This window comes from Podarcis raffonei, chromosome 6 (assembly GCF_027172205.1).
Source record: "Podarcis raffonei isolate rPodRaf1 chromosome 6, rPodRaf1.pri, whole genome shotgun sequence".
Taxonomy (NCBI): domain Eukaryota; kingdom Metazoa; phylum Chordata; class Lepidosauria; order Squamata; family Lacertidae; genus Podarcis; species Podarcis raffonei.
Genome location: NC_070607.1, coordinates 29,954,888 through 30,010,756, shown reverse-complemented (window position 1 = coordinate 30,010,756; position 55,869 = coordinate 29,954,888). Strand labels below are relative to the sequence as shown.

At 43.6% G+C, this 55,869-nt stretch overlaps 1 protein-coding gene across 1 annotated transcript; it reads right to left on the bottom strand.

Moving 5' to 3' along the window:
- Positions 1 to 4,278: 4,278 nt before the first annotated feature.
- Positions 4,279 to 41,796, bottom strand: ODF2L (outer dense fiber of sperm tails 2 like). The gene is made up of 19 exons (XM_053391863.1): positions 41,551 to 41,796; positions 38,943 to 39,041; positions 38,061 to 38,231; positions 34,592 to 34,734; positions 33,426 to 33,552; positions 31,915 to 32,046; positions 30,536 to 30,598; positions 29,786 to 29,857; positions 27,781 to 27,897; positions 24,498 to 24,683; positions 18,634 to 18,743; positions 16,517 to 16,652; positions 15,983 to 16,093; positions 15,180 to 15,284; positions 13,996 to 14,154; positions 12,226 to 12,311; positions 11,970 to 12,132; positions 7,399 to 7,524; positions 4,279 to 4,860 (listed from the first exon to the last, which is right to left on the bottom strand). The coding sequence occupies exons 1-19, from the start codon at positions 41,779 to 41,781 to the stop codon at positions 4,732 to 4,734; spliced, it is 2,466 nt and encodes an 821-aa protein (XP_053247838.1). The 5' UTR covers positions 41,782 to 41,796; the 3' UTR covers positions 4,279 to 4,731.
- Positions 41,797 to 55,869: the final 14,073 nt, after the last annotated feature.

The following is a 55,869-nucleotide window of genomic DNA, read 5'->3' as shown; positions in this document are numbered from 1 at the left end:
TAATTTACTCAGTAGAGTCCAAAATCTCTCCCCATGGACACATTTTCCTTATCTCGTCTGCTCTTCCAGTGTTTCATAAGCACCTCTCTCACACTCTTCTTGAGAAGTTATGTTTGTTCAACACTTACCATGTACTCTTGAGGCCCACATAGATGAGTTTAGAAATGGTTTAAAAATATTTCAGATTAAGAGGGCAGGCCCAATTTGTTGAAGTCAATGTTATGGCTGCCGTACAAAACTAACAATGGAAACAATGTGTACGTCCTCTACCATGAGAAGATGGGTCATATTAGAAGAGGGATATCAACAATGCGCATTCCATTGAAGTCGACAACAAAATTCCCACTCCTTAGGAACCCCTCCTCACTGGATGCAAGAGAACCAGAAAATAAGTCGCCCCATTTTCTCTTCCAATGTGAAATAGCTTTCTCACAGGCCCCTCTGTAGGGCCAACAGAGCCTCGAAGAAAACTAGGTTTCCTGGATACATGCATTAGTACAGTCAAACCTTGGTTCTCAAACGGCTCTGTTTTGGAATGTTTTTGCTCCCAAACGCTGAAAACCCAGAAGTAAATGCTCTGGTTTTTGAACTTTTTCGGAAGCCAAACCTCCAACGCGGCTTCTGCTGAGTGCAGGAAATTATTGCAACCAATTAGAAGCCGCGCCTTGGTTGTCGAACATTTTGGAAGCTGAACGGGCTTCCGGAATGGATTACATTCAACAACCAAGGTTTGACTGTATTTCATATACACAAACTAAACAAAGTATGTCCAGGAACAGGAAGGGAATCACCACCTGTTTTCCATCAAGTGTTACAACTTAAAATTATTTTAATTTGGAAGAAATGTAATCGTTAATAAGCAATTTTCATTGAACAACCCTAATAGAACCCAACACTAGGCTAAATGCTAATTTCCATCTATTCAGGCCAGTCTTTCCCCCAAGAGATTATGCCCTCTTAAAGCAGTTAGTTTAAGAGCCTTCTGAATGTTTAAGAAGTACTTTGGTGTGTTAAAAGGGCTACAGGATCCACCTTTCACAAAACCAAGAACAAAATACAGTGAGTGCTGTGGATCTAACATGAAGGATCCACTTGATCTCAGAGAGAGAAAATGGCTGTACTTTTTTGGTTGGAAAAAAGAGGCAATGGAAATCATTTAATTGCTAAGATAATAGTGTCTCAATTTTGTTTTCCTTCTACGTCGCTCACAACTGTATCAAGTTTGCCATCCGCTGCTGCAAAAACTATGAATGTTCCTAACTGATTTCTGTTGCTGTGGGAGTCAACAGAAGGGTAAATAAAATAAGGGGCCCTTTACCTTTACCTATCAGTCAATAATTGCATCTTTCATGAAAGATACAGGTAGGGATGCCCATTTGAAATCTGTAAGGTGATGGTAAAAAGGCTAACTAAAAGGTACTTTTCAAAGCACTGGACATGCCAGCCACTGTTAATACAAAATAATGAAAAGAAACTCTCCTTGTGTTGCTCTGTTCACGCAGCAGGTGTTTCATTTCATTATGATAACAGAGCAGGCAGAGGATATAAAGTAAATTCCATGTCTTGACTTAGCATTAAAATCTTTTTACTGTTTGGAAGCGATAAAAGAACACAACACAGAGCTGAATAACCTAGCTTTTTTTTTTTAAAAAAAGTCTTATATTAGGTGACAGAAGCAAGCAACCTCCTCCCGCAGTAAAATACCCTTCTTATTTGATCAAAATTAATTAGAAGTTCCTTATCTTTTCCTAGTTAAATCCCCAAGTCGTAAAGGACAGTTTGAACACATAGGTCTCCCATTTCCGGAAGACGTTCAGGCTTGGACCTTAAATATTTAGAAACTCTCACATAAATTGTGAGGCAGGTCGCCTCCTTGGTGACTGAATACCCAGGTGATTGAATAGCCTCCCTCGCGGCACTTCCTTTGTGGTCTTTTTGGCACCACGTAAAGATCATTTTCTTTGCCCTTGTATAATCAAACCAGTGCTTTAAACAAACCCTAGGGTCTTGCTGCTTTTATTGCACTTGTTTCATTCTCCCTTGGGCCAGAAGGAAAAGTTTCCCCTGCATTTTAATTGTTTCTGATCATTGCATTCTGTGTTCTTATAACTGTATTTTGTTTCCTTTTGTTCTGCAAAAGGGAACAGGTGAAACGAGTCTGGCTGACCCGCTGTTACTTTGGGACTCATTTGAGACGTTTTCCTGTCCGCTCCTGGGGAACGCAATCTGGAAGGCGGATAAAATGGCATAGATTTATTAACGTTCATTGAGCCTTGTGGTAAGACTTAGGAAATCCTTGTGGCTACAGTATCTGAAGCTTGCAGCCAATTTGCTTGCATATTTACACCACAACGTTGTTCTGCCTGGCTTATTTCAGTTTGGGTTGTTGCACCTTTTCTGCAAAACAAAACTTTTAAGGACCAAAAATGGAGGGAACAGCTGAAGCCTTATTGGTCCATTGTGTCACCTGACATCCGCTGAATTATTACACTGCAGTACCCTTTCCTGACCACCGCAGGTGGAAGTGCAGCAGAGAGCAGCGCAACAGCTCCCTCTGCTGGTTAGCTGCATAGGGGGAGTTTTCCTTCCAATACAAACAGCAATTTGAAATGAGCAATTTTTGATTTTTGACAGAAGAGCAGAAGAGGGAAGGATCGAACTCCCCTTCCTTGCCTGCTAAAATCATAATAATTATCAGCTCCCTCCCCAACAGCTGTTTGCATTTCAAAAGAAAAACATGCAAAATAAACGCAAATATACATTTAACAACCTATCTAGCTCGGCCTCAATTTTCTAGCAGTTTACAAGGGCCCCTGTTGTTCTGTTATTTATTCATTTCTAGCATGTAGTTCTTGGAGCAGCTTAGGTAAGAGCAATAAAAACAATTAGCAAAATCAGCTCGTGACATTTGTTTCATTCTTTGACGTTTATAGGGCTGTAAACCTGAAACCTTGGCATCATTTTCAGTGTTAACAGCTGCATCTTGCAGTGCAACAACACAGAATCTTATGTGATACCAGTGAGATGGCAGAGGTACAATATGAGCCACTGATCAAAATGACAAGTGAAGAAATGTCTCAACTGGCCAAGTGAATTTCTCATGTAAATGTGATGAGTCAGTCCTGGTCAAGGCATCGACCGGAAAGATGCTCAGACAAGACAAGGGGGTCAATAATCATCATAGCGTCTGGCTTTCCTTTAAAGAAGTTATGTGACTACTCTGTGGTCTTGTGAAGAGCAACGTGGGAGGATAAAAAGTAATGTTGGATTTCTGTATGAAACTGTATCAGCAGAAATACCATTACCTACAAAGTAGGCCTGGTGACTGTGAGTGGCCGCCGAGACCATATAACACCAGTCCTGAAAGACCTACATTGGCTCCCAGTACATTTCTGAGCAAAATTCAAAGTGTTGGCGCTGACCTTTAAAACCCTAAACAGCCTCAGTCCAGTATACCTGAAGGAGCATCTCCACCCCCATCGTTCTGCCTGGACACTGAGGTCCAGCTCCGAGGGCCTTTTGGCGGTTCCCTCACTGCGAGAAGCGAAGTTACAGGGAACCAGGCAGAGGGGCTTCTCGGTAGTGGCACCCTCCCTGTGAAACTCCTCCCATCAGATGTCAAGGAAATAAACAACTGTCTGACTTTTAGAAGACATCTGAAGGCAGCCCTATTTAGGGAAGTTTTTAAATGTTTGGTGTTTTACTCTTTTTTGGGGTTCTGTTGGGAGCCACCCAGAGTGGCTGGGGGAACCCAGCCAGATAGGCGGGGTATGTATGTAAATAATTAATAATAATAATAGGATGATGTCCGACAGCTGGGTGAGAGGAGTTAAGTGATATGTGCATCTGTATTAACCCCAATGGAAATCTTGATGTGAAGTGTCCATAAATGATCTGGAGTCGGGGTGAACAGCGAAATGGCCACTATTTGCAGGTGCCACTAAAGCACAGCTATGAATAGTGTTTCATGTGCTTTCTCTCCTTGGCAGTCCAGCTGTGTTGAACTAAGTTGGTGTGTGTCTTCAAAGTGTTAGGGTGCAGGAATCCCAACCTTCCTCTGGGGTGAGCAGAGGACTGGGTGAGTGACACAGAGGAGGTGAGGGCAGACATGGAGCAGGGGTGCTGAGCCACAAAGGTCATATACAGTGATCAGCATCAGGGTGCAAGGCTGTTTTGGTTTAGGGAAGGAGTGATGTGAGACACATCCCTGCGTCAGAGTAGAAGGAAGGGAGTGGGGGAGAGACAGAAGGACAGCAGGTAGGAAAAATAAAGCAAGGAAAATGTTCAAATTTTTATTATAAATTAAATGTAAAACCAAAGTCAGTGCTGACTTTTCATAGTCAATAAACCAAGAAAACTTAGTGAACCCAATATAATTATCAGGTGTTGAGTCCTTTAAAAACCATTTCAGTAAAAAAGAAGAAGTAATGAACAAGTATATGCTACATTCACATTTCTACTAGCTGCCTGTTTTCTTAGTTGTAACTGATTTGCAAAGGGTTTTATTTTAATTTTTTGAAAAAAACAAAACAATCCAAAGGATTTTTTGAAACTGGCTTCGCTTACTAAGCCATGATTTACTATGGATTGTTTGAATGCCTGTTGCTGGTTTACCCATCGTGGCTTTGTTTTGCAAAAACTATGGTCTGGTGCTGTGCCCAAGTCTTGCTTTACCATGGTTTGCTTGCTGCCGGGCCCCCACCCCCGAAATACTTGCTGAAACGAGAAACTTCAACCGAACATGGTTAAGTAGGATGTTTTCAGAAACTTCACATAATTCTGGATACTCTGGTTCTGGTTTTCTGATCTTTGAAGGCTGTGTTCCAACTCCTTCAAGGACATTTGACGGTGTTTCTCTCTCTGAGGGGGAAAAACCAAAGAAACTGTATCAGTAAGCTGAAGTGAGGCCTACAACAAAATGGTGGAACGCTCATCCTGTCTACTATCCCAGAGAATCAGCATCCTCTCTGCTAGGAGTCTCCAATTCTTTCTCCTTCCCATCTAGTTTCTGCCTCCCTGTGCTCCTCCCTGTAGTTAGAATTCCATGCTCAGTTCTCATTGGACTGCTTTTGGACTTCTTCCTCCCTTAAATGTATTTTCTCTACAAACATCAGGGCTTCGCTGGGGCTTCTGAAATCTCTGCCTTGTGCTCGAATGGCGCCATTTTACTTACATAAGCATTGGCACTCGCACCTGAGTATCAGAAAGAGAAGGAATGATGGACACCTATTAAGACCGATTATTTTTATGATTATTATTTATCAGTTCAAAACCGGTACTTGAAAAATGCACCTGGTGTTCCAAAAATCTTAACGTATTATCTCTCTAGCAAGAGACCCAACCTATTTTCACCAGGGAGCCCAAATAACCTTGATTTCTAACCAACTTTCCACTTGAAAACATGGCTATAGAGCCCCATCACAAGCTAATCCTAAAGGTTTAACCTAACTTTTCATGAAAAGGCAACAGTGGCATCATCCTCCACTACAATCCCAGAACCATGTTTTTCTTTTAAACAAAAACAAAAAAACCGACTGCACCTGTAACCAATTTAACTTATGTTTTTGGTACCATAGGTACTTGTTAAAACAAAATGATTGATAGTACTTTTATTGGATCCATTCATAATTCACCAGCCCCATAAAATCTACACGGGATTCTTAGGATTTGCTTTTATGTTTACTAGAACATAATCTTTAAAAATACATGTGGTTAGAATAAATGTCAAAACTGTCCCAGAATTTGTAAGGGCTGCGCATTATTTTTATGTGTAGTAATCACTTCTGGTTAAAAGCGATCAAACAAATTACTTTCTTGGGACTTGGGTTTCTTATTTTATATTATTGTGATACCCTCTTAACAATCATACACGTTTATGCAGTTCTGGGCCTTGTTAGTAACTATTTACAATTCAACCCTACTTCCAGCAAATTACTTCAACAATCTGTTCTGTATTTCCCTTTTCATAACGTATTCCCAATATAAATATATATATGTACACGTTGTGTGTCTGCATGGATGCGAGATGAATTAAGAATATGTTCTGTGTTAACTCAACGGCACTCTACTTATGCATGAATATTATTGCTTTCATATTTATTCTGAACTGTCAGCCTAAGTAAAATTTGAAGTGGAAAATGCTTAAAACGTAATATACCAGTCTTGAAATGTGGAAAGAAAGGGAGTTCTGCTAGAGAAAGTAGTATCCTACAGCCTACGATTCCTATCTACCATGTGTTCAGTGGGATGCTTGGAAGCAGTTAACAAAACTAAAATTAAAGGTCGCAGATGGGGGAAGCTACTGATCCCTTCGATAGCTGGGGAGGGGGTGGAAGAAATTATATATACTCCAAACACACACCACACACACACACACACACACACACACGTGTCCTTAGTGGCAGAGAACAGGCTTTGCATGCAGAAGACAATACTGAGGTACATGGACTAACAATTTGACTTGGTACAAAGGCAGCTTCCTATGTTCATAAAGGCTAACAGATGTTACTGCAGCGTAAGATCCTGTTTGCTTCGTGAAGCTGATGCCACAAAGCAAATCTGATGGTTTTTAGGGTGCCACAGGCCCTGTGTGTCTGTGATTGTGGTTAACAGGCTCATATGGCTTCCCTGCTGGAATCTCCCAAACCATCGGCTAGATGCACGGCAGTAGAAAAAAAGACAAGCTAAATGTACAAATATTGTTAAGTAATTTTCTTTCCGCTGCTCTTAAATGAGCTGTCCCAAGCAGATAATTCCTCATGGGTTTGCGCATACTCATACATACAGAGAATTTCTCTAGCAACAGATTTGCAAGCAGCGCCTTCTGCTACTGACGAAAAAAATGGGCAAAAACAAAACCTCTTGAGGGTGCAAACTTAGCCTCAGTGGCAGAGCCACAGTCGTATTTGCAGCTCTGCAGAGCATACCAACTAGGGTAGAAGGTGCAGGGGCAACCTGGAGCGTCATGTGACAGCAGTGCATCATGTGACAGAGTTGGGCCAGCTTGGAACCTGGGCTGTTTTAGCCCCACCCTGGCACTGCCCGTATGGCAAGTGGAAGGGGAACTGCCACCACCAGCAGAGGCACACATCTAATTCAATCCTTCCACCAAGCATGAAGGGAAATAGACCATTTCTTTACCAGATATATGATGCCGTATTTTAGGATACAGTTGCCCCTTCAAGTTGGTATACAATTTTTCACAAAATGCAGTAACAATAAAACTTAATAAAAGAACCATACGCCACATTATACCCACTTAAAACTGAACAACAGCAGGCAAATGTACAATAATCTTAAAATAACAAAAGTAACATTAAAGCAAAAAGATAGAGAGCTAGACTAGATGACCTGGCTCCCCACAGAACAAAATTCTTGAGGGAATGGGAGTCTACTCACAGCATCCAGTCTTCTAGACAAGTGCCTCTGCTCTTCTTTTTTCCGTCTTAATTGATTCTCTAGGTCCAATATTTTCATCTGAAAGGCTTGCTCCTTAGATGCGATTTTTTCCACCTCCTCTTTTAACTGTGACAACAAAGAGTCAAACCTATATACTGTCCATCGAAATGTAATAATCAAAACCCTTACCTTTCAAGTTGCAATAACAAATGTTTACAGCAGTGAGGTTTTCATTTAAGATGAAATGTGTTTCATGAGAAAATGAGAAAAGACTGATAGGGAAAGATCACGTTTACCAATCAACAGAGTACAGATAAAAATCGCAGGATAATGATCTTATTTTTTAATCAAGAGTAACATTGCTAGTTTATGTATTACATGAACATTATTATCTTACCTTTATTGAATGCCACATTTGTGCGACTGGCTTTATGCTTTTTCCTCATTCAAATCTAAATTATCTATGCCCTGGTAACTTTCAGGTTGGATGACTGCGTGGTGCAGCTACCCTTAAAGCCAGGCTAGAAACTGCAACCATTTCAGAACAAAGATACTGTACTGGATTTTTAACACGGACTGAGTGGCAAGCTCACATCAGGCCAGCTCTGAAACCTTCAATAACTCCCAGTCCATTTTGGGGTTCAATTCAAAATGTTGGTGTTGACCTTTAAAGGTCTTTGTATATGGAACTATGGTACCTGTTGGACCAACGTCCCCCAATCTGGAGTTTTCCAGATGTTTTGAACTACAACTCCTCATCTTCCTTGATAATTAATCACGCTGGCTGGGGTTGGTGTGCTATATAGGAGTCTTCTCGGTCAGTGAGCTCCTCATCTGAGTGGCTGGGGAAACTCAGCCAGATGGGAGGGGTATAAATAATAAATTATATTATTATATTATTATTATAATTAAAAAATGTCCCCAGGAGGTGCCTCTAACATGGGGACCGCTTAGATGAGAATGTCCCAAGCCTCTGAACAACAGTGACTGGGCTGATATCCTGGACCAATGCATGCCTGACTTGCCAAAATTCTTAGGCACATTACAAAAGATGGCTATTCCAAATGCGAGTAAATAAACTGGCAAAGAAAAACACCTCAAGAAAGCTTTATAATGGGGGGGGGAGGTGATGTCCTTATTAGGAATGCTCAGTTTTGCTTGGTTTGCATTTTTAAACAAAAGGACCTAATCTGCACTTCCTGGACTGCTATGGGAATTCAGAATCGTTATCCTTCGGTTTTCACATTTCTCCAGATTTTGCAATGTAGCTCTTGGTTAAAAATAATAACGGTGCACCGAAATGCGTATTTTCAGTTAAAATATGCATACTGAAAACTGCATACATTCGCTAGTGTTTGAAAACACCAATGGTGGGGTGGCGAAAACAAGTTGCAAAGAGAACTTCTGCTTCACATAAGAGGCATTTGTCTAAAGATCTCATCCACATGTGGTTCAGGTAATTTTAACTGCACCACTGTAAAAACTACCTGAACCCCACGGGAGGCTGCTTCACCCACACATTTTCATTTTCATGGGGCAGCAGTGCCATTAATCAATGTATGAAACCAGCCTAAGTTGGAGATTAGTTCAAGGTGGGTCTTTTTTCCTGGTGCATAATTTAAGACAGAACTAAGGTCTGGAATCAATTTTCAATGTCAGCGTTCACCCTGGAATATGTAAACAGTCATGTGAAAAGAATGCTTTGGGGCATGTATAGAGTACCTTTTCCCCTCGTCAATGAGTCATTAGTGGCTTGATTCCAAAGATTAATGAGTGGAAGGAGAAAATACGTTAGTGCTGTTGCTCAAATTCTTCAAGAAATATCCCAAAACTTCTTGTACTGCAGTGCCACAATGTCTCATTGGCGGGGGGGGGGGGGGACGACGACTCAGTCTGTGAAGTATGACTTCTAGGGAGTCATAAAACACTTTTTGAGAATTAGCATTTGCACAAAAGGAGGAACTATTCTGGATTAGGAGATTCACTATTCTCACACAATACTCTTGTGATCCAAAAAGGATATCCTTTAATCCTTTTCTGGGATCTGACCCAGCCACAGATCCACCAATCTAAGTCTAGAGGAAATGAAAGGTGTGACTTCTAGGGAGCGGTGACCCTATTAGAGAAATCTTAGTTAATTCATCCTATGAGTTTTAAGGTGCAATCCTATATTTACTTTCTGGGGAATAAGCCTCATTGGATTCAATGGGACTGATTTTCAAGTAGACATATATACAAGATTATAAAGGTAAAGGTACCCCTGCCCGTACGGGCCAGTCATGACAGACTCTGGGGTTGTGCGCCCATCTCACTCAAGAGGCCGGGGGCCAGCGCTGTCCGGAGACACTTCCGGGTCACGTGGCCAGCGTGACAAGCTGCATCTGGCGAGCCAGAGCTGCACACGGAAACGCCGTTTACCTTCCCGCTGGCAAGCGGTCCCTATTTATCTACTTGCACCCGGGGGTGCTTTCGAACTGCTAGGTTGGCAGGTGCTGGGACCGAACAACGGGAGTGCACCCCGCCGCGGGGATTCGAACCGCCGACCTTTCGATCGGCAAGCCCTAGGCGCTGAGGCTTTTACCCACAGCGCCACCCGCGTCCGATACAAGATTATGCTGCTAGCCAATTAATTGAGCGATTAAATTTGCCTAACGGTGGGAAACATAATTTCTTTGACTTCTGAGACAGGGGACAGGTGGCCATGCAGATGCTCTTGGGTTCCATCTCAAGCTGGCTGGGACCAATGGAAGCTGGAAGTCCAACAATACCTGTGGGATCATAAGTTGCCCATCCATTTTAGATGATTTGCAACATGTGTCATAGCAGACATCACCTTGGAAGAAGAGTTCTAACCAGTGTGAGAGAAAGCTTGCCACCTGCATGTGTTTGTATACACACACATATACTTGTGCATGCATTAAAAAAGGTAAAGATAAAGGACCCCTGGACGGTTAGGTCCAGTCAAAGGTGACTATGGGGTTGCAGCGCTCACTTTGCTTCAGGCCGAGAGAGCCCGCGTTTCTCCGTAGACAGCTTTTCAGGGTCATATGGCCAGCATGACTAAACCGCTTCCGGCACAACAGGACACTGTGATGGAAGCCAGAGCACATGGAAATGCTGTTTACCTTCCCGCCGCAGCGGTACCTATTTATCTACTTGCACTGGTGTGCTTTCGAACTGCTATGTTGGCAGGAGCTGGAACAGAGCAACGGGAGCTCACTCCATCGAGGGGATTTGAACCGCCAACCTTCTGATTGGCAAGCCCAAGAGGCTCAGTGGTTTAGACCACAGCACCACTTGCGTCCCACATGCATGCACACATAGCTGCCCAATAAATCAAGGGCACTTTTTGACTAATTACAGTCATACCTCAGGTTGTGCGTTTTCGGGTTGCGAACTGCGTCGAACCCAGAAGTACCGGAATGGGTTACTTCCAGGTTTTGCCGCTTGCGCAGAACCAGTAAATCGCACTTTGCGCATGCACAGAAGCACAGAATCGTGACCCACACGTGCGGAGACGCAGCGCTGCGGGTTGCGAACGTGCCTCCTGCATGGATCACGTTCACAACCTGAGCGTCCACTGTACTGTTTTTTCTGCTTTAAAAATTTAGTAACAAATTGGGGGTTGTCTTATACATGGGACATGGGCATTGGTTTTTCCCCCCTTCCATATTTAAGCAAATGTCCGGGATTTTGGCTTGGGCAGGCCGAAGCAGTCTCTCCTGCCACTGCCCCCTCTTTCTCCTCCCCCTTCCAGCTATGTGCTGGTGAGTGGATTGCCTCCTGCAGCCCCTGCCGGCTCAACGACTGGAGTGAAAGCAGCCGCTGCCAAGAGCTGCCTTGGCTACCTCTCTTCACCCTTCTTTCCTTTTCTCTCCCCCCGTAAACACCACCCCTGCCCTGCTCCCCACCTTCCTCAACTCAGTTTGCTCTATAGCATGAAATGGGCTCTGCCTTGGCGTCCTACCCCTTGGTTCCCCTTCAGCAACAAGCGATTGCCCCCCAAAAGCTCCACAACTTTCTGCTGCCAATCTATTTCAGGGTTTTGTTCTCTTAATTTTGGGTTAAAAAAAATAATAGGGGTCATCTGATACATGGGGGCATCTTATACACTGAAAAATACGGTAAAATATTTTTTAATGTTTGGCATTTTAAAAATGTTTTTGTATTTCTTAGCCCACCTTCTAGGGGGCTGCATGCCATTGGTAGGTGGGCAAAAGTTGGGGCAACAGATATGATTACTTTTCTATAGGAGGCTACTTTCCAGCCAGGCAAAAGCCAGAGGTTGACATGCTGCACGCTAACACCTCTCTATCCTCTATCACCACATTTCAATGACACATTCCAGCCAGGCAAAAGCAGTTGAGGAAGGTGCAGAGTCAGTGGAAGGTGTGGCATAGGAAGGGGTTGAGTGTCCTGGGGAGAGTCCCTCACAGAAACCGTGTGCTCCATGGAGTTTTGAGAAGAGAAGCAACTGCCTCTTTTTTTGGGGGGGGGGCTTCTGTATATGAACAACAGGTACATAAATATACATATATGCATATACTCAAAATACTCAAGACGAGGCCTACCTTCTTCCTTCCATCTTCCAAAGCTGCTTCCAGTTGTCTGGTTAACGCATCATAGCTCGCAAGTTTCTGTTTGAACTGCAGTTCCATTTTCTGAAGGCAATCTTCTTGGCTTGTCAACTGATTTTCAAGCTTTTTGTTCTTTAGTTCCGTTTCTTCTAGTTTTCTTTTAAGTCAAGTACAAGTGTTAGTGTAAGGTTACGACAGAAAGAAAGAAAGAGAAAGAAATTCTGAATGGCAGGAGACATGCCACATTTACCTTTTAACGTCTTCGTATTTCAGCTGAACGTTGCGATTCTCCTCTTCTAAAGCAAGCTGTTTCAAGAAACTGTCGTTCTCGACTACCTGTAAAAGCAGGGATTTGAACATAACCCACAGAACTGTGGGCTGAAAACGAGGTGCTAGCTCTTTGCAAATCCTCACATCACTTATCACCAGGACTAATTCATGACAAAAGCCCTGAATTAATGTTAACCAAGAAATAGGACTCTAACCTCCTTCCGCAGGGCCTGTAAGACAGAGCTATACCGCCTGGCTTTCAATTTGAATTTAGCCTGATCTTTTATTCCCCTTCCTTCCCTTTTTATGAAGATTACCCGCTCTGGGATCCCAAAGCTAATTCTCCCCTGGTCTCCTCGCTGGCCCAAATAGGACAAATTTAGCCAGCTAGCCCTTGTGATCATCTAATGTTTATTGGATGGATTTTCCCCTAAATTGATTTTTGAACTTTGAATTTATTGTTATTCACACTTTTATACTGTATTTTATGCTGTTTTTTGCAGTATCACAATTAACTGTTTTAAATTTGTTGTTGGCTGCCCTGAGCCCGGTTTTCTGAACTGGGAAGGGTGGGGTATAAACAGAAAGTTATTATTATTATTATTACAGTGGTACCTCGGGTTACATACGCTTCGGGTTACAGACTCCGCTAACCCAAAATAGTACCTCGGGTTAAGAACTTTGCTTCAGGATGAGAACAGAAATCATGCTCTGGCGGCGCAGCGGCAGCAGGAGGCCCCATTAGCTAAAGTGGTGCTTCAGGTTAAGAACAATTTCAGGTTAAGAACGGACCTCCGGAACGAATTAAGTCTTGACCCGAGGTACCACTGTATTACATTATTTCTGGGTTACTATTTCTGGGTTAGCGGAGTCTGTAACCTGAAGCGTATGTAACCTGAAGCGTATGTAACCTGAGGTACCACTGTACTATATATGACAAAAACTTGTTTTGGATGCATACAAAGTTCCCTTATAGGAAAGCTGAATATTATCGCCCAGGGCATTCTGATGTGCCCAGGGCATAAGCCTCTACGGTCCTGCAACTTTCTGAAGTGAGGTGGGCAATGACAGGGGTTGTAACTGGATATAAAAAAAAGGAGGGTGGGACGTGTTTCAGAGACTAGAAAACTGCTCTCTGAAGCAACAGCCTCCCATAAAGCATTAGCCACCACTGGAGCAACTTGCTCTATGAAGCACCCCTTGCAAGCTCCTCCATCCTGACGGCCATCTAGTCAGGTAGGTGCAGCCCACCAGAGTGAAACAATCTTAAAGGCTCGCTTAAAAGCAGACAGGGAAGTCTGACAGAGTCTCTTGGGAGACTGTTCTAAAATTGGGGTGCCGCAAACTGCAAAGGCCCTCTCCCCTCATCCCCACCTGTTGTCAAAGAGACGAGAACAAGTTCACACAAGAGAGGAGGCTGTTCCCGATACTCGATAGACTTGGGTCATTTTCAGCCTGAAAAGGTCAGATCCAACACTTCAAATTGAGCCCATAAAGAACACTGGCCTCCCTTCCAAACTAATTGAGCAGACCAATCTCACGAAAAGCACCAATTTGCTTTAGAAATGGAACATTTGAGCTGTGGGAAACAGGGAGGTGACAGGAGTGCCCTCAGCAGGCAAGAAGTTTCCCTTCTGAACTACTCAGAAATAAGGATCCTGAGAAGCAAACCGCTGAGTTTCCCAGCCTTCCGTGCATCTAATCTTCGTTTAGATGTTTTGTGGAAAAAAGAATATTTTCCTCCAAGCACCTGAGCCTGAAGTTCCCTAATGGCTTTGGATTTATCTACACAGCTCTTTTGGCAGGCCAGCAGGCTTTCCTGACACTTCTGAAGTTTCCCTTCGGCTGCTTTCTGTAAATCACGGGCATGTTCTAACTCCTTCAAGCGAGCCTCCGACTGGCCCCTCACCTGTGCAGCCGTGTCGGGTCGGGGGGGGGAGGAGAAGTAAAAAAAGAAAGAAAAGAGAATAATTTTGCACACTCTCCCATATTCAAACTACTAAATATAAAACATATTTGAACAAAGACAAAATATACTGTAGGAGGCATATGTTTTTATACGGGCTGCATATGGGAGAGGTGTACCCAAAAGGGTTAATGTAGCATAAAATCCTGTGATAAAATCTACAGTAGGCAGTTTTTTCCCCAGTTAGGTCTGTTACCAACCGTGGAGAGTGTGAGGGGAGTTTTTTTTGGTAGTTTTTATTCATTTTATTCATTTAAACTGTTTTAAACACGGTGGCATTGAGATAGATCTTTGTTTACGTGACATGCAAACAATGGCGTAAAAATAAAAGTAGAAGAACAATAAACGCTCAGGTAAAAGTTTCTGAACATTATAACAAAGCTGTGTCAAAGTATATAAAGCAGAGCTTTCTAAACTGTATGTCACAACACATTAGTGTGTCGGCTGCAGTGTGTCGCACAGACGTCCTCCTTGCTCCTCCAAGGGCTGGAAAGGGGTTAGTTTAACCTCCGGTTTGCTAGTAAAACTGAATTACTGTGTCACGAAAAGATGCATGTGTAAAAAGTGTGTCGCCAACATGAAAAGTTTGGAAAGCTCTGATATATAGAGTGAGTTTTACTGTGAGAGCAGCAGGTGTGGTTTTAAGCTGCTATGTGACTCAGAATATAAGTCTGTACATATTTGCCAGTCTCGTGTGTGTGTGTGTGTGTGTATCAATATATCATTATCTATCTATCTATTGACCTATCTCTAGTTCTATAACTATTTTCATGTAAATATGATTCAGTAAGCTAAGTAAAATAATGCATTATGTTAAACTGTAATCAGAGAATCTTGAATAGTCTTTTCTAGGAAAGTGAAAAAAGAACTTCCACACATATAATTACCGCACTGGAAGCTACCCAGAGGGGCTGGGGAAATCTAGCCAGATGTGCGGGGTACAACTACTAAAATTATATTATACTCACCACATCAATTTCTAAATCTTTGCCATCCATTAGTTTTTTGCCTTCATGTATGACTTTCTCATATCTGGCTTTCAGTTCCTCAGCTTCCGTTTCTAATTTCTCCACCTAGAACAATATATATATATATATATATATATATATATATATATATATATATGAGAACATTGTATTTTTAAAAAATTATGTATGTTTCCCCCCTTAAGAATTATAAATTATATACACAAATATTTTATTATATGCACACACACAAAAATGATGATGATAATTTTATTATTATTATTACCCTGCCCATCTGGCTGGGTTTCCCCAGCTACTCTGGGCGGCTCCGAACAGAATAATGATAATAATAATGCAATGAAACATAATTATTTATACATACATACATACATACATACATACATACATCTGGTTGGGTTTCCCCAGCCACTCTTGGGGGTCCCCAACAGAACACTAAAAACAGAATAAAACATCAAACATTTAAAACTTCCCTAAACAGGGCTGCCTTGAGATGTCTTCTAAAAGTCAGATAGTTGTTTATTTCCTTGACATCTGATGGGAGGGCATTCCACAGGACAGGCGCCACTACCGAGAAGGCCCTCTGCCTGGTTCCCTGTAGCTTCATTTCTTGCAGTGAGGGAACCAGCAGAAGGCCCTTGGAGCTGGACTTCAGTGTCTGGACTGAACATATACGGAGTATATTTTGGTTTGGACCTAGGAATATACCAGCGGAATGAATTTGGGTGATGGTGCTGTTCTCTGCAAGAGGTAGTGGGATTCTATGCATGCCCAAGACATCAACTTGCCTCATTTTTATAATGTTCAATTATGCTTTCTTGCTGCTGTGCCTCCTCACGTAAGTCCACAAGTTCAGCTTCCGCCGAGACAATGCTCGCTTCCAAAGATGCAAAAGATGCCTACAGAAAGGAGACATCTTTAAAAAGTACTGTACTACCAAAAAATGATTAATGCCGCAACAACAAAAATTGTGTAGCATAAGTAAAACTAAACTACATATATTATCACCAAGACATTTCTATGCAGATAACAAGGCCAGGATCGCGATCCTAAACAGATCTGCCTGTACCTCAGTCCCACTGAAGGAACTACTTCTGAGTAATTCATACATAAGAGTGGTATAAATTTTCCGAATGTGTTTAGAAAGCTGGTGAGAAAATATTTCTGCTTCAATCTAACCATCAGTAAAATTGCTATGATACTAACCCCGACAGGCGAGACTCGAAATGTATAACTAAAATTAAGGATTAAGGTGCTTTCCCAAAGTGGAACTCCTAACTAAAATTGGCATAACTACAGTTGCGGTTTGCAGATGACCTTACCTTTAATTTAGTATTTTCAAGTGAAATCTTCTCATTTTCAGAGGCGATAGCATTGAGCTTCCCAAGGATATCATTCGTTGACCTCCTTCCGACATTTTGAAGTCTCCTCAGTTCCATCAGACGGTCAGCTATCTGCCTTTAACATTTCAAAGAACAACTCGTGCAGAAATTGTTTTGCATAATGTCATTTTGTTAAATGGCAACTAAATTGTGCTTTAACTACATCCACTTTACTTTCAGCTTCTTAGAAGCAATTTTAGATGTACGTCTTTCATGTTCATCATGTATAAACACTTCTTCGTGTGCCTCCTCCATGAGAGGTATGGAGGGTGGCAACTGTTATTATCATGATAAAAATGAAAAACTCAGTAAAAACTATTCAAAAAAGAGAGAGAATGGGCCTTTTCTACAGTGCCCCCCCACCCCCGTTTCTGGAATGCTCTCCCTAGTGAGGTTCACCTGGCGCCTTCATTATATATATTTTAGGCACCAGGTGAAAACGTTCCTCTTCAACAATGGCTGCTACAATGGCCTACATCACACTAAATAGGCAACTCTGCTTCGAATCTGGCTCAACCCTCTCGCCACCAGCATTCAAACTCCCTTTCAAACTCTCATCCAATCATCATTCACTACTAACATTCCAAACTCACCTTTTCCCCGCCTCCCTGCTTGCCTTAATTCTTCTAATATATTTGCCTATACATTGACCTTAGCTGTACTATGATCGCAAGCATTTGGCCACAAGAACCTCACGCAATCCACACCCGTACCTTCGCTTGGGTCGCATCCACCACCATGCATTTAAAGTGCTCTTATGCCACTTTAACAGTTACGGATGTGGCGATCACACAGGGTCCCCGGATGTTTCACCGTCTATTGAACCCTGTGCCACCACTATTTCTCGCTGCCACCACCCAGGCCCTGTTAGGATATTTCCGTTCCACCTTAAAAGGGAGCAGGATGTTTGTATAACAGCCTGCGTAAGTTCCTGTCTCACAGGATGTTTATGTTGTAAGTTCGTTTCGTTTTTGGCTGTTTTGCCTGAGCAGTCGGAGCAGACGGTCATGCTTTTCTTTGTTCTGACCAACGCCTAATAAACTGTAAATATGCATGTTCTGCTCTCATGCTGTGCAACTTCTGTTGTGTGAATTCTGCTGATAGAGTGTGCACAAGTCCAAGAATGTGGCTATCTTTTCTTGAGGCTTCGTGTCGCTACAATTGCTAGATACTGCGTGACTAAGGGAGGTCGATGGATCGTCCGGCACCGAGCTTGGGGCTCAGATGGACTTTATCTCCCTGGCAGTATCCCAACAGGCCCTACCTGGTAAATTACTGAGTCCAGTCAGGGTTAAATTGGAACATAAACTTCTGTTTTATTTATTGCATTTTAACAAGTGTGTGGTTTCATAAATGGTCTCGGTCAATTACAATCATGGGGTGCCTATCCAGACCTAGAACTTCCGCTACCTGTTCTCACTCACTAAACCACCTCTCAGATATTTACTTGTCTTCCTAACTCCTAACTGTTCCTGACTCAGCTTATTTCGCTACACTAACTCAACCTACCCACAAACTCTATCCCAATTCACTCCCACTCCAACCAACCACCTAACTCCCAATGAACTCCAGCTTCCCAGAGCTGGTTTTTATAGTCCCTCTGACTCCACCCCCCTGAGTTCTGATTGGGTAACTATCTAACTGTTTCACCATTTCACCTCCAGCACTCTCATCTGTTAACGTCACAACAGAGTCCTCTAAGGAATCATGGGAACTGTAGTTGTTTAAGGATGATAGGAAATGCAGCTCTTTAACTAGTAACAGTTCCCCCATTCTTCTTCTTTTGGTTGTTCTTGTTGGGAGGAGAAACCATAACCATTAAATGTGATCTTGGTTTCCTTTCCTCCGTGTCTAGCACTGAAAACACAGCAGGCTAGGAGATGATGAAAATACTGCTCCATCCCATTCCCACAGTGAAGGGTTGTCAAGTAAACACACTTGGGGAGGGCAGACTAAAAAAAGCACATGCAAAATCCTAGAACAACCATATTAGCCCGGTTCCTCATTTTTAATAAAGAGACTGATTATTTGCAAAGAGGTATTAAGCATTAACTTACTTTTTCAGAGTTTCAGCCTGAACTTCTAACCTGGTTTTTTCATCTACCACTGCCTCGTGATGACTTTTCCAGACATTACAAGCTGAAAGTACCTCAGACAATTGGATTTCCTGGAGAATGTACAAAACACAGACCATGTAATATAAGAACTCATTTTCTGTTTAATTCTTCCCGATTCCCCAGACACAGGAGGTATTTTCATTCAAAGCCATTTCCAGGTATATTGCAGTAGTATGGAATAATGTAAAAACTTAAAAGCTTGAAATCTCGACATAAACACACACCAATAAAATCCTGAAACACAAGAATCAGCTGGAACCTAAGCGGTTGTACTAACTTTCCAGCAAAACAGAAGTTTTAAACTTGCTGAGAGCGTTTCCCTAAATGAGGTATTTAAAAGTTCTATACAGACATTTCCGAAGTGTGAAATATGAGGCCATGCCTGTAAGCTTTTTGGTTATAGAAAATACTCCAGATCACATCTCCTATGCCATTTGTAGACAGGGATTACAGTCTGTTGCTTGGATACTTTTCTTCCGCTTCAACTGCTATGGTCACCTGATTGGCTAGCGCCCATGACATCACTGACAGCAAGGAACACAGTATTAAAATTGGAATTTTAAAGCAGTATTTCTAAATCAGGTCACTTGGAGCATGCCTTGCCACCAGAGCAGCTCTGTACAGAAGCAGTCAGTTGGTAGCTATGGGCAGTGATAAACTGCATGCAGCCAAATAAGCAGGCTTGTAGAGGGGTGGACAGAGCGCTGCCTCTAAATCTGGAATAAAACTAGTAATGGAATAAAACCAGCACAATTCAGAGCTGAAGAGGGAGTGAAGAAAGCCTGCAGGGCTGCATTTCACCCCCAGCTTGAAGCTTCCTGTCCCTAATCATCTTCTTCTTTGATGATCGCTCATAGCCGAGCAAGATTGTCTTCCATAAACACGGTCTTAACAGTGAGTCGTGACTGTGGAGGCCAATTCTGGAACCACATGTCCTCCCACAGTGGGGACATTGGTTTCCGGCCGGGAGTTGATCATGGTGAGGGTTTGCCAAGCGTGCCTTCCTCTTAGCACGTTTCTCCCTTTCGTCCTGAGTTCAAGGGTCTTCAAAGTTCATCACATCTTTGGTAAAGGCCGTTCTCCAGTTGGAGCGCTCGCAGGCCAGTGTTTCCCAGTTGTCAGTGTTTACACTACATTTTTAAAGATTTGCCTTGAGTCTTTAAACACTTTCCATTTTCAGAATAGAGTAGTTGCTTTGGAAGACGCTAATCAGGCATTTGCACAACATGACCAGTCCAACAAAGTTGATGTTGAAGAATCACTGCTTCTTTTTTTTTTTTAAAAGCTTTTTATTAAAATTTCAAAAATTATATAAAAACATAACAAAACAAAAATACAAAAATACAAAAATAGAAACAGACAAGAGTAAAAAGAAAACACAAAAATAAAACAAGTATACTTTCTATCCCTTATTTTCTTATAACTTACTTCCCCGACTTCCTCATACCTCCCCTTTCTGTATTCCAATTTCTAATTTGTTAATTCAGCAAATCCTTTCCCTAAGTTTCAATTAATTTTTTACCTTTCTTTTCTTTTTACTTATCCGTTACAGCTGAAAACCACATAAATACTAAACCAGCGTCATACTAACATTCATTAATTTTGCAATGTTTCTTAAGATAGTCCTTAAATTTCTTCCAATCTTCCTCCGCTGTCTCTCTCCCCTGGTCTCGGATTCTGCCAGTCATTTCTGCCAGTCCCATGTAGTCAATCACCTTCATCTGCCATTCTTCCAAGGTGGGTAGGTCTTGTGTCTTCCAATACTTCGCGATGAGTATTCTTGCTGCTGTTGTGGCGTACATAAAGAATGTTGTATCCTTCTTTGACACCAATTGGCCGACAATACCCAAGAGAAAGGCCTCTGGTTTCTTCAGGAAGGTATATTTAAATACCTTTTTCAGTTCATTATATATCATTTCCCAGAACGCCTTAATCTTCGGGCACGTCCACCAAAGGTGAAAGAATGTACCTTCATTTTCTTTACATTTCCAACATTTATTATCAGGCAAGTGGTAAATTTTTGCAAGCTTGACTGGGGTCATGTACCACCTATAAATCATTTTCATAATATTCTCTCTTAAGGCATTACATGCCATAAATTTCATACCGGTGGTCCACAACTTTTCCCAGTCAGCAAACATAATGTTATGGCCAATGTCTTGTGCCCACTTAATCATGGCTGACTTCACTGTTTCATCCTGCGTATTCCATTTCAACAGCAAGTTATACATTTTTGACAAATTTTTAGTATTGGATTCTAACAATTCTGTTTCCAATTTTGATTTTTCCACCTGAAAGCCAATTTTCCTGTCCAACTTGTAAACCTCCATTATTTGATAATAATGAAGCCAGTCTCGCACTTTATCTTTTAATTTTTCAAACTTCTGCAGTTTCAGTTTGTCCCCTTCTTGTTCCATAATTTCCCAATATTTCGGCCATCTGGACTCCATATTGAGCCTTTTCACAGCCTTTGCCTCCATTGGCGACAGCCACCTAGGAGTTTTATTTTCCAACAAATCTTTGTATCTAATCCAGACATTATATAATGCTTTCCTGACAATATGGTTTTTAAAGGCTTTATGAGCTTTGACCTTGTCATACCACAAATATGCATGCCATCCAAAAATATTATTAAAACCTTCTAAGTCCAAAATGTCAGTGTTCTCAAGAAGCAGCCAGTCCTTCAACCAGCAGAAAGCTGCAGATTCATAGTATAATTTAAAGTCTGGCAGGGCAAATCCCCCCCTTTCCTTTACATCAGTTAAAATCTTAAATTTTATTCTGGGCTTCTTGCCCTGCCAGACAAATTTAGAAATATCTTTCTGCCACTTCTTGAAACAATCCATCTTGTCCACAATTTGTAATGTTTGGAACAAAAACAACATTCTAGGCAATACATTCATCTTTATAGCTGCAATTCGACCCAACAAGGAAAGCTTAAAATTTGACCAAATTTCTAGATCTTTTTTCACTTCAGCCCAACATTTCTCATAATTATCTTTAAATAAGTTCACATTTTTAGCTGTCGTATTAATCCCCAAATATTTCACTTTCTTAACCACAGTTAAACCTGTCTCATTCTGAAACCTCTCTTTTTCAATAGCTGTTAAGTTTTTCTCTAATACCTTAGTTTTTAACTTATTCAATTTAAATCCTGCTACTTGACCAAACTCTTGAATTAATTCTAAGACCCTTTTAGTACTAGATTCTGGCTCTTGTAAAGTAAGTACCAGATCATCTGCAAAAGCTCTCAATTTGTATTGTTTAGCTCCGACCTGTATCCCTTTAACCAGCTGATCCCTTCTAATCATATTCAGCAAAACCTCCAGGACTGATATAAAAAGTAATGGAGAGATTGGGCACCCCTGACGTGTCCCTTTTTCTATCTTGAATTCTTCCGTAACCACATTGTTAACAATTAACTTTGCTTTTTGTTCAGAATAAATTGCACCTATACCATTTTCAAACCCTTGGCCTACCCCCATCCCCCGGAGATTCTTTCTCATAAAGCTCCAAGAAATATTGTCAAAGGCTTTCTCCGCATCCACGAAAATCAAAACTGCTTTAGTGTTTATATTCACTTCTAGTTTTTCCAAAATATCAATTATATTCCTTACATTGTCTGACAAATGTCTTCTTGGGAGAAAGCCTGCTTGGTCTCCATGAATCTCCTCCATCAAAACTTTTTTCAGTCTCTTAGCCAAAATATCAGCAAAGATTTTGTAATCCACATTTAATAAAGAAATAGGGCGGTAGTTCTTGAGTTGAGTCTTTCCAGTCTCTGTCTTCGGTATAAGTGTAATAAAAGCCTCTTTCCACGATTCTGGTGCCTTTTCCCCCTCCAAAATTTCATTGCAGACTTCCTTCAAAGGTTGTAATAGCCACTCTTTCAAAGATCTATAATATCTAGAAGTCAGCCCATCTGGTCCTGGAGATTTGCCCAATTGCATATTTTGAATGGCACCATCTATTTCCTGTTCAGTTATTTTCTGATTCAAAACTATTTTACTTTCATGAGAAATTTTTTTTAATCCATTTTTCTCAAGGAATTGTTCTATGTCCAGTTCTTTCTGCGGCCCTTGTGAGTATAGTTGTTTAAAGTATCTCTGGAAGCAATTTCTAATCTCAATTGGGTTACAAATGTTCTTTCCTTCCACTTCTAAATTTGTCACTGTGTTCAATTTTTGTCTTTTCTTCATTTGCCAGGCCAACAATTTACCACATTTATCTGCTGATTCAAAAGTCTTTTGTCTCATTTGTTTAATTTTCCATTCTATTTCTTGATTCATCAGTTCCATATATTGTATTTGATATAACTTTATTTCTCTCAGAATCTCTTGCGATTTTGTTTTTAATCTTAATTTCCTTTCCCCTTCTTTTATCTTCTCTAGGATCCTGTCTTTCTTCTCATTTTGACTTCTCTTCTTTATAGCATTTTGTTGTATCAAGAATCCTCGCATAACGGCTTTGCTTGCGTCCCAGATTACTCTTTTTTCAACATCAGTCTTCATATTTATTTCAAAATAGTCTCTCAAAGTTTTTTGGGCCTTTTTGTATACTTCTTCATCTCTAAATAAGGTGTCATTCATCCTCCATCCTCCATCTGAAGGAGCCAGCTGTTACTTGCTTCATCTCCATCTTTATAGCATTGTGGTCGGAGCAAGTTTTTGGGCAGATTTCCACTTTTTTAATCTTTGGAGCCATTCCTCTAGTAACCCATATTTGGTCAAATCACTGCTTCAACACTGGTGATCTTTGCTTCTTCCTGTACACTGGCATTAGTTCACCTGTCTTCCCAAGTGATGTGTAAGATTTTCCGGAGACACCATTGATGGAATCAAGTGTACTGTAAGGTTGGTAGTAAAATAGGAAATTTTGGTTTCCCTGTGAATGTCCTGGTCATCAAACACTCTGCACTTCAATTGGGAGAAAGCTGCACTTCCTAATACAGTGGTACCTCAGGTTAAGAACTTAATTCATTCTGGAGGTCCGTTCTTAACCCGAAACTGTTCTTAACCTGAGGTACCACTTTAGCTAATGGGGCCTCTCACTGCCACCGCGCCGCCGGAGCATGATTTCTGTTCTCATCCTGAAGCAAAGTTCTTAACCCGAAGTACTATTTCTGGGTTAGCGGAGTCTGTAACCTGAAGCGTCTGTAACCTGAAGTATCTGTAACCCAAGGTACCTCTGTACAAATTATATTCAACTCTTCCATGAAAACCTCAGGGCAGCTCCCACACTTCTTTCACATCTCCAGCACCAAAGGATTGTTTTCAGGTTTTTACACACAGTTTAGTAGGATGGCATCTGGTTACTTTGGCTGATGAAGGGACTGTGTATTCAAACGACTGGAGACGGTACCTTGGCTTGCTAACTCCAGCCAACCAGAGGCCGGTTGAGCTGAACACATAGGTGGGATTCCCCAAATGAAAGAAGATAACCTTCTCAGATATTTTCTTACACCCAAACTACCAGTATGTACATACACACATCTCAAGTCTATTATCTGATAGTGTACACTTATTAATATGGACACAGAAAGCAAAGTATGCCCCTGAAGGTTCCCGCTATTATAAATCAAGACGTTGTTGGCGTTCTTTCAGACAGGGATAGGGAACCTGCGGGTCTCTAGATGTTGGACTCCAAATCCCATCATCCCTGATCACTGGCAAAGATGGCTGGGGTTGATGGGAGTTGGGAATCCTACAACTAGAGGACCACAGGTCTCCTGTTGCTGCTTTGTGAGATTAACATCAAGGTTTATTCATTAATTTGAAAGCATGGCTCCCTCCCCGATCACTCACCTTCTCTCTAATTTTGGAAATTAAGCTCTCCACAGCTGCTTTCAAAAGTTCTGCTCTTTGTTTCTGAACGCTAGCCGCCCTTTTCAGAGCATTCCGCCTCTCCTTTCTTCTGTCCTTTTCAGCCAAAATCTGCTGCTTATATTCTCCGACTTGCTGTTTCCATTCAGTAATGTTCTTTTCTACCATCTGCATCAGAATTAAGGAAGATTATTATATGCTCCAAACGTGAAAAGTCTGAGGCGGACATTAGCCGGGTGGGGGCAGTGTGCGCTTGCGCTTGCATGTACGTATAAAAGATTAAACTGGAGTACAGAAGACACAAAACAAAACAAAACAAAGATGCTTGATTTGGTTCATCAGAGCATTGAAGGCAACAGATTTAAAGTAACATGTGCAAGTTAATTTGAATAGTTTAACAAGGCTTTAAAAAAATACATTGAAACACATGCTGAAGTATTTTGAAGATTCTGTTCAGTGTTGAAAACATGAACCCTGAAGTACTTGGTGAAAGTCAAACTCTGTAGACTGACTTAAACTGCAGTGGCAGGTTGGCTAATCTGGGGCCAGGAGGTCATTTCTGACCCACCAAGACACACTAAACAGCCCATCAGATTCGCAGCTGTATCTCCTAGTCGGGAGAGAAAAGTTCCCTCTGGCTACCCTTCGGAGAGGATATTCAGTCTTAGCACAAAAGCACCACAGTGTTTAGGTTGGAGATAAACCCCCTAATTGCTCTTTGAGAGTTAAAAAAGGAACAGCATTTCCCCTCAGCCCAGCACTGGAGTCAGAATAGGTGGAAATGCCAATTGTGCGAGTGGCTCTACATGTGCGTTCCTGTGTATATCTGAATGTTTGGTCCCTCCTTTGTGATGCTGCGTGTCTGTGTTCCAACGGATGCTGTCTCTGATGAGACTTACTACTAGTATCTGTGAAATCTGCCTGTGGCAGGCACCGTCCTGGAATGCAGCCAAATATTGTCCAAAGGGGTGATAAATCTCCTGGATTCCCTGACTGCGTTCACAAGGGCAACACCAGAAGTCGTGGAGGCCTGACCTAGAAAAGTCAAGTTTGCTGGCAAATGGAAGTTGCCTTTTGCTAGAGGACGCTGATGTTATTTATCAAGTCCCCACAAGAGGTCACCATTTCAGCATCACAATTTGCATGACCAGAACACACACAAACACAAAGGTAGGCAAACATAGGTAAAAAAATAGCTTGTACAGCAAGTGGTTCTACATTCTTCAAAAGACCTGCAAACATTAAAGTCTGGTTGCACTTAAGATTTTATATAGTTGCACTATTAATCCTGTGCTTACGTATTTCAAGGCTAAAGGTAGATGGAAGCTGACTGCGGTTGGAGCATCCTTATACAAAGCTTACAGAAACATTCGAGAAGAAATTACCAGGGCAAAGGGCTGCCAACAGCAGTTTTATGTAAGTTTGTTTTTTAAAGCAATTCAGTTTATCGCCAATTCTCACTATGTAAAAATGGGCCATTTAAAAAAGAAGGTACTGTATAGGGAATCTCAGGTATAAATATAGGCAGCTCCCTGCAAGGCCCTTTTCCACCTGGCCTTTGGGCGGGGGCCAGACTCACCAGCTCTACTGAAGAGGCTTCTGGCGAGACCAGAGGGACATCGCTATGCCTGACAACAAACCCTAGCTATTGGATTCCTTTGCCCCATCTTTTTGTGCCTGCCAAACAGCCGTGTCACGCTTATGAAAATACCTTATTCTCTTGTTAATTATGCTGTTTTAAATGTGTATTTTATATTTGACTTCACAATGGTGTTGTTTTTTTAAAAAAAATTGTTAACTTTGTTTGCGTTAAATATGTATTCTGTAGTTGACCTCCTTTGTAATGTTTTATTTTGAAACTTTTTAGTTTTCTGTTAATTATGTTGCTTTGACTGTATACTCTAGATTTGACTTTCTTCAGAAATGTTTGGTTTTGGATTGTTTTATTGATGTTTTCATACTCTGTAAACTGCTTTGAGATTTTTCTTAAAAATATAAAGCAGTATAGAAATGAAATGAATAAATAAATAAATAATAGAAAAATTTCTGATTTCTTTATAAAAAAAAATTTAGCACCTCACAACAAAAACATTATTTCAGCTCATATTACCAACAGTAAGTCTTTGCATTATTTATTTCTCTACCTCACGGCTTAAAAAAAACCTTTACGCCTGGCGTGCACATCACGCTAATCCAAAACATGGCTGAGTGTCCAAGGGCAAGCGTGTGAGCCACTAAGGAGGGGAGCATGGCTACTTTTCTTCTCCTCCACTTCTCCCGATGCTGTACTGCCATGAGCTGAACCTTGGTTAGGCCGAGCACGTTGTCTGATCTCCAAGCTCAAGGGTTTTCTCTTGCTCCAGACAAAAAAGGTAAAGGACCCTTGACAGTTAAGTCAAGTCACGAATGACTCTGGGGTTGCGGCGCTCATCTCGCTTTACAGGCTGAGGGAGCCGGCGTTTGTCCGCAGTTTTTCCAGGTCATGTGGCTAGCATGACTAAGCCGCTTCTGGCGAGCCAGAGCAGCGCACGGAAATGCTGTTTACCTTCCCGCTGGAGCGGTACCTATTTATCTACTTGCACTTTAATATGCTTTTGAACTGCTAGGTTGGCAGGAGCTGGGAAAGAGCAACGGGAGCTAACCCCGTCGCGGGGATTCGAACCGCCAACCTTCAAGCAGTCAGATGTACAACCAGATGAGCTTTGGGGCTTCAAGGCAGATTGTCTCCAGTGACGGGACTGGTTTGTGGGAGTATTTGGCTGGGGTAGAGATTTAAGGAAATCAACCTGAGATAAAGGACACTTAGAAGCTGGTGTCCTCATTTTAGAAGCTTCTTCAGTTGGGAATATCGGTCCACAGAGATTGCACGTGAACTCTTTCTATACACAAAGCATTCTCATTTTATTTATGTGGACCCGGAGTCGGGGTGGGATATTCATAAATGCAAGGATTTATGGCCATAGGTCAACTGAACTATTTATAGTTCCAGACTGGAGGTGTAGAGGGGTTTTCTTGAAATAAGCAATTATTGTGCCAATGCAGATATAGCTTTCTGAACTATTGATAGAATGTGGCTGATATGGATATAACAGATTTGTGGCTTTTCTCGTGAAATTTAGAGAGTGCATCTGAGATTTATTTTTATTTTTATAGCTGCTGTGTGACTGGCAACTTCAATCCATAGTGACCCTCCCCAACACTGCCAAAAACAGACACACCCTCTCATCAATCGATCATAGAAGCAAAACCAACAAAAACCAGTTACCTTAAATTTTGTTCTCAGTTGATTATTCTCAGCCTCCTTTCTCTCTATCTGGCATTGCAAGTGAGTCTGCACCAACTGTGTTGATTCGGAATGACGAGATGCTTTTAATACATTTGCCTAAAATAATAAAACAAAGCTCATAATAAATTATGACGTCTACATGGCTGCACCTATAATGAACTTTCGTACTCTATGGAAGAGGCGGGCAGAATTTAGACTTGCTGGATCTACTTCGATTTTTCCTTTGTTTTAGAACCCTGGGATCTACCAATTGGAGACTGGTACTATCTACTTCAGACGCTCACAGGGATGCTTAAAATCTAAACAAATTTTGGAGTGGGATCATTGAAGGACCTTTAAGTCTTAGGGTTGCAAACTGGACACTCAATGTGGGTGTCTCTGCCATCAGTTGTATAGGCCTTTAATGTGTGTTACTTGTGGTGCCAAAAAGATATATTTATATGAAGGAAATGGGGTATAGGGAGACTCCAGGGCGTGTCTGCAGAGCGGAAGGAAAGGAGGACCTTTTCCTGCTTCCCCATTTCCAGCCACTGCAGAAGGGACCCTCTTAAGAATATTAGGGGGGCGGGCAGGGGAAACATGGCTTTGTTTTTTGAAGTCTTCAGATGAGGTCTATACCATGTGAAAAATGAACATAAGATTTTAGCTGCCGTTCATTCATTTCCAGCTTTGTATTCTAGTTATAAATAAGCGCGCCTAGACACTCCGTTGTTGCGCCCTTCTGAAAGAAAAGCAGCTAACTTTAATAGAAGAAATTAAAAACACAATTAAAAAAAAACAACAAGCAGATGATACGAACAAGTACCTAGCAATATTTTTTTAAAAAAAATAAAATGCTACATTTGCCTATCAATAAAATTTCAATACCCAAGGAGGAAATAATAATTCAATTAATACATTCCACAAAATCAATACAATCCTATTGCACATACATTTCAAATAACAGGTAAGGGGATAACAAAACACAAATTTTAGTAAAAGATATACACTCTTAGGCTACAATCCTAAACACATTACATACCTGGGAATAAATGGTAAAGGGACCCCTGACCATTAGGTCTAGTCGTGGCCAACTCCGGGGTTGCGGTGCTCATCTCGCTTTATTGGCCGAGGGAGCCGGTGTACAGCTTCCGGGTCATGGGGCCAGCATGACTAAGCCGCTTCTGGCGAACCAGAGCAGCGCACAGAAACGCCGTTTACCTTCCCGCCGGAGCGGTACCTATTTATCTACTTGCACTTTGACGTGCTTTCAAACTGCTAGATTGGCAGGAGCAGGGACCGAGCAACAGGAGCTCACCCCGTCGCGGGGATTCGAACCGCCGACCTTCTGATCGGCAAGTCCTAGGCTCTGTGGTTTAACCCACAGCGCCACCCACGTCCCGATACCTGGGGATAAGATCCACTTAATACAGTGGGACCTACCGTATATACTCGAGTATAAGCCAACGTTTTCAGCACATTTTTTATGCTGAAAAGGCCCACCTCGGCTTGTACTCGAGTGAGGTGGCAGCGGCGGCGGAGGGACGAGCAGCCTAAAAGGAGCCCTTAAGGGCTGCTCCTTTGTCCTCCTCCACCTTTGCCGCTGACAGTGGTGGAATGAGCAGCTCGAAAGCAACCCTTTTGGGCTGCTTGTTCTTCCTCCGCCGCTGCCGCCACCACCGGGTTTGTGGTGTGGTGAACCGGCTTATACTCGAGTCAATAAGTTTCCCCAGTTTTTTGTGCTAAAATTAGGTGCCTCGGCTTATATTCGGGTCGGCTGATACTCAAGTATATACAGTACTTCTGAGTAGACAAGTCTGAGACTGCACAGCTACACTCTCATTCTGGAAGTCAACATTCTGAAATATTGGGACACACCAAAATCTAGCTCAGAACTAGCAGGAACCACAAGAGATTGATGAGGTTGTCAAGGGATGTAATTTGGTAAACATAAACTTATGGCAGGTGAAGTAAAACAGCTGTTCAAAGGGAAATGCTAACTTACTTTCTCATGCTGAAGCTGAGTAGAAAGCTCTAAAATATACCTTTCTTTTCGAAGCACTTCATGCTTGAGTTCCTTTAAAGGGGGGGGGGAATAGATTATTATTTTTTTCATACCAGAGAGCAAGGATTTGTAACTCGGGGGGGGGGGGGGAGAACAAGAATAGAAAGTATACTGGCTTTCATGACAGAGGGCTCATTTAGATATCAGCAGGCCCACAAATAGTCCAAACACTGTGTGGACTTTTTCCAGAAGCTCTGAGAATGCCATCTTGGTAGTCAAGATAACCTTACAATTAATTGGTAGATGTTAAAGCTGTGGGCTCATATATGTTTATATCCACTTGCTTTGATAGAAACTAATTGGTTTGCCTTGATGTTATCACTATCTGGGGGCTTGGGAGTGTTGGGCTCTGGGCCCAGAAAAGGGGAACTATCTGTAATAATTGGGTATTTGCCACCTATGCTCTCATCTAGTTAGGTGAAGTGATGGGAAATCCCACCCAAAGTGGCGTATGCTGCTTTGTCTATAAATAATGTGTGAACATTTCCTTGGGAGCGGACAAGCCATCTCCTTGCTGCAGTGTCCATCCTGTGTCTGCAAATAATAATAATAATAATAATAATAATAATACAACAGACAACATGCAGCATGGCTCCCTGATCCTATGTGCAACTGCTTAAAATGCCTAAAACAGGCTGTGGTGCCACCTTCACGAAACGAAATGATGACATGCCAAAGAACAGAACTTACTACAGCTTCAGTTTCGCTTTCAGTCAACTTCCATATCAAATCTTCAATCTGTGTACTGATAATCTAAAAATAAGAAAAATGAAACAAAACTGATTCAGTGTCACTTAATATTGAATACAACATATTACGTTTAACATACTGTACTTCCTGCGACATAAAACTCCCAACATTCCAAGTGGCCATGCCCTCTATTTACAGTTAAGGACTAAGAAAATAAAAATAAAAACTACAAGCACAGATAAGAAAGTTCCTTTGTGAATTAAAATCTGACATGTTTAGAGGTCTTTTTTTTTAAGCCCAACAAGTTTATTATATTAATTGATCTAAAAAAAAAAAAAAGGAGAGAGAAGTGATATTCTACTTATTTTTTCTTATCCAAGTAATAGTTTAAAGGAGTATTCTATTCACTGGGCAACATCCAATGATAAGGTAATAATTTAAAAATTAAAATTATTAGAGTTTCTCTTGTTCAAAAGACCTCTGCTTGTGTACGTGTGAGACCTGCCCGCTCTCTCCCAACCTACAGCCCTCCACATATAGGAATAACAGATATATTTTTCTAAAAAGTTATCAGATACTAAATTTCCTGCCAAGAGAATGGATAGGTAGATATCAGCTCAGCCCTGTTTCAGTTCAGGAACAGCTTTGTTGCTGCACTGAAGGTTTAATTCTTATAAGAAAATGTTTGTCTAGGTTGTGTTCCAGCCCAGGGCAAGTTGATAATGGGGTTCCAATGGCATCGTGCAGGATTCAGGTGTTAGCATAAGCCAAAGCATTTTAAGTACAATATGCAGTTATGTGAAGAAAGTACTCGCATATTGACATTCTTCATGAGCACACTGCTTGCCAACCGGGAGGTTACAGGCTGCTGTGTTAAGTGATAAGCCGATCAACTGGCAAGGAAGACCAACCCAAACTTGATGCTGTTATGTAGGCAACTGCAGCTCTGGTCTGTAAACAGATCTGCTGCAAACCCAGGGAATCTTTTGGTGGCAGCAGGATGGATCTAGTTTGCCCCTGTACACGAGGGGAATGGATTCTTGGCCACCTGACAAATCCCGTCTGGGAGAAAGAGCTACAGGTCTGCTGCACAAAGCAAGAGACTTAGAAACCTTGTTCATAAAAGCATCTAATCAAAAGCAATTCCTGGGCTAGACACAAACAAAGAGCAACACATAAACTTATCAGGATGGGCCAACAAACTCAAGGGCTTGCCCCCCTTGTCTCAGGACACTGTTTGATATATTATCATCTTATTTTATTTTTGTGTGAATTCATCTCCTTCTTTGAAAATTCTACTTCAAACAATAAAAAAATACTTAAAACTTGTCGTTGATAAATACTATACTTGGTTGTGGTTTCTGCGCACGTTCTCTTACTTCTTTTTCCTTGCTTGATCTAAGTAGCTGCTGTAACAGTCCCTTCATATTTTTGAGAGCCCCTAGCTCCATTACCAGTAAATCCTCTTGCATAGAAATCTTTATCATATCTGCTGCAGAAACGTAACAAGCCTGACAAAAATATTAAATCGCAGTTAAGTCGTTTTGTAAAAAAAAAAGAAAACCCTCTTTTTGCCCAAACCAGTGTGACACTGTTCAGGTAGCCACCTTAAAACCGAACCGTTTTGATAAAACAAACCTTTTACATCATTTGAACACAAAGAACGATAACAAATACAAAAGGAAATGAAACAATTTTGCTATGATGCCTGTCACAAATACAGTGGTACCTTGGGTTAAGAACTTAATATGTTCTGGAGATCCATTCTTAACCTGAAACTGTTCTTAACCTGAAGACCACTTTAGCTAATGGGGCCTCCTGCTGCTGCCGTGCCGCTGTTGCGAGATTTCTGTTCTCATCCTGAAGCAGAGTTCTTAACCTGAGGTACTATTTCTGCGTTAGCGGAGTCTGTAACCTGAAGCATCCATAACCTGAAGCATCTGTAACCCAAGGTACCACTGTAACTAGCTTTTCTCCAAACCAAAGCAGCGCTGCTGGTTCTGGAGCAGAGATGATAGCAAGGCTGGGACACCTCAGGCCAGAGGTCAAAATGCAGCTCTCCAGGCCTATCAACCTGGCCCCCAAAACTCTCCCTCACTGGCCATGCTTGCATCTCAAGTGTTTTGTCTGAATGGAATGTGTCCTTGCACCTCAGATGATGCCTGGTCGTCTGAATGGAGGATAGAGGGTGTCTGCGAGGGTGTGTGAGCATTCATATGAATTAGTCCACAAAGGTAAAATTTAATTTTGTTGCTTTGTCTGATTTTACCCTCTGGCCTCATCCACCACTAAGCACAGGGCCCAAGGAAGGTTGCTTACGTAAGAATGCAACTGAAAAATATTCCCCAGCCCTTGGTCTACAGCCACAGGTTGAACTGCAGCTAGACACATCATTTTAACATACCCGATTCAAAATTTCCAGAAGGGTAGCTGCATTAGTCTTTTGCAGCAAAGAGTCTTGCAGCAACTTAAAGACTAACAAATTTGTTACGGCGTATTGTCTACAAAAACTTGTGCCATCAGCATTATGGAGCATCTGATGAAGTCCACGAAAGCTTGTGCAACAATATATTTGTTAGTCTTTAAAGTACTACAAAGCTTGTTGTTATTCCTTCTTCAAACTGTATGCATAATGGAAGTCAATGTTTTTGTGTTTCAGCAGCAAACAGCACAAGCTTGGATGTAGCAAAGTCATAGCATGAGAGAAAGATGCTTCTATTCATGCAAAGGAAGGGTCCATATTTTCTGCCTATTGCCACCCCAGGGGCAGCTCTCTGCTGAACTGAGCACAATGGGCTTCAGGAAAATCCAGTATCAAGAACAGAACTCGGTTGTTCTTAGGCCATACTGCAACCAAGTGTCATTCAGTAATTGTCAATTGCTAACTTACCTTTGAAATTCTAGTTAGAGTTTCTTTAAAAGACGGCAGGAACATTTCTGCTGAACCAATTGCCAACTCTGCTTCGTGGAGCTTTTTCTGAAAAGCGACTTCGTCCTGAATGATGTCTTCCCACAACCTATAAACAAAAGACTAATGTTTATTAGGAAAAACTGTGCCCAGGTTACTCTGTATAACCTTAGTTTAAATGCTAACTGCAATTCAGCCAGTGGCTGGGCACACTTACTAACACAAAGCCTAATGTCGCATCAAAAGTATGAGTTAATTATCCTTTTGGAGACTTGAACAGTGGTTCTTTCCTTTTGTGAATCGCGAGGACTTAGTACATCATTTCACCTAATGTTTTTTCACACATAGGGCATTTACTTTGCTTAGTGTAAACATGTATCATGGGCATCCATAGGGCATCTATACAATATGAAGCCATGGAAAGTTAGGGGCTGGCCAGAACGTGTGCACACTGCATAACATATATGCAAATTATGGTTTGTTTTACAATAATAAGTTTTAAGACTCAAACAGAATTTTAGTTCCTTAAGGGGGGGAAATTGGTGAGTATTAAATAAAACTTTTGTGTGCTTTTAAAAAAAAATGTTTTAAAAATGCAAGAACAGCACACATGTTAAACCCATGTTTCAGATAGCTCTAGTACAATGGTACCTTGGGTTACATACATTTCAGGTTACAGATGCCACTAATCCAGAAATAGTACCTTGGGTTAAGAACTTTGCTTCAGGATGAGAACAGAAATCGTGCTCCGGCGGTGCGGCGGCAGCAGGAGGCCCCATTAGCTAAAGTGGTGCTTCAGGTTAAGAACAGTTTCAGGTTAAGAACGGACCTCCGGAACGAATTAAGTACTTAACCCGAGGTACCACTGTAATTGGCATTGCATGGCATTCCCCTAAATGAATAGCTTTAGGAAAACGCAGTGGCGTAGCGTGGGGGGTGCAGGGGGGGCTGGCCGCACCAGCCGCAACACCTGGGGGGGGCCGCGCTCGCACTCGGAGCTCTCTGCCCCCTGCTAAAATCCACGGGTTAGGGGGCGCAAATTACTTGCCTTGCCCCGGGCGCTGACAACCCACGCTACGCCACTGGGAAAACGTTCTAGGTTAAATACCTGAGCTGCAGAACATGCACCACTCAACTTAAAAGCATACCTTCCTGTTTCACTTTCACTCTGTGTTTCTTCCAAGGAACTCTCCTCAGAATTCCCCGTAAGGCAAGGCAAGGCTTCCTTCATCCTGGTCCTGTGTTTATCCACAAGTCGGCCGTATGAACCCCAGCATTCTTGTTCTGGAAGCTTATAAAATAATGTTTTGGCTTCACTGCTTATTCTCTTTCTCTCTTTCACACACACAGAGCTACAAAATTATCTGCATCAAAAAGCTCTGCATCAAAATGCATGCAATCCAGAATAGCAAACTTGCACTTCAGAGATTCTAACATTTCTGTTTCCTCCTACTGACACAATAAGACACAGCAAGTCCATGTTTCAGCTTGTTACATCCATTGTATTGTCCTCTTAAAACGTCATACAGTACAACAAGACGGGCCAGGTTGTGTAGGGGTGTGTGGAAGACCAAAATCCATGGGTTGCACACAATTCCTGTTTGTAATAATGCCTGGAAATTTCAGAATACCTTCAAGGCCTTCAGCACTGATGCCTCTGCTAGATCACCCCGATTTAAACATGCAGACAAATATGATCAACTCTTGAAACAATTCGTTTCTATAGACTTAAGAGATCTGTTTGTAAAAAGTAAAGCAATTTTAAAGGAGGACCTGGTGGCAAAGGCGAAAGGCATAAAATGGTCCTGGCTACATCAACTATGGGACGTGGGTGGCGATGTGGTCTAAACCACAGAGCCTAGGGCTTGCCGATCAGAAGGTCGGCAGTTCGAATCCCTGCGACGGGGCAAGCTCCCGTTGCTCGGTCTCTGCTCCTGCCAACCTAGCAGTTTGAAAGCACGTTAAAGTGCAAGTAGATAAATAGGTACTGCTCCAGCAGGAAGGTAAACGGCGCTGCTCTGGTTCGCCAGAAGCGGCTTAGTCATGCTGGCCACATGATCCAGAAGTTGTCTGCAGATAAACACTGGCTCCCTTGGCCAGTAAAGCGAGATGAGCCCCACAACCCCAGAGTCGTCCGCAAGAGGACTTAACGGTCCCTTTACCTTTACCTCAACTATGCAAAGTAGCTGGAATCAAGGGGGGGGGGTTTGAGACTCTTGGCACCTTTGGAATCAGTAACAAACCTAGCCATGACACAAAAGGGGCAGTCTCAGTGATATATGGTATGATATTAGACAGCTTTGCAGGAAATGCGGAAGATATTCGAATGAGATGGGAAACCTGACATAGGAATTTCAGTAAGCGAAAAAGCATGGGAATCAATATGACAAAATCCATCTTGAAAAACAAGTTCAGCTCGCCTCCAGAAAGTTTCCCTTGAAATTATATTTCGGTGGCATTGTACCCCCCCCCCACACCTTGCAAAGATAAATCCTTTAAGCTCACCATTATGTTGGGAAATGCTGTGAGAACCAGGTCCTATTTTCATGTTCGGTGGGAGTGTACCATGGTCCATGCCTTTGGGGGGAAAGTTTTTTAACCTGACCTCCAAAATCACTAACGAATCTATCCCTCCTAATTCGGCACTTGTCCTATTATCATTAGATTTGACCCCAAATTCTACCCATTAAATCTAAAGAATTAATTTCCTTCCTGTTCATAGGAGCTAGACTAGTTATTGCCCAATGATGGAAGGAAACTTCTAAAATACCAATAGAGGCTTGGGTTAATAACATCTGGAGCTTCTTGAGTATTGCTCTATTTTAAGGCCTCACATACCATTGGTGACTAATCAAAGGCATCTCCAAAAAAAGATACCTTTGACATGATCTGGTCTCCCTTTTTTCTCTTTTATTGAAGAAGAACAGGGTATTTTAATGCCACCATCATCACAGAGGTGTCTATGGAGGGGATATAGTGATTGAAAATTTATTGTAGCTGTATTGTAACATTTGAATAAATGTTTCATTTTTGTTTATTTTAAAAAGAATACCTTCAATTAGTAATTTTACTAGTAGTTTAATTTCAAACATCTAAACTGCTGGCTTCTTTAAAAATTACAGGCATCCTAGTTCAGAAGACCTAGTGTTATATGCAAGTGCAACCTCAATTTTCATGGTGTTCAGCCACTGCAACCCTTGACACACCCAGCCTGAGAACATGTTTATTACTGGTGAAGCAACTCCTTTTATCATTTATCTGCAAGGAACCTTTCCAACACCACTCCATCTGACAAAGGGGACCCTGAGTGTCTCCCATTTAAAAAATAAAATAAAAATCAATGCACTGCAAAGGATGCTGAGAAATATTTCTGGGTGCATGCACTTTAGCCAGGACACACGTCAGACCTCCTGGCAAGCTGCCTTTTGTGAACTGAGCATAGGTAAAGGTAAAGGGATCCCTGACCATTAGGTCCAGTCGTGGCTGACTCTGGGGTTGCGGCGCTCATCTCGCTTTATTGGCCGAGGGAGCCGGCGTACAGCTTCCGGGTCATGTGGCCTTATGACTAAGCCGCTTCTAGAGAACCAGAGCAGCGCATGGAAACGCCGTTTACCTTCCCACCAGAGCTATTTATCTAATTGCACTTTGTGCTTTCGAACTGCTAGGTTGGCAGGAGCAGGGACTGAGCAACGGGAGCTCACCCCGTCACGGAGATTCGAACCGCCGACCTTCTGATCGGCAAGTCCTAGGCTCTGTGGTTTAACCCACAGCGCCACCCGCGTCCCGAACTGAGCATGGTTTTGTTTTATATATTATAATCAGCTACATAGTGCTTTGCAATTATATTCCCGGGGCAGTTTGCAAAAGGAATCCATCCCACGAAGTGCTTATCTCACCCTTCCACATTGTGGGGGGGGGATTAGCTTGAAGGCCACCTATCTTCCAGGGAAGTATAGCATCCTTTACTAATCTTTTTGTTCCCAAGTAACTCTGAAGGCCACAGTGGGTTTTTTTGCGGGGGGGGGGGATTTTGGAGGGTGGGGGTGGAATGTGAAGTGGGAGGGGGAACTGAAATGAGCAGAGAATGACAGTTGGGTTGAGCATTCTGTCAGCTGAAAGGGAGTGGAAACAGTGGAGGATAGAGGAATCTGTCTCTGCAGGAAATGGTTTTTAGGGAGATTATTAGTTATAATTTCACTCATCCCAGCCTTCACATAACTGTGTATTTGTTTTCAAGGCTCCCCAGATTAACATCCTGGCTTGGTTCTCATGAAGAGTAGCTTAATAAGCTGGGATACAAATGAGAATTGCGCACCACCCACAACTTTTGTGCTGGTGAAAGTGGGGAAACAAACAGTTGCCCATTAAATCCAAATGAGGAAACTATGGTTGATGGTCTCCAAACAAAGTGGAACATGGAACTATGGTTTAAAGCGGGTTTCTAAATCGTGACTTGTTTGGATACCGTTAACTATAGTTCCATGAACGTATACAGGTTTTTAGGTTTATCCGATTTAACATATAGCTGAATAACTTTAGGTCTGCTAATGAGCCAGTCACTTAAAAAACCCCAACAAGATTTGTATTAATACTATTTGTATTTCCTGCACATCTTACATGATTATCTGAGCTGTCCACTTCTTCACTTAGGGAACTCAAATACTTTCCAAGTTGGCTGGATGTTTCTGTCTCAAGATGATCTTTCTTAAAACTCAAATCACAGGACTGAATAACTGAACAAAGTTTTTCTGCTTCCCCAGAAGTTAGGTATGGCACAAGTCTTGCTTCCTAAAAACACCATCCATATAACATTAAGTAAATGCATGATACTAGACAAATACATCTGCCTGCAGGTTAGCTTCAGAAACAGAACACAGCTGCTTATATCAGGGACGGGGAACCAGCGGCCTTCCAAGTGTTGGACTCCAAATCCCATCAGCCAGAGACAGCGAAGCCAATAGTCAGGGATTATGGGAGTTGTGGTCCAACACAGGACCCCCATCCCTGACTTACATTATCAAAACAAGCATTTTTAAATGCAATAAATTACTTAAAATAGACACCATGGGAAATGTATCAGAGTTTAATAACATGAGCAAATTTTAAGGAATACTGAACAGCACCCAACCAACAGTGAAATCAGTTTCTGAGTTTGCTATTTTGTTTTTTTTAGAGCAACATGCACATACGGCACAATGAATTCCTTTTGGAACAGAGGGGAGTTTCAAAAACTGTTTGTGATGTTGACAAAGCATTCAATGTGGGGTGGGGAAGGCACAAATTTGACTCTGGTTTACTTGTGCGAACCAAAGTTGCTCTTCAGACTGTGCCCATCCTCCTTTAGACAGAAAATCCGAAGGAGTGCATTTATGAGTTTGTGATATAACAACAGTCTTATTATTTAATATTTAAGAATATATTGTCCCCGTTTGCAGAGACAAACTTTGGAATGGAGGGGGCATAGATATTTCAGTAACAAACTTCCTTTTAACAGCTTACCTCGCAACGGCTAGAAGAGGACAGTTCCCTCTGCACATGGTCATGAGACCCATCACTGTTCTGTTCATACAGGCTGGATGGTGGTGCTTCCTTTTCTTTCTGAAAAATAAAGTATGAGCGTAGAGAGTGTCTGAATTTTTACTGGGTTCACAAGTTAAATGCTGCCTGAATTTGTATCAGTTGCAGCAAAGGCACTCCGTTTCAAGTCAGTGTTTAACAGAGTAATCCTAGCCATGGCCACTTTGAAGTTAAGTCCTACTGAACTCTTAGCCCCAGGTAAGTGGGCAGCCTTAGAGATGACAAAGTAATCCCTGGAGTTCTTAATGTCAAAGTAATACATTTCCACTTGAGCTAAATGCTACAGTTTTGTTTACTAATATGGTGAAAAGTACTGTTTGGTAAAGCTAGCGTATTTGTAATCTGCTGAAAATAAATACACATACATACACACACGCACACACTTACAGGATATTATTCCAAACTGAATTCTTTAAGGTCTTCCAAGTTTAGAGATGCAAAAGCCATGTTGCAAATGAGGCATTTGCAAAATATTCTAACGCACAATTATTCCAAGTAGAGTTTATTTCTATTACAGTGGTACCTTGGTTTATGAATTTAATCCGTTCCGGAAGTCCATTCTTAAACCAAAGCGTTCTTAAACTAAGGCGTGCTTTCCCATAGCAGTGGGGGACTCAATTTACAAATGGAACACATAGGAAGTGGAACATGTTCTGCTTCCAAGGCAAAGTTCACAAACCAAAACACCTACTACCAGGTTTGCAGCATTCTTAATCCAAGTTGTTCACAAACTAAGCTGTTCTTAAACCAAGGTAGCACTGTAGTATGCTTTTTATTATTATTTATGCTATTTGGTCACTGGAGAAAAAGCCAAGGCTACCCATCGCATAAGCAGAAACACATTGCACATCCTAAAAGTTCCTGCACTGAGCAAGGGACTGAACTAAATGGCTCAGAGGTCACCCCCCCATTCTAAAATTCTCTGTGGTTTTCTGGGTGCCAAGCAATGATCACACCCCTCTTATTGGAATTCCACAGAGCAATTGCCACTCTTCTGATTATTATGCACCTGACAATCCTTCCAAGTAAATGGGGTAGCGTGTAGGATCTGAGGAAAAACACACAGATAAAGATTTTATTGTTAACTTATAACCAGATGGAGGGGCTCAAGACTTCTTCTGAAGCCTCCAGCTGGGAAGAATGGCAACTGAGCCTGGGTTCAGGCTAAACCAATGACACGCAATACCCAAAAGCAATCCCACCCAGTCCTCTAATGCATACATATATCCTGGCTTGCCCCAAGCCATGACAACCACACTTTATTGTGGGCCCTTGTACAAAATATATTACATTTGCGGCAGTGGGGGGGGGGGAGACAACCTCTCCTAATTTAGTTTGATTACGTTCCAGTATCCACTGACATGGGGACGCGGGTGGCGCTGTGGGTTAAATCACAGAGCCTAGGGCTTGCTGATCAGAAGGTCGGCAGTTCGAATCCCCGCGATGGGGTGAGCTCCCGTTGCTCGGTCCCAGCTCCTGCCAACCTAGCAGTTCAAAGCATGTCAAAGAGCAAGTAGATAAATAGGTACCGCTCTGGTGGGAAGGTAAACGGTGTTTCTGTGCGCTGCTCTGGTTCGCCAGAAGCGGCTTAGCCATGCTGGCCACATGACCTGGAAGTTGTACGCTGGCTCCCTTGGCCAATAAAGCGAGATGAGCACCGCAACCCCAGTCAGTCACAACTGGACCTAATGGTCAGGGGTCCCTTTATATTTACCTATCCAGTGACATGTTTTCTGGATGAAATTTCCAGAGATGAAATGGAGCTATGAGGATGCAAATTTGATGTGAAGTACGCTGGTGCAGCTTTTGCGCACGATAGCATTAAGTGAGATTCCGAAGCGACAATGGGATTAAAAAAATACATAAATCAATTCATGGTAACTTAGATTCAGAGGTGTGTCTACGGCCACAACTGGCGAGGCAAGTTCAGAGCAAGAAACTGCAAGCTCGAAGAGGTGCGCACCTTTTGCCTTGCAGCTGGCCAAGCTGGAATCTAGACACACGTAAAAAAAAGTTGCGAAAATGCCTTAAAAAAACAAGTTTTGAAAAATGTCTTGAATTTACCGTGGCGCGCCACCGCCATCTGGTGTCTCTTTGGTATAATGCGCCTTGACAACGTTTTATTTGCACCTATATAACTATATGAGTCTCCAAGACTGGCACCTCTGCTACTCGAGAGGAAGAATTAAACCTTGAGCAAGGGGAATATCTTGAGCGCAGGGGGTGGGGATCCATTTCTAAAAAGCCTTTTAGATTCTAAAATTTAGACCCGTGGAAACGCTTTCCCTCCGCTCCCCCCCCCGAGGGAGGAGGCGCGGCCGCCCCCGCAGCAAGCGCTCTGCACGCGCTCAGAGGCACGCTGCTTTCCGGGCGCCGGACGAAGCGGCTGGCCACCGGCGGAGACCGCAGGCGTTGGCAACGCCTTGCAAGGTCACCGATGACAGGCGGCTCTGGGCCTCGACCCGCCTCGTCCCCTCGCAGAGCGGCGTTTCCCGCCTTCCGACCCCTTTCCCCCGAGCGCCGCCATTACCCCGCTGCCTTCCATGGCCGCCTTTCTCCTTCTGCAGCTCGCCGACGCTGCGCTCTCGGGCGGGACAACGGAGCGGCGCTTCCCGCCCTCGCCAGGCAACCCCGCGAGGCGCCGCCGGAACAGCAGCGCGGCAACAGCAGCGCCGACGCCGACCGGCTCCTCCGGGGAGCCCTCGCTCCGCCTTCGGGGCTGGGCTCCGCGGCGCGCCGGCTGTGGCGCGAGGATTGGCATCTCGAAAGGCGGGAAGGAGGAGAGGGGAACCTGGGCGCCTCTTGGGGGCAGGCAGTGCCGGATTTACGTATAAGCTAAGCAAGCTATACCTCAGGGCCCCACTCTCTTGGAGGCCCCCCAAAACATTAAAGGAAAAAACACCTGGATGTGCATTTCCAAAATATAAGATAACAAACAAATAAAATAAAACCTACATACAGCAACAGTGTTTTGTGTTGTGTAAGCTCCTATGATGTAAGTCATGGGCCCCGCCTGCTAGCCTGCTCCCTAAAATATCACTGGTTTGCTCATTTCTATATACCTCGGGTTACAGACGCTTCAGGTTGCGTTTTTTTGGGTTACGGATGTGCCGAAAGCCAGAAGTACTGGGACGGGTTACTTTTGGGTTTAGGTGCTCGTGTATGTGCAGAAGCACTAAAATCGCGCTTTGCGCATGTGCAGAAGTGCCGATTCGCAACCGCGGCACTGCAGGTTGCGAATGTGCCTCCTGCATAGATCACGTTCGCAACCCGAGCATCCACTGTATAGGGTGCCTACATTCTGCATGGACCGGTTGCATGGCAACACTTGAAAATGGCTTTAGATACCTAGTAAGTTCATAGGTTACCATATAGCATATAATCAACACAAAAAACAGCTACAATTTGTTGATGACAAAGGACAGCTGGACATATAAAGGGCCCCATTACCTTCAGTAACTTAGGGCCTCATCAAACCTAAATCCGGCCCTGCTCACTCCTCGAATCTTCATAAAGAGCGCAAGCAAGAATCTGCATGTCGGCCACTGACTCAATTCTGCCATCTCCACAGTGAAATACTCTAGGAAAATGCAGGTTGCCTTTTGCTAGCGTAGGTGCCAGGTTCTTCTGACACCCCCCCAAAAAAACCCAAGTCTCATCCCAAGTGAGACTTGTGTATAGGGTTGCCATGTTTCAAAAAGTAAAATTCCTTTTTTAAGAAACTGCCAAAATTGTCCAGCTTTTGGGAACAAACCCAAATGGTTGAGCTTTGGGACATCCCATTCCATAATGGATAATTTTTCTATTTATACCCACACATCTTATTGGGTTGCCCCAGCCACTCTGGGCAGCTTCCAGCATATATAAAAATATAATGAAATGTTAAACATTTTTTTAAAAACCTTCCCTGTACAGGATTGCCTTCAGACGGCTTGCAGGGTCGGATAACTCCATACCCTCCCAACATTTCTCCAATGAAAATAGGGACATTCTAAGGAAAAGTGGATCAAATCAGAAACTGGGACAGCTTCTCTAAATCAGCGATGTCCCTGGAAAATAGGGACACTTGGGGGGTTTGCAACTCCTAGGGGCCCAGGAGACTTGCCCCCCATAAAATATTTGAGGCCCCCCCCGGTTGATGGGCATTGGTGTGCATGGGCATAGCCAGGATTTCCAGAAGGTAGAAGATCACACCCTGAAGTTGAGCTGCTTTTGGGAATTCACAGGTAAAAAATACCCCCAAGAAAGAGGACATTACGGAGGCTAGGGGGCAGACCCTCAGTTAATTGAGTACTTTCAATGATGTGTGTATGCACTGCGTCATATAATCAATTGTGGGGCAGGGCTTACCTCCCCCCCATATTTTATTGGCACACCTGGGGGCAAGGCTGCAAAAAGAGAAAAAATGGGCAAGCAGGAGGTGTCAAGAGAAAAAGATGTCCTCCTCCCAGTTCCCCACACTTCACCCCTACAGGGATCCCCACAGTGTAGCCTTCATGCACTTGCACAAGATAAGGGGCAAATGAGGGGGATGGCAGCTGGGGCTATGTACATGTGTGCATATGTCTGTGCGCGCACACACTTGACCTTGAGATCAGTAAGCTATAGCTCAAAATATTCCAAAGCTATTAACTATTCCTATGCATGATCCTTTAAACATGCCTTATTAAACTGCACCTGCTATTCCAGTACAGTCATACTGAAGGCTGAAGCCTTATCCTTGCCAGGGAATCGTTTGCCTGCGTCCCCAGGGCCGAAGAGAGAGAGCAAAAAGCACCAGGAAAGATTCTACTTTGGAGAAAAAAGTTTTATTGAAATCTGTGCACAGAGGTGGCCAGTGGGATCGTTCCCAAAAGACTGGCCCATAGATACAAATAAACAAGCATCTTTATACCTGAGAGTCTGCCCATCTCTTCCCACCTCTTCAAATTCTCCAATCAGCTAGCAAGGTTAAGCTTATTTCCTTATATGGTATATAGCTATCTGGCTAGCTAAGCCCATCTCCTTCCCTTGTTCGTGTGCTCCTCTCTTGCGTTACTGCAGCAAAGAGCATGCGCAGAGCGCAGCTCCTGGTTTGCAGAGCGCAAGTAATTGCAAAGAGGAAGTAGCTCCCAGCTTGCAGTGCTAAAGCAATTGCGGTTTTGTTAGCTGCTTAACCACAACTGCAGAAGTTAGCTTAGGTGCAGATAGTATTGAGATTAACCCTTTCAATTCCCTCCTCTTCTTTTGGACAACCTATCTCCTAGGTTCGTCCTGGTCTTTTGGGTTTATAATCCTGGGGGAGAACAATAAGGGCCATGATATTTTTATTTTATTATTTTTTTTTGCATCACACCTTGTAAGCATTGCACCAAGCAGGGTATACAGAGGCAAAGAAGCAAAAGGATTAATAGCGGCCTTGCTAATAATACCACAATATGCCTGAGCCAACTGCCATGAGGCAGCCAGGAACATACCCAACCCCATAGATCACCTCCTGTAGGTTTCAGCGGGTTCCTGGCTATCATTGTTTCAATGGTGGCTGAAATGCTGACATTATTATCTGGGACATATCTATTTTATTGCTGAAGGGCCCACTGATACTCGTGCTCTATCAGCTGCCTTGCTTCTTGGGAGGTTGTGTCCCACCTCTCTGAGGAGGAGCCTATTATCTTAACCAATTTTCCCACCTGTCCTTGTGGATGCTTAATACTCTCATGATTTCTTCCCAACACACTGTATCCGAAAGGGGCTTCTCCCTCTACATATATTAACATATACCCACAGGAATATATATATCCACCCTTGCAGAGGCCTGACACACGGAGTGACTATATCAAAGAGTTCTGGCCCCAATATCAAAAGTCCTGGCGGTGCCTTAAAATTTGCTGGGGAAAAAAGTCTCTACGTTGGGGACGCTGCCCGCGGGCGTCCCTCCCATCCACTTGTCCAGCCGTCTGGCGCTCTTCTGGAGATGGTTAGCTTCAGAGGATCATCAGGATTTGGTGTAACTGTCCAATCTAAAATAGCCTTCTTCACTTAAGTGTGGTGGACCCAAGGGGTGAGGTCAGCAACTTTAACAGCAGTGGGCCTGGGTCCACCTGTTAAGAAAAAGAAAAAATCTCGGGAGAATTACTGCACATAATTATCAAACTGCACATTTTGACTAGCATGGGGGGTTATTGCAAAACTGAGTGGACAAAGGCTGGTCCATTGTCAGATCCTATTGACCTAGGTAGTCCATAGCGGGGAATGATCTTCTATAACAGGCATCTGGTTACCTCGGACGCCCCCTCAGTTCTGGTAGGCCAAGCTTCAACCCATCCTGTATACGTGCAGACCACCACAAGCAGGTAGCGGTATAGTCCACAGCGGGGCAATTCAGTGAAATCCACAACAAGGTCTTCCATGGGTGCAGTTCCACTATGCTGAATCCCCGGGGGAGCCAAGGGTCCGGTTCTGGGATTATTCTTTTGACATAGCGGGCACTTCCTGGAAATCTGGGCTGCCAGTTGATAAAGGTGGGCTATGTAGAAGCACTGCTTCAGCTGTCTGGTTGTGGCATCTGGTCCCATGTGGGTGGACTCATGGTATCTCTGAGTAATCTGCCGAGAAAGGGATTCTGGGATCCATATTCTGTCATCATGAGTAAGGTACCATCCTTCTTTGGACATGGTCAGCCCCTGGGCATCTGCAGTGTCCCTCTCCTTTTGGTGTATATTGGCTTATCAGCGGTGTTCAAGATCCTTCCAGGGACCAGTGCTCCAATAACTGACGCGGGAGCTGGTTCCCGGGCTGCTTCCTTGGCCACCCTGTCTGCTAGTCGGTTTCCTCTGGCCACTTCTCCTAGTCCAGTTTTGTGTCCATAACAATGGATAACTGCCACTGCCTTGGGCTCCCATACAGCATCCAGAAGGTTCAATAAGGCTTGTGGGTGGGCCACCTGGTTTCCTCTGGAGGTAAGCAAACCTCTTTCCTTCCATAAGGCTCCATGGGCATGTAAAGTCAGAAAGGCATACTTAGAGTATAAATGTTTATCTTCTGTCCCTTTGCTAGGGTCAGGGCTCTGGTGAGCGCTGTTATTTATGCCAGCCGGGCCGACGTTCCAGGCGGGAGTGGCTGCACTTCGATCACTTGGTCTTCCAAGGCTACCACTGCATAGCCTGCCTTCCGCTGTCCAGCCTTAACAAAGCTGCTTCCATCCACAAACCATGAAGGCCAGTGGGGGTTTGCTTCATCTTTGAGGTCAGGCCTGCTAAAATATTCTTCATCATCTTTGCTTGGGAGAGGAAATAGGTACCCTTCATGTCAAGCAGAGCTGGGACTGCATGCGGGGTCACACAAATAGTGTCTTGGCCAAAAATAAATTTGTCTGCTTTGTTCAGTAGGGTGGCTACTGCCACAACTGCTCTCATGCACGGCGGTAAGCCTTGTTCTGTAGGCGTCAGGCGCTCAGATAGGTATGCCACTGGCTGTTGCCAGCTTCCCAATTTTGGCACAAAACCCCTTTCGCTGTCCCTTGGTCCTCATCCACGAATAGAGTAAAGGGTTTCTCAGGGTTTGGGATGCCAAGCGCTGGGGCTTGCTGTAGTGCCCTCTTCAAATCCACGAAGGCTTGCTGTTGTTCTGTGCCTCAAACAAAGGGGTCTCTCTCAGTTCCTCTGGTTGACTCATGTAGAGGCTTGGCAATGATGCTGTAATTAAATATCCATATCCTACAAAATCCTGCAGACCCCAGAAAGCCACGGAGTTCTTTGGTTCTGGTATCAGGATAATAGCCTGCTTCCTTTCTTCACTGGTAACAAAGGGGTCTTCCACTGTGATTGGCATTGCCTCAAGATCCTATGTTGGAGCAGTCGCTCTAGATGCACCCACACTCCTTCAGTCGCCCTTCGTGGGATGGGATACTTATTTACTGCAACAGGATTGACAAATGGCTTGGGCTTCACAATTATTGGTGGGATATTCTTTGCCATTCCTGGGGGGTTCACTTGTTCCAGAATACTGGCGGGGATGGGTCCCTCCTCTTCTTTTACCATCATGAGGCGCCAGTACTCCCTCAGGGGTGCCTCCACAACCAGTTCCCCAAGTGACATAGTGGACAATGTGGCTTCTCCCGATGGCTTAAAAATAATTTGGGCTTGCAACTTTACCAACAAATCTCTTCCTAATAATAGAATAGGGCATTCTCTCTTCCAGTGCCCTTCCTGTCGGCAGATGGCGCACTGATTCCTCCCCAGACGGCTTCGCCCTCCTCCCCGGGCACTTCCTCTTTCCTGAGGGGTGGGTGTGGTAGCCTGTAATGCCATCAACTTCCTTGTTTGATACTTCTCCTTTTTTCTCTGGGCCTCCTCATCTCTCTAATTGTAAGTGGTTTGAGCTATTTCCAACATCTATTCCAGCCCATGGCCGATGAACCCCTCAGGCTTCTGGATTTTTTCTTTTGGCGAATATCGGACGCTGCCTGAGCTACAAAGGCAGCCTTTATAATGGGGCGTTGGCAATATCATCTGGGTTCTCCTCAAAGGTAGGGTTCTAATTTCTCCAATTGCACACATCAGCACTTGAAAAAGGCACATGTTGGACTGTATAAGTGCATGGTGGTGCTTCCCCACCCTGTCCTGGGGGGCTGGTGGGTCATACACTCTGCGTAGAGGCATCATTGCAGTCCCACCCTTTTTCTGTGCCTTATGGGACTTATGGAGGGACGCCCTGGTTGCTGCTTCTATCCATTCCTTCTGCCATTTCTTCCCTTGTGTTGGGAACATCCTGCTGCTGCCAACAAATGGGAACTAACATCCACTTCTTTCGCATAGGGTTGTACATACTGTTGCAATCTCAATGTCTGATTCTGTGTCCACATTTTTTCCTTTCTTTGCTAACTCAATTAGTCCCTTCATAAACTCCTCATCATCCTCTTCCTCTTTGCTCTCTAATTCATCAACCTTGGAGGGTTCAGGCTGAGGGCCGGCTCCTCCCTGGTCCTGGGGTCCTGGGCCTGGGGGATTCGCTAGAGGGGCAGTTGGTGGAGCATAGGGTGGCGGCGGTTTAATGACTTCCCCCTCTTCTCCTTCCGGTTCTGGTATCACCGGGGGGGCTTTTCTGACTTCCCTGCCGGTCGGACTGCACATATTGTATTTTGTGGGGCGTCGCCTCGGCAGGCTTTCAGCCACGGTGGATTCTTTTCTACATTGGTTTTCCAGGTAGAAATATAAGGGATCTGGTCTGGGTGGACGTTCAAGATATTTTGATATAGTGGGTTGATTAGTTGCAAATTAAATCTGCCCTCCGAGGGCCAATTAGTTCCTTGGGTGGGCCAATCAACCTCACATAATGTCCTCATCCTCTCTCTTCTCAATTTGAACCCAATCATCATGCTTCGTAGCTGCTTTCCAGTTGGTTAAAAAGCATTTCAGAGGACTACGTTAGCTTGCCCCAGACCCCATTTTTTTTTTTCAGATACTCCGCTCCTAACCGGGCTTAAGATCCTTTCACACTCCAACCACTACAGACTGTTACTTGGCGAACTCTCGTTGCCAAGAAATGCACAGCCCTGCAATCGCTCGGCCAAGGGGACGCTAAGCCCCGGCCCACACTTGACAATTCAGCCACTGGAGTATCTGACATGCAACATACAAAACACACCCCAATATAATTCCAACATGCAACACACAAAACACACCAAAATAATTCCAACATGCAACACACAAAACACACCAAAATAATTTTCCCTCTGTTTCCCCTTTCCCCAACCTTACTGGCGGCACTCTACTGCCACCTCTGTTTCCCCTTTTCCCTTTTCCCGTCCCTGTCTGGCGGGGCGGCACCTTATTGCCACGGCCAGTTCCCTTGTTCCTTTTCTGGCGGCACTCTACTGCTCACAGCCAGACCCTTTATCCCTTTTCTGGCGGCACTCTACTGCTCACAGCCAGGTGAAGCTGTCCAGGCTTCCTACCACGCCCTTTCCCTTAGGGCTTACCTGTTCCGCTGCGGACCCCTCCTTCGGCCGTCCTCTTTTCTCCCTCGACCAGGTGTCTCACTCCGGAGCGGTGTGGCCGGCTCCCCCCACGAACAGGCAGGGGTGCGCACTTGGAGCCGCGAACGCCGGTCCGGGGCTGTTCACCTAGGTCGGGCCTGGCCCTCCCCGGCCCCCTGGGGTGGGGCGTTTCCCGGCCAACGCACCAAAATGAAGGCTGAAGCCTTATCCTTGCCAGGGAATCGTTTGCCTGCGTCCCCAGGGCCGAAGAGAGAGAGCAAAAAGCACCAGGAAAGATTCTTCTTTGGAGAAAAAAGTTTTATTGAAATCTGTGCACAGAGGTGGCCAGTGGGATCGTTCCCAAAAGACTGGCCCATAGATACAAATAAACAAGCATCTTTATACCTGAGAGTCTGCCCATCTCTTCCCACCTCTTCAAATTCTCCAATCAGCTAGCAAGGTTAAGCTTATTTCCTTATATGGTATATAGCTATCTGGCTAGCTAAGCCCATCTCCTTCCCTTGTTCGTGTGCTCCTCTCTTGCGTTACTGCAGCAAAGAGCATGCGCAGAGCGCAGCTCCTGGTTTGCAGAGCGCAAGTAATTGCAAAGAGGAAGTAGCTCCCAGCTTGCAGTGCTAAAGCAATTGCGGTTTTGTTAGCTGCTTAACCACAACTGCAGAAGTTAGCTTAGGTGCAGATAGTATTGAGATTAACCCTTTCAATACCTCATGTTACATCCGCTTCATATTACGTTCTTTCAGGATACGGCCACCTGGAAGTACCGGAAAGGGTTACTTCCGGGTTTCTCTGCTCGCGCATGCTCAGACGCGCAAAATGAAGTCACGCTCATGCGCAGGAGCAGCAAATTGCAACCCGCGCGTGAACAGACAGCGCGTGCATTCTTTTCATGTTGCAAATGGACCTCTGGAATGGATCCAGTTCGCAACCAGAGGTACCACTGTATTGCTCTTTATGTATTAATGACATAATTGCTGAATGTTGATTCAGCTCACGCTGCAAGTTTGCATCTAAAATGATGAAAAACCAGTTAGTTCAGTGGTTCCCCAGGTGTGGTCTGGACACCAGCAGTAGACCCGAGTGAGAACATAAGCTGTGCTGGATCAGACCAAGACTATCCTGTTTCTCACAGTGGCTAGCCAGATGGGAAGCCCATAACCATGGCACAACGGCAGTACCCACCCCCTGCTGTTGCTCCCCAGCGACTGGTATTTTGAGGTTGAAGGCAGAGGTCCTCCATCAGCTTCTTTAATCCCTTTGAAAGCCATTTCTGCCGGCAACCATGATCTGTGGCACTCTTTCATATGATCCAAGGGATCCAGTTTCAAGGATCCAGATGTTTCTTGGAAGTTTCTGTCAAGAGGCAAGCTGCTTTTCAGTTTCCGTTCTGAAACCTAAATTGAGTTGCAGCAGGACACGGAAGGAACAACGAAAGAAACTAAACAGAGAGGATTGGATTCTAGACAAGAGAATATTTGGGCAAAGGATCAGTCAAAATTTTGCCTCTGTTGCAAAATGTCTGCCGAGTAGGAAACTAAGTTGGCAAGGACTCCCTCAAGAATCACATGGTAAGAAAATTGAATGGTCCACAAACAAACCGAAATATCTGTATTTGGCAAGTCTGAAATCCTATACACATTTACTTGGGATTAGGCCCCATGAACTCAGTGTGACCTTTTTCTTGAATTGGCACGTACAGCATTGCATTTCCAAGCAAGAATGCAGATATAGCAGTGTGCTGATGTCCTAGCAATGCTATGTTAATTTTGGGGCTTAGGAGCACATCTGAGGATTTTTTTAAAAAATGCAATGCTGAAAAGGCCTCGTTAAGGCCAATGATGTAGGCATGTCCGGGGATATATTCATTTTGGTCTTAAGTTGCCGTCTGTATAAATTTTGTACTGGCAAAATGTTATATACATATATGCAGGTGTTGGTGATCTTTTAAACACTATTCGTACAGGATGCAGATTAACAGCAGGGCAACTAACGTGGATGCTCTTTAGGGTTGCCAAGAGATTTCTGTTTCGAGCCTGGATACCCTTGTTCATTATCCAATAGTCCTCACCATCCTTGGTACAATTTGAACCTATCTTTTTTTTTAATATAAATGCCAATTCCATGTATACCTATTTGGACATCTGGAGGGCTAATACAGATTTACAGTATATGTGTTGATTTTTAGATTTATGCAGAGATAAATGCTGTATTCACGGATGTGAGCTGACATAACAGAAGAAAAGCCTGCTGGATCCTGCCCATCTAGTCTAGGATCCTGTTCTCACCAGGGCCAATCAGATGCCTGTGGGAAGTCTGCAAGGTCAACATCAGCATAACAGCATTCTGCTAGTGGTCTCAAATTTCAGCCAAAATTCAGCGTCCCTCTGCCTCTCTGGCGCTTCATTCTAAATAATAGCTGTGGCGCCCCCCAGTGGCACCCCAAGGCTCCACACCCGTGTGACCGAACCAGCTATGATCCCCCCCCCAAATCTGCCTCTTTAACACTGTCTACCTGCAATTCCCAGCTTGCAAACAAATCCTTTCAGATGCAAATCTACTCATGTTTCTTGCCAAACGTTCCTAATTTCTGCAACCTAATTGTGTGGGGTTTTTTTTGGGGGGGGTAGTTTGTTTGCTAAAGCTTCTGTTTAACTATTTTAAGAAACAAATTCTTTCAAATACTCTGCATTATAATGTGTCGCGGCATTCTTCAGATCCTTATCAAACGCTGTAAAAATAATCTTCATTCAGGTACGATTTAGGAAACAGGAAACTCCAAAGCAGCTTGTTTTAATTTTGGCAGCTGTGTTCTCTCGAGAGGATTCTCTGCTTTCAGTGCCTAGCAGAAACTTAATTTTTATATATTATGCGTGCACAGTCTGCAATTTGCTGAACACCGGCTGCTCTGATTCCAAAGGCACTGGTTTCCGTAACTGTTGCATAAAGACGGGGTGCCTGCCAATTTAACTCCCAATGTCACATACTCCCAGAAGCAAATAGCCAGCCACTGGAATTCTTGCCGGCTTCTGCTAAGCAATTCGGTTCCTCCCTAATCTGATCTCTTTCTTACTATACAAGTTGTTTGCAGTGAAGCTTCATAAAATAATTGTACATTTTAATCTCCTCCCTGCCCAAAATTAAGGTTCCAAATGCACACTGTCAAGAAAAGCAACAACAGCACCCTCAGCACAGATAAACACACTGTATATCACTGACTGAAATAATCATGTAGTATAATATAAACAGTTGGCCCATCGTTACTCATTTGCATATTCAGGAAGGGCTTATGGGTGTTTCTTTGCTCTCGATGAACCCATTGCATGCCTTAGGGAGAAAAATGGTGCAATGATCATAGCACTCGGCAAAATGCCCCTCAGAATAATTGTTTTACAAATAAAAATACTGTTTGATGTGTGTGTTTTTAATCAATGACAGGGAGGATAATAATAATAATATAGAATATGCATTGCAGTTCTAAAACATTTTCAAAAACATTAATGCTAGAAGAGTGTTTCCTTTTACAGCAAGTAGCAAAGAGATTACTGATCCTCTCTTCAGTGTCTGGTTCAAGCCTAGACTTGCCGGATGCCAGGGTTTACCTGGGTTTGCTGACAGTTCAGGTTTTCTTCCATGGTGATGAGTTAATGCAAGCACAGAGCAACCCAGAATTCCTGCAATTGCCAAGTCTCTGGAGAGCAACCACCACGTCTGCACTTTTGCCACTCACAGCACCAAGCAGGTGTGGCAGGGAGACTACTGTTAAGGTCCAGCAATGGTCAATGCATGCTGTGATAGTAGCTCTGGAACCATCAGATCCTAGGTCAGCCCTGCCTTCAGAATGACCCATTTGGGGGGCTTTCTACTGGGCATTAGGGACGCGGGTGGCGCTGTGGTCTAAACGACAGAGCCTAGAGCTTGCCGATCGGAAGGTCGGCGGTTCGAATCCTTGCGACAGGGTGAGCTCCTGTTGCTCGGTCCCAGCTCCTGCCAAGCTAGCAATTCAAAAGCACATCAGAGTGCAAGTAAATAAATAGGTACCGCTCCGGTGGGAAGGTAAACGGCATTTCTGGTTTCGCTAGAAGCGGCTTAGTCCTGCTGGCCACATGACCCGGAAGCTGTACGCCAGTTTCCTCGGCCAATAAAGCGAGATGAGCGCCGCAACCCCAGAGTCGTCCGCGTCCTTTACCTTTACCTTCACCTGCTGGGCACTGCTGCTCAACCCAATCCTCCCACAGCCCGATATGGGTGTGTGGATTGTAGCCTTTGTGCTTTATCAAGGTATAGAGATCATAAACTTCCCCAGCTAATCTAGGTTTGAAGACCCAAAGGAATAGCAAGCAATGCTAATCTTTTACCCAATCTGAAGGTGTTCAACCATAAAATTCTTATCATCTTCCTGACTGCTGGACCAGTGGAAGCACTGCAAAGTAGACCAGTCACTGGAGCAAATCTGAAAAAGAGACTCGGTTTTTTTTAAAAAGTGCATTTGATTATATCGTACAGTGGTACCTTGGGTTAAAGACGCTTCAGGTTACAGACTCCGCTAACCCAGAAATAGTACCTTGGGCTAAGAACTTTGCTTCAGGATGAGAAAAGAAAATGTGCGGCGACGGCACAGCGGCAGCGGGAGGCCCCATTAGCTAAAGTGGTACCTCAGGTTAAGAACAGTTTCAGGTTAAGAACGGACCTCCAGAACGAATTAAGTTCTTAACCAGAGGTACCACTGTATTACCTAATAGCCAGGGCCTGGTAGTGTTGGGTTTTCTCAGAAAATGCAGCTCTGCTGTGGCGGACAGTCCATGCGCAGCCTGATTCTGTGCATGGGTACTCAAAAGTTAAGTCCCACACTAGGTAAGCACACACAGGATTGCACCTGTAGCTTTTCAAGAGGCATCTGCAACAAAAGAAAAAATGCCAGGTGGGAGGGCCAGATCAGGAAGGCTGTCAACAATTTTGAGAAAAGTGACTTGGGGACGCAATAAATCTTCTAAACAGTAAGAAATGCCACAATGTCCTGTTCTTCACCCGTCTCCTGCCTTGACTGCTACAGCCACCTTCTTGTTACTGAAATCATTCATTTAATTATAATTTCCTGCTTGCTGTCATTTGTAGCACAAACACCTTGTTTATTATTTTCAAAGCCCTTCATTGCCTTGCCCCCAGCCTGTAATCTTCAGCCCTCCAACCTAAACCTCCCCCCCCATCTTGGTCCTTTAGAATCATAGAATTGTAGCACTACCAGCCCCATAGCGTGGTGATCACAGTGCTCTTTGCAGCAGATAGATCTCATCAGGAGGTCTGATCTTTAGAATGTGGGAATTGTTTTTATATGTGAAATTATTTTAAATATGTGGAAATCATTTTATAGTTGTTTTATTGTAGTGTTTCTTAAATTGCTTTCAGGTGTTTCATATGAAGCAATTCGTAAATGGGCTGCAGTAAATTAACCCCATCATAGCTGTCTGAAGCTCTCCTGCGCCCTTTCTCACTCCCCCCCACAACCTCTCTCCAGAAACTCCTCCATCTCTTCCTTCAGATCCACCTTGAAAACCCAACTTTCCAATAAAACCTTTGCCACAGCAATTCAATCGTCAACCCTTACTAGAATCTAACTGAACTTAAACTTCCTCTGTTTCTCTTTACCGCTGCCCCAAATTGAATGTTAACTTGCAAATTCCTTGGGGTAAGAATTTCTGTTGCTACTGTTAGCAGGCCCAGATTTAGCTGGGGCTGCTACCAAACACACTCGCACGCACGCACGCACACACACACTCGCGCGCGCGCGCACACACACACACACACACACACACACAGACAACAACACATAAAAAACAAGGTTACGGCTAAAGAGCCTTGCACAGACTTTTGGTCGTGGGTTTCTATGTGTAGCAACATTCCCCCAGGGAAAAGATGGGGAATCTCTGGAAGAAGCCAGCTCCCATCAGTCCCAGCCATAATGGTCTGGAATTATGGGAGTTGTAGTCTTAACAACAAGGGACATGGGTGGCGCTGTGGGTTAAACCACAGAACCTAGGGCTTGCCGACCAGAAGGTCAGTGGTTCAAATCCCCGTGACAGGGTGAACTCCTGTTGTTCGGTCCTTGCTCCTGCCAACTTAGCAGTTCGAAAGCACGAAGTGCAAGTAGATAAATAGGTACCACTCCGGCGGGAAGGTAAACGGTGTTTCTGTGTGCTGCTCTGGTTTGCCAGAAGTGGCTTAGTCATGCTGGCCACATGACCTAGAAGCTGTATGCCGGCTCCCTCGGCCAGTAAAGCGAGATGAGCGCCACAACCCCAGAGTCGGCCATGACTGGACCTAATGGTCAGGGGTCCCTTTACCTTTACCTAGTCTTAACAACATCTGGAAGGCTGCCAGCTCTTCAGACCTGCTCTATGGCACACAATACTGCCGGAGGAGCTAAAACTGCTACCTGTATGAACCCACACCAAAGGGTCTGCGTACAACTCCTTTTTTTGTCGTGACCCCCCAAAGTTCTGCAATAGCACCCTCAGGAATAGCATGTTCCTCCAAGGCTTTTGAAGTGGCATCTCAGGGTCTTTAAGGGCATTTGGCTACTTTGGTTACGCTCTGATTTTTAACATAGAATCATAGAACGGTAGAGTTGAACATAGAATCATAGAACGGTAGACCCCAAGAGTCATCTAGTTCAGCCCCCTGCAATGCAGAAATCCACGACAGATGGCCATCCAACCTCTGCTTAAAAACCTCCAAGGAAGGAAAGTCCACAATCTATACATATATATGTATTATACTGCCACTCATGCTACTTTATGCATTCTGATTGTAAAAGCCACCTGGGACAAGCAGCCCAAAAGGCCGATTAAACTTGTTTAAATATAAGTAATTCTGCTCGAC

Excerpts from the sequence above, each read along its gene's own strand:
- ODF2L (XM_053391863.1), bottom strand. The coding sequence starts at position 41,781 with ATGCCAATCCTCGCGCCACAGCCGGCGCGCCGCGGAGCCCAGCCCCGA. Across the intron at positions 18,744-24,497 it reads TTTCCAAAATTAGAGAGAAG|GAAATCCAATTGTCTGAGGT; the intron begins GTGAGTGATCGG and ends TACATTCTCCAG. Across the intron at positions 14,155-15,179 it reads AAGATTTAGAAATTGATGTG|GTGAGGGGCCAGTCGGAGGC; the intron begins GTGAGTATAATA and ends ACGGCTGCACAG.